Source organism: Ischnura elegans, chromosome 12 (genome assembly GCF_921293095.1).
Source record: "Ischnura elegans chromosome 12, ioIscEleg1.1, whole genome shotgun sequence".
In the NCBI taxonomy this organism is placed as follows: domain Eukaryota; kingdom Metazoa; phylum Arthropoda; class Insecta; order Odonata; family Coenagrionidae; genus Ischnura; species Ischnura elegans.
Window position 1 is genome coordinate 24,816,193 of NC_060257.1, and position 72,089 is coordinate 24,888,281.

General features: G+C 38.6%; 1 protein-coding gene across 1 annotated transcript; it reads right to left on the reverse strand.

The window, feature by feature from the left end:
- Window positions 1–27,013: 27,013 nt before the first annotated feature.
- LOC124169574 (retinal homeobox protein Rx1-like) lies at window positions 27,014–50,218 on the reverse strand. Its single transcript, XM_046548215.1, has 4 exons — window positions 50,184–50,218; window positions 44,556–44,781; window positions 28,807–28,950; window positions 27,014–28,755 (listed from the first exon to the last, which is right to left on the reverse strand). Exons 1-4 carry the CDS (start codon window positions 50,216–50,218, stop codon window positions 28,303–28,305), a joined length of 858 nt encoding a protein of 285 aa, XP_046404171.1. The 3' UTR covers window positions 27,014–28,302.
- Between the last annotated feature and the right edge of the window lie 21,871 nt (window positions 50,219–72,089).

A 72,089-nucleotide genomic window follows, 5' to 3' on the forward strand; every position in this document is an offset into this window, starting at 1 on the left:
TTTTATTGCTTCTCTTCGCCTTTATAGGGAGAGTTAAGGGGTGGGTTGGACTGGGGGTCACAAAGGGGTGGGTGAAGGGAGGAGGGGGAAGGTCTTTCTCCATATTCAGCCTTCCACCCACTCCGCGCTTTAGACCTCTCAAACTCATTGCCTCCATCAATACTTCCTTATCCTCTTTCTACTCTTCGCCTTTTCGTGGATTCAATCGTTAAGTATTTACCTGACTTAACCTGACTTTCCACTATGGCTGCTTCCTCTATTTTTCCGGCTTATTTCTACTAACTGAACTGAACGCTTTAATTTACGAAAAAATTTACGATTTTTATCCCTGATTGTTGATTTTACCATAAGGCATCTTGGATTTCTCGATAAATCGAATTGGCAAAAGTTAAATTCACTCCAAAAAGAGCAATGGAGTGCTGGTCGTTGTGAACTCGATAATAATGCAGTTGAATACTGGTTGAGGACAGTCCGGCTACCAAGCAACGTGGATGCCCATGTATTTTAAATGAAAAAAACTCAAAATTTGAAAGTAAAAATATTAACTTTTGAGATGTAAAAACTGCTTAGGATTATGACAGACATAAAGTTACCATTTCCCCGTACTCAATGGGACTAATGCAGTTTTAAAAACACGATTTTCAGTAACAAAAATCATTCAACGTCCTTAATCCTAAGAGTGCTCGCGACCTCAGAGAAAATTTAATTGCTAGCTATCAAGTCCGTCCCCTTAGCGTGAAAACGGTTAAAAATCAAATTTCTTATAAAATTCATGAATTCAAGTATTTTAACTTCCAAATCGTAATCCCGTGCAAATTATATTAGCTGAGAAAAAAAATGCAAAGCTACGTTATTACCCATGCATGTAAATGGAGTAAAAATCAAGAGGCAAGACTTGGTATGGCCATATGCTCCATATTAAAGGCTCAAATTGGGGAGGCGAGTATTGACTGAAAGTTCAGTTGGTAAATTTCATTGTTAATGTTAGGAGTGGAAAGTTTTTTAAGATGCTCGTTTCGTTTCGTAATGGCTGGTCTTCACCACGCTGTTAATTTTTACCTTTGAATATTTAATTGACTTTCCACAGTGGCAGTTCCTCCAATTTTTTCCCTTTTTTTAGCATTCCAATTGCATCACTTCACGAAAAGAGAAAACTTTGGAATCCTCCAATTGTTCCATAAGTTTAACCGTAATATGGGTAACATATTTTTCTGGCGTAATCGGGCAAGTTGAGTCCAACGGATGCTTTTAAATTTTGCTTTTAATCTAAACTATTAAACAGTGAAAAATATCACTTTTCACATCAATTTGTGCATATTGTGCACCTTAGAATCATTAAACATAAAATTGATTATTATTTGTTTAACAAAAGTTTTACATTACTTATTAATTTCATACATAGTGAAACAACGAGTACAGTGGACTATTTTGACTAATTGTCTCTGCTTTCACTGCATAAAACACCAAATATTTATCGTTACATGTACATAGTGATAATTTTACATTATTTTGACAATTCAAACCAAATATTTGTAAAATGCACATTACTTTTTACATTTCGTGCAAACAGACTCACCTCGCCCGAATTTGTGGAAATTCAGGGAAAAAAAATTATTTCTAAGTTACTTTGTTATAAGTTACTTTGTTAAAAAAGTTACTTTGATTCCGAAAGAAGTTTGAATTACTCTAATTTATAGGAAATATACCATTAGAAGAAGTAAAAAAATTACAACATGCTGACATTTAAATAACATAGTAAAATTCTCAAAAATCTGATGCGATAAGTCCAAGAGACTCACCTTGCCCGTATTAGGGTTAATGGAATCCGTGAAATGTGCATTTTAGAAACCAATCCGGAAAAATTATCCGGTATTCGTAAATAAAATTGAAAATTCTTTGTGAGGTATTTGACAAGTCTGAAGTCACGAGTGTTAAGCATAAAAAAGAAAGGATAAATAATGCTTAACGAATGAGATATCAAAAATATTTTATTTTCTTTTTTCTTCATATCTTACATGATTCGCAAGGTGAAAGTTGATACATAAGTGCATATTACCCATCATTATGATTCATGTTGAATAAAAACTTTTGGGTTATGTCACCGCGTCAATTTTTGGGTGGCTCTAACGTTTCCCGATCGATGCTGGTCGCTTTTCCCAGGGAATTTGGGAATTTGGTGAAGTAGGAATTTTCATTCATATCTATACATGGGCATCCGTGTCATGGGTTGGGGGAGGGAAGCGGGTGGTTGGAGGAGTGAGTTGTTGAGGGTTTTTTTCAGATTACTGGTCGCCAAGTACGACTTATTTTAAGGCTGATGTCCCTGTTAAAATTGTTCTTCTTCTCTTTTTTTTAATGGCTTTCCTGGCGAGTCTCTGTTTGAAAGATTTCACTTTGGCAACAATATTTGCTTCCTTAACGTCTATTTTGTGGCCCATCGTTGCGTATTCGGCTACCGCGGACTTTGTTGACTGCCCCAGTCGAATTGCTCCCTCGTGCTCCAATAGGAATGTTTTGACCGATCTGCCTGTTTAATAATTCCTACTTCATCATATTCCCTAGAGAAAGCGACCAGCATCAGTCAGCAAACGTTGGGGGCACCCAATAATTAACGCGGCGATATAGCCCAAAAGTATTTAATTAACATGACGAGTACATGCAAATTTTTAACGAAGCATCGTGATTCACTCTATAACATTCTAAATTCTTTTGTACATTTAGGTAGATCAACTCAATTCCACGTATATTCTTGAGTGCAGGTCAAAGTAAATAAAAAATAGTTAACTGGTTCGATTCCAGGTCAGGGAAACAATTTCTCATAAGTATAACACATTCTATATCATTATAAATGCATTCAATTATTTTGGTAGACGCAATAATTTGTATATTAATGAAAATAGGTCCCTATAAATTTTATAAAATAGTTTGCTGGCGCTATGCTAGCTCAAACCGAACATGATTTTTCTTCAAGTTTAAACCATATTCATATTAATTCTTGCGGTTTTAGCCCCGAATATTCGTGCATTAACTTTGAAAACGTATTAGAATTACAAAGAGGTATGAAGGGCGATGGGATATCGAGGAAAATGAAGGATACGATGTTGGCAATTTCACTTTGGGACATTTTTTTACGCTTTTATTTTGGTTGATCAATCAAATTATTCGCATATTCTTGAGTAAAAAAAACGTCTAGATAAATTAAAAGAAAAATAGTTAGCTGGCGTGAATTCAGCTCATGCCAAACACGATTTTTGACCAAGTTTAAACCGTATTCATATGAATTATTGCAAAAATATTCCGGAAAATTTGGGCTTTAAATCTGAAAACGTTACAGGCGTACAAAGAGGTATAGTAATCGGTGGAATATTGAGGAAAAGGAAGGATACGATAATAAAAAAAGAAGGAACTTTGCCCGGGAGTATGCTGGGGAGATGTTGGAAATGAGTTGAGGTGAGTGATGGACAGATAGTCAGTCGGACAAAGGACTTAATTTCTGTTGAAACAGGCCATCGAGTCCCTTAAATGGAGACGGGGTGAGGTGGAGGGGTCGAGTGGGGTCTAGGGGGGAGAGTTATAAGGGAGTTGAACTGGAAAAAGGGCGGGGGTGGAAGGTTCTTCATGGTTGGTGGCCACGGTGGCTGGGGAAAGTCTTTTTAGGGGGTTGAGTGGGGAAATGGAAGCAGGGCTGCCAACCACTCGAAATGTCCGGGAAAAACACAGGAATTAGTTCAAGTCACTGGGAAATTTCTATTATTATACAATTTAACGAATAACTTTGTTGCTCGCTGCAAACTTTTGTTACACGCCATGCATTACTCCAGTATGCGGTATTATTTGTGTCCTATCTGTAATTCTAGTAATATGAATGGGCCTTAAAATTTATTTAAACTGCATTTACTAGCAAAGTCTGTTTTCTATCTTTTTTTCTCTAGTTGTTTTGCCACCAAAATCTCGAATATCTCAAAAATTTCAATATGGCCTCATAAATGGATCCATGCTAAAATTGTGAAGATGCTGGAAAAATAAAAGTTTATTGAAAATTACAGATTCCATTTATGCATTAATATTCATCTTCTTACAAAAAACAGCAAAGTGACACCGAAGTCCTTGGTAATAGAATAGGATAGCCGTGTTATTAAAAATGAAGTTAAGACGATTTTTAGGAAATTTTATGATTATTAATTAACTACATAATCTTCTATGGGCATTACCAAGCATTCTGAAAATACAAAATGTTCTTTACATGAAAGAGAGCAGTTGGAACATAGAAAGAAAACGTTACAGTTTATTCCAAGAATAAAGCGGAAAAACTACGGACCACAGAATATGCCATTTTTACGGTGCGAATCTTCCTAGTACAAATATTTGCGTGTTTATCGTAATTATTAAAGATTAAAAAAATATTTATTACCCAATCAGCATTAAAAAAAAGCACAATTTGCATGTTGTATAAAAAAAGAGCATTGTCTACACTGAATACATTTGTGTACGCTTAAAGTTTAATGTATATCTCTCCACGTTGAAATTGTATCACTGTTACATGAATTAATACAGCCATTAATTCTAATAACTTATATTGAGTGAGTTACAAATTATATCCGCGTGATATCTGCAAATATCATAGCTTAAAATTTTAGTTTGTATAGCATAGCATATTAGTTTAGTTTCCCGAACCTGCACAGAAAACCTAAAAATAACTCATTGAGGAATAACCTAGTTATTAATTTTAAAGTAGTTTACAAGTTACGGTAAGTTTAACTGGAGCATTTTACATATTACCCTGGCCTGTCTAGCCTCTGTACTTGGACTTCCCTATTCAATATACAATAAGATCTATTCCTTTTTATTCCATCGATAAATCCAATAGGGAGGTTTCCTATTTTTTATGGCATAAATCGAAAGATTATTACTCCTGGAGTACGCATTTCCCTAGTCCGAAAGTACCCTATAATCTTTCTCTCCTCACTCAATTGCCTCTTAGGCTCACTACGTCTTTCCTCCTCCTGCCGGTCAACTTTTCTCCTCAATTTTTCTCCACACCCACATAGCGAACGCCTCCATAAATTTCTCGCACTTCTACCTAAGTGCCCATATCTCCGAACAATCAACCGCTACACTTTAGATAATACTCTTGACAAGTCTTCACTTTTCCTAGTACTGTTATGCTTAAAATCACACCTTCATTTTTTCCATCACTCAAGACAACAAGGACAGCTCTAGCTGTCGCTCCAATGATGGCTCGAGGAATGTGAATCATATGCCTTTTTCCATAATTGGTCTCGTCTCTTTTTCCGTCCCTGAAACCATCGCAGGCACCGTCCTTTAGCCAATCAGAACGCACGGAAGCTATTGCAACAGCACGCTTAGTTTTCAATTTGAAAGGCAATTATAAATATTGTTTGTGACGGAATAGGCTATAGAGAATGGGACGATGGGAATATCGGCGTGATTCATGAAATGATGGATCGAACGATCGCTCTTCTGGTCCCTTAAAACCTTTCCCTTGAGATATCATTCTAAGGGACGGAAAAATCTTGTATGATGTGAGTGATGTGTATGGTACCCTCGCCCATCCTGGAACCTTTTTTTCCCACCCACCATGCTCCTCTTCCGAAACCCTAAAAAACGACCCTTTCTCCCACAACCTTCAATATCCCCACTTCTCGACACACAAACCCCACCCTCCACCCTCCCTTCAAGCACCAAGACGCATATAAGGAAGAACTTTTAAGACTTATGTTGCTCTTGATAATGTAGTTTATAACAACGAAACGAGTAATGTCAAAATAAATCTCACAATCTTGTCAGCGTAAATATTGCAATGTCCAATATTACTAACGAACGGAAAAACTGAGAGTAATTCAAACTTAACATCGTAAAAACCTCGCAATAATATATAACCGCAAATATTTTTTCTCTAGCACAGACGATTCATAAGTCCACGCGATGCGAGGTGGCACAGGGATTGGAACTGCCCTTCCTAACCTGAATTCGGAAATTCGCCTGCATTTATCTTAATCTGTGGTGAGCTCTTCCCTCTACTCTTCAAATCCGCCTCCGGATTGACAGAATAAGCGATTGAAAAAGGGACGAGGAGAATGACAGCGTGATTCCGAAAATAATAGCTCAAGCGATCACTATTTTAGTCCCTGAAATATTTTCGCTTGAGCTTTCCTTCGAGGGACAGAAAAAAATGATCAGATGATTCAGCGTGTACATAATGGAAAAAAAGACGGCTAGAATGACCGCATGATTCAGTTAAGCGATGGCTTAAGCGATCACTCTTTTCGTCCCTGAAAAATTATCCCTTGAGCTATCATTCCAAAGTGCGGAAAAAATTATCTCAAGATTCAGGCTTTACATAGCAATCGTCTTATCAGATGTTCCCGACAAATTTACGAAAAAACCGAGTAAAACATGAAATTTTACGCGATAAAACCGGGAAACACTATGGGATTTTTTTCTCTGTAACCCGGTGGCCACCCTGTGGAAGGATAAAAAAAATTAGGGGGTGAGAGTAACTGCCTTAGTCTCCCCGTGGGGTGCCAGGGAGGCAGTAGCGAGTTCAGAGAGAGAGAGGGTGGGGATGGGGGAGGAGAAGGGATGGTCCATAGGAAGTAAATTAAAACGGGGCACTTTCCTTTGATGCCGGGATATTGGAAGCCCACTGGGTGGCGGCGGTTACGGAGTTGGCGTATGGGAGGGTTGTTGGGGGGGGGGAGTAAAGAGGAAAGGGTGGTGGCCGTAAGAGAGATCCGGGGGTCCAATGGACGGATGAGAGTGTGCAATGGAGTTAGATGTGGATGGAGGTATGCAAGGGCGTACCCAAGAACGAAACTGTATTGAGGCAAGCCGTGGTGATTCAAGTTGTAACGCAGAAAAGGTTATGAAACCAAAATGTCAAGAGAATTGTAGCAGCCCTTTAATAGTTTCTCAATTATTTGCTCGAAAAATATTTTTATTTTATAATTAATAGTAGCGGGCATAACTTGGTGGAAATCCATAATCGCAGGAATGGAATGATCAACAACTTTGCTATTTCCACATGGTTATTTATTGAGACCGACCATGGTTTCGTTACAAAGTAACATCACCACCTTGATAATGTTACTCTGTAACGAAAACATTGTCGGTCTCAGTAAATTACTATGTGGAAAGAGCAAAGTTGTTGATCCTTCTATTCTTGCTATTTTTATTTTTATTCCATGCCTTATACGCATATCTCTTTCTCGTATTTAAAGAAAATTTGTCCAAAAATTTCGTTTTGAACTAAATTTACTTCTTCGTTTTGGGAGGGAGGTTCCCCCCTTCCCCCCCCTGGGTACTCCCACGGAGGTATGGCATAGACTGTGACTGTGCAAACCATTGCAATCAGAAATCTCAGTGCAACAGAAATGAAAGTCTCTATGGTGAAGGATAATTTAAAATAACAAAACATTGTCAAATAGCTCTTTAATAAACAAAAAACATACTGCCCACTAAAAATAAATTGCGAGCATGTATAATTTATTACGTTACATGCTGTATCATTTACAGAGAACACAGTACAACAGAAAAGTACGTCACTATGGTGAAAAATGATGTAAAAAATAACAAAAACATTGTAAAAAGCTATTAAATAGACAATAATAATACGGCCCACTGAATAATACATCACAAAAATGCTTAACATGGTTAAAAAAAGGCTATTAATGCGGCTAGTCCGATAATCTCTCTCCATTCAGCCGACGTTTCTGAACCTAAGTCGCGTTCGATCATCAGGAGTGATTGACCTCAGCCCTGATGACGGAACGCGACTGGGTTTCCGAAACGTTAGCCGAACGGAAAGAGATTGCCCGGTCAGAAGCCTGATTAGCCTTCCTTGACTATATTTGCCGGGAACGCATTCGACCTTATATGATACAAAACATGTTTAGCATATTATAGCTTCATAGGCAAATTGCCTACTCGCAAAATGCCCGTTTTACGTGGAGCATTTGAGAATAATTCTGGCCGTCTAATCACCCATCTTGGTCGTTCTTCTTCAAATCACAATACGACCTACTCCCTTCCATTCTGTTTATACGATACGTTTTCTGGCAAACCTTTTCCCTTTCGCCCCTTTTTACGCACTTTTACCGAGCATTCTTCTCTTCAGTATGGTTTTTAACATCCCCTCCCCACTCAGTACTCACAAAATCCATACCTTATATGGTATGGGTGGAGACATTGTATGAGTAGCATTTATTATTATTAAGGTATTCTACCGAATAAGGCAGGTTTATATCGATGGCTAAGTTCTAAATACACGTATCCCAAAAAAGCACATTTTCAGAAGAGCAGAAAAACGATTATTTTTGTTTACTTGTACCCTGAAAATAACCCTTTCCAACCCAGAGCTGACTATGGGAGAAATCAAATTTGAAGATTTTTCATTTTGAAAACTCGAAAATTTAACACTCAATTATAAGAATCGTGGCAGCTAAATATTTCGTCATTAAAATTTCCTCTACAAAATAATGGGTAGTTTAGATACTTCCTAAATAGACCTGAAAGTTTAAACATTTTTATAACCAAATGTTGCTCAGAAGCAACATTTGGTTATACAGGGCTAAAAACCAAAAGATCATAAAACTGAAAAAGAAGCATTCATTTGCAAACAAAGGGTTGTTTTGTGGCATGTATTTTATTAAAAAAAAATTATATCCCTTCGTTTAAGATATTTATCTCAAACCGCCGAATTTGAGATACGTGTTGTTAGAACTTAACCATCGATATGGAATACAGAAGAAATATTCTAGGAGCCTCCCTTTACTTCAAATGCTCTTTAATTCACTGTAAGGCTTACTCCCTTTCATTCTATCAAAAAATCCTATTCGCTACCTTCCCCTCAATTGTGTACCTAAAACTCTACCCACTAACACCGTTTTCAACATCCCCTCTCCGCTAATTACTCACTCCTTCTGTCTTTTCAGAATCTCGCTTAGAGGCTGCCTCTTCTCACCCACCATATCCAGAACTTCGTCGTTCCTTTTCCTCTCCGTCCATTTCACCCTCTCCATTCTTCTCCATACCCACATCTCGAATGCCTCCAATCTTCTCTCGTCCTCCTTCCTCAGTGTCCACGTTTCCGCACCGTAAAGAGCTACAATCCAGATCAAATTCTCCACTAACCTTCTCTTTAAACCCTTACATCAAGATCCTTTCAAATGCACCTTTCCGTCGTCCCTCTTCCTCCTTGACATACTAAAATTAATTCACATCCTAAAAATGTAACATAGCATTCCTTTTTGAGCAATTTCCCACAGATGAAAAAATAAATTGGATACCTACCTTAAAGAGAAGTTTCCTCATTTGGCTTGATATTGATTTAAGGATGAGAAAATTGATTCCGGTCAGTCATTGAAAAAGTGCGTTAAGTTTATCGTCTAGTTTTCCCTCGGTTTCTTTTCCATTTGAGTTCTATTACTTCCACTTCCTCGTTTACCTAAGATTCTGCCATGTAACACCATTTTCAACATTCCCTCCTCGCTAAGTACTTGCTCGATCCATACCTACCTTCTCTCTCCTCCGTTAAAAGCTGCCTCTCCCCACCCACCATGTCCAGAACTTTGTCGTTCCTCCTCCTCTCCGTCTACTTCACCCTTTCCATTTCTCTCAACACATCTCGAATGCCTCCAGTCTTATCTCGTCCTCCTCCCTAAGTGTCCACGTTTCCGCACCGCACCATTTAAGATCATAAAAATGAAAGGGCGAACCCGTGATTCTAACCATTAAGTGGTTTGAAAATTAATAGAATTTAAAAGTGATTATTTTGACCCCTTCTTCGGTTCGAGTGTTGAATAATTCATGTTTACAAGAAATTAAGGTAACTCGGAATATTATGATCCATAAAGTTAAGTTTATCATTCCACCAATCAAGGCTCATACTACACAGCTACAAAACGAATAATCATTCGAAGGGGCCAATCAGCTTAATAATCATCATTATCATACATTATCATACATTTTAAAAATCAACATAAAGAAGCTACGTGGTTTGCTCAGAGCTACGCTCCGAGAATTTAAGTGCATATGAAGAAAACGCTGGCACATACTTCAAACTAGAACTATATATCTGTTGTTTTAATGCATCTGCAGACACTATATAAGTAATATGAAAGTAAAACAAAACACCTGAAGGTCTAACCGGTGAATGCCACTAAAATTAAGAGAAATGCAAGTAATAATTTTTACCTGTGCCGCGATTCTTGTGTTAAATGCAGTTATGCTCACAAAAACGAAATTTCTGAGCAATTTCTCATGAAATGAAGGATAATTTACCACTGATGAAGGCTCACATTACGCAGCTACAAAACGGATGATCATCCGGAATCAGTTTAACAATAATCACTATTTTGAAAAGTGTAAAAATCAACGTAAATGGAAGGACTCGGTTTTCTCGGTACTGCACTTCAAGAATTTTATGCCATTACGGGAAGTGTGAGGAGTGGATGAAGATAAAGCTAACACCGATTTCAAACTATATAATAATAAAACAACAAAATATATGTCTGTCATTTTGAATTCTTATTTATACTTAATCTAATAAATTGAGTAGGTAATAGATACGATAAAACTACAAAAAATATTGGTATATTTGCCTTTAAGAATGGCGTTATCAGTTAAAAAAAACACAGATATTTGAATATATCAGAAAATATATCTGATAACTTCAGGCTTTACTTTGTGAAACCTCTCCATATTGGAAATAAAGAAATAAAACTTCACTAGTAAGGTTCAACTAGTAAGGTTCACTATTATTTTAATATGGGCAAGACCCGGATTTCTTTTCTAACCTGAAGATGTAACCACGTTACGAAACCAGGGTCGTGCCCATATTAAAACAATAGTATACCTCACAAAGTTTTATTTCTTTATTTCCAGCATCAGAAGAAACACAGAAAATCAATGAAAATTTGCAAATTCCACCGAATGAATTAATACTATATTTGAGTCTACGTCTTAGATAATTCAGCAGTGCAGCAAAGCATGTTGGATGGAATAAAGTAATAATATATTAAGTATAATTAGAAAATTTAAATTTTTTATTTATCTACTTATTGTAAGTGTTCTACCGTTTTGCATGGAGCGTTTGAGGATAGTTGTGGCCGTCTCCACTCCAATAATGGACTTCTCTCCTCTAATCAGAATACGACCTACTCCCTTTTACTCTGTTTATAAACCCTATAATCTTTCTCCCCCGCCTACCAAGCCTTCTTCTGTATCCACAAGCACGGTTTTTAACATCCCTTCCTCGCTTAGTACTCGCTCAATCCAAATCCTCTAGCTTCTTCGTCTCTCATTAAAAATCTTTCGCACACTCGCCCAATATGTTCTAGCACTCCTAGTCTTGTTTCAGAGATTTTTCATGGCTATCCTCTTTGATTATTAGCTAAAGTTTGCAGTGTAAATTTGCTTAAGTGTCAGGTAAGCTTGTTGAGATCATTCTAATCACCAAATGCAAAGCGATTTGTAACCAATGGATAGAGTGGGTAAATGGTTATCATATACTGAGGCTAATAGAGCCGAAGGGAAAAAAATAGTTAACCACAAATAAATTAGTGTTTAAAAATATATTTAAAGCAGTTCCTCTCAATATAATAGCATTATAAATATATTATCTACACATTTTATTTCATTTAAATTATGTGAGTTATTTCAGAAAATATTTTTGTGCGCACTGATAACGTAGAAAGAGTTAAAATTGATAAATATTTTTCCCATTTATTTTTCTATACCAGATCTATCATTCAATACAGATGTCGCGGTAGGCAGGAAAACCCCATACATAGTACATGCCATATGAATTTTTTTCGACATTCCTTCGTGATTCAAATGGTCGAAAAAACTTTTTCCTGACAAAACGCTCTCCTTTCTCTTGAATTTATTTGTTAGGAAATTATCCACTAATGATATTTTTACCGAATCCAAATTTATGTTTACCGTAAATTTTTCCCCGAGGGCAGAAAATATTCATTACTATCCATCCACACAGCCACAGTTCCGCGAAGAAAACTTTGATAACTATGTACATACGTGTACAAAGCAAAAATGATGTAGCGCTCTTTTGAAACTAAATATAAAACTTGCCAGAATAAATTTGAGCCATGAAAATCATTGAAAATAGTGTCAACAAGTTTTTATTTACGCGGTGAATGTATTCCTTGTTGGGCAATTCCGCAATAAGTTTGAGTCTTCTCCGAGTCCCCGGGGCGAAGAAAAAGGCAGAGAAGCCATTTCCTGATTTCGTCACATTGTGTCCCAAAAGTCCCTAGTCGCTTGCCTTCAACCAATGGACGTTATTTGCTCTCCCTACGGCGACGTTCCAAGGGAATACAGCCGAAAGGAAGAAAAGAAAGCAATCTGGATAAACCAATGCGGAGACCATTGGCTACTTTACTTTTTTGCTTCCCTTTCCCGTTTCTTTTAAAATTAGCTTCTATTCCTGGGGGGCAGCAAAGTCTCATGGGCATCTTTCAAGCGTAAAACGAAACACTTGCTACACTGTTACAGCGTCAAAAAAGAGACGATTGGGGAAGTTCCCTGCCATAAGTTTATCAGGAATATAAAATGATACTAGAAGAAGCGAGAAAAATGTGAAAAACGAATAGGGAAGACAAAATACTGTATTGTATGTGTACAGCGCGATTCAAGAATGATTTTTCCTTGCTTGGAGGTGGTTAGGGTTGTTATTTTTTGTACCTTTATTTGCCCTCTACGAATTTGGTCGGAACTTATTTGTTTCCATGATACACCTGCAATGTATATGTTTTCGATGTAAAGGAAGTCAGGGATTTTCGATGATAAAAATACAAACTGATACTTTACAGGAAATTGACCGACTTTCTGACTTCGTCTTACTTCGGATTTTTGATAAAATTTATGGGGAAAAACCACGCAAACAGTTAATAAGAACAATAAGAAAAGGTTTTTTAGTAGTTGGTTAGCACAAATAATAATCTGTCTTCCTACGGGGATATTCCGAAAGAACAATACCATAAACAGCCACCTGGGTTTGGTGAATTGCTGGCTACTTGAGTCTTTTGCTACAATTTTCCTGATTTTTTTTCTCCTATATACCTCTTTTCCTCGGACACAACTTCCTCATGGTATTCTATTTCGAACACAAACCGGAGTGGCGTGAATAAGGAGGCGATTTTCAGACTTCACATCCTAAACGGACTAATGGTGATGGTAGGGAGAACCAAGAAAAACGGAAAGAAAGCACGGTTTAGCCAATATACATATTACTTACAAGCCGTTGAAAACTTTACTCTCATGCCAGCATGAACTTTTGGCAACCCAAATATCACATCACTTGACCTATCGTAGTGTGACAGTGCCGCAAACGTGAAGAATTTTCAGAACACACTTTAAAAAAGCTATACATCAATATTATAAACGTTACCCTCCGCTGCACAGCATTCGTTGTAGTGTATTGCAAAATAAGATTGTTTTCGAAGGGGCGCTATGCATTTAAATAAATTTTTCATTCCCTTTAAAAATTACGAAGTTGAGAATTAACTTCATAAGAAAAAAACCGTTTAATTAGGAAAAGGAAAACACCATGGTTTTCCTTCGTAAGGATATTTGTTTACATGCTTCATGTCTTTAACACTATTACTGCCACCGGGCCGATATATCGGCCCTCGCTGGTTGAGCGAAAACTGCCAGGGTCGATTTATCGGCCCGAATTATTTCACTTTTTTTCGTGAATGTGGCCTTTTCAACGCCTGTAACTCATGTAAAATCCTATAATCTATCTATGGTTATAAGATATAAATATTTCATAAGAATTGGGAACAAATCTAGACGTATTAAATAAAATTAAGTAGCTGAAAAAATTTTAAAGTTGGCAGCCTTCGCACATCCCACCTGAAATGGGCTGGCTGTAAAATGTTTAAAATTATTCCCTACTATATCTAGGATATGATAGGGATATTTAGGAGATTTCTAGAGGTAAAGGTCATATCTATCCTTCTTTTAAATATAAAATAATTTAAGACTGATTAAAAGATCAAATCATCTAGCTCAAGCTTCAATAATAAAAATTAGATATTCCAGAAATTATAAGTACGAGCAAGTGATAAACTGATTATATGCGCTTGAAATGTTAATGGAATCAATTTTCTGCAGAATCAGATGAAAAGATGCCAATTTCGCTCAACGAGCTTGGTCGTACGAACTGTGCACCCGCCAGTTTACTATTGGATTTGTGAGGAAAAAATATGAAATAGAATATAAAAAAAGTCCCCCGCAAAGATGTTATAATGCGCTTATTTGCGAGGGGTCCCTTTTCTCAGCCAAATGCGAAATATCAAGCGACAGAAATTGACATTCGAATCTAACGTCCTTTTAGCCAAGGGAGTGTGTGATAAATTCACTCCGTTAAAGGCCTCAGGAACCGGATGAAAGGGCGAAGCTTGATTTTCTCATTCATGTTCCACCTCCAGCAGGAAATAAGGAAAAAAAAATATATAGAAGTGACAAGGTTCCGAATCAGAACGTTACCTCTTCGAGTGGTTTGCCGGGGAAACTGTAGGGGCAGCAGAGAGAGACACTTTTATGCCTGATTCCCTTGTATCTTTCTTCCGCCTTCTGAATCAACCTCAAGAAAGTCCACCACGTCATTCGTGAATCGCAATTTATTAAGAGGAAACAAATTATTATCCATTGCCTCGCGGAACGGTGTTTATTTGCTGTTTTTGGTAAAAAATTAGCCAATCAGAAAAAATCTTGTGGTTTCCGGCGATAATTTGAGGAGTTTGCCGAACATTTTGAATGAATACTTTAAAAGTTGTTTTTACATAGAATTTTTTAAATAAAAATGCAACCATGGTTTTTACGGATTTTTACCAGAATAGGACGTTAACTTTCGAAAGCATTGTCGTGTTTCCATGCAAGGGCGCACAAGGAATTTAGGATGGGGGCATTTCAGGCGCAACTAATTCCTGGGGGCCTGGGGGTATGGCATACCCGCTCAGGTGGGAGCGGGAGGTGCGGGGGCCCTCCGCCAGAAAATATTTCAGATAAATGGTTTAAAATGGTGAGTTTTACGGCCGTTTGAGGGATATTTTATTAATCCGTACACTATTCTGTAAGTAATATTAACCCAATTATGTAAAATAGATTAAACTTAAAAATTTCTCGGAGCTTTGTGGGGGGGTTGTACCCCCTAAAACCCCTCCCTCGCTTTGCCACTGTTTCCATGATAAATTCCAAGGAAAAATAAATTTCAAGGTATTCATCCAAAATGCCAAGCAGAAAATTTGTGTAAATTGCTCCCACTTGGGAGTATGTTGTGACTGATGTTCAAGTTAGAAACCACAATTTAGGTTTTGATAATGGCACTGCGTGGCAAAAAAATAGCCACTCAAATAAAAGTATGTGGATTTCTACAATCGTTTTTATTTACTTAATTTGTATGCCAAGAAGTTGAAAAAAGTTAGGTATGATATGATCAAATAGGTCCTGCATTTGAATGTTTAAGGTGATGTGATTTTTCTTCGTTATTCTTGTGTCTCATAACGTATTTAATGCTAAAAATAATATTTCACGTGACAATACATAGTTTCGTAGACTTATTTTGATCTCGCTTTAACTAAGAATTAACCTCTCTTTTTTCAGGTACTTAAGTTTGTGTAAAATTATGCAAATAATAAAGATTCAAATTAAGGCAATTGAATTTTACAGAATTTCTAGTCCAGATCGTCTAGGTAAAATTTCCTCTGGATATTTATAATGGAGGTTGCCGACGATAGAAGAGAGTGTAGACTGATTTTTGACGAGGCCAAAATCCATTTCGAATGGTGATACTTCATAGGATGATGTGATCCACTTTTTTTTCAACATTTTTGTAGTATAATGTGTGTAATTGCGATGAATAGCCTGGAAACGTTATAAAATTTGTTATGCTATATCATCACATAAAACTATATAAATTTGGTAAACACCACTCATTATACCTTATTTCCAAGTGAAACTCGCACTTTTGTCATTCGCGGGCACGACTATAAATTAATAAAAGAAACAGTTAAAATAAACTATAAATTAAATTTCATTATGATTAGGTTTAGTTCCAGCCATCTTAATTGCAACTCCAACAATAAACTTTTAGTTAGATAAACTTGAATCTTTGCCAATTTTGCATTTCATCCTGGCTTGACCCCCTCAGTTACTTTGATTAGATTTACTTGTAACCCAATTGCAGCTCTTACAATAAACTTATAGGTAGATAAACTTGAATCACTGCCAATTTTGCATCTTTTCCTGGCTTGGGCTTCCGAAATAAAACAACTTAACGCGGTCTCCCGCCCACCCATCCAACTTCCAATCTCGGCCACCCCATGAGGCCAGCCAGAATTCGACCACCGGCCCCAATATCACTGCGCCACCGTCCACCCACAGACCAAACCCCAATAGACTTCTTCCGCAGGAGAACACCGTATTCGAAATGAACTTCACTCTGGATTGGCAGGGTGGAGGGGAGAGAGACACATACAACAGGTTACCCCTCGTACCCCCCCTGTGTTTGGGCCAACTACATTTCCAAATACGCCGGCCCTTGTCCTGATATATCCTCAGGGATACCACTCATTTTTTCATTCTTGGTAAGGTACGGGTAGATTCAAGTATACCGGGACTAGCCACGATGATAACTTGACGAAGTCACCTGCAATGCACGAATTGTTTCAATGCATAAATTGTTCAAATTCTTTCAATGCACTGAAAAATCATTGCCTTGACAACTTTCCGATAGGAAAGAAAAACGCCTCAGTAACCTAACTGGCTAAAGCACTATAGAGGAAATCGGGATACATGGGTTCGAATCCCGGACCAGGAGAATGATGTATTCTTTAAGATATTTTCGCACAAGCCTAAGATTGTTGACCAGTGATGTTTAAAAATGATCATCATAAAAATGTAGCCTTGTCTTGGGGATTGTTTTAACATGCTTTCAACATTGAGTGCGATAAAGTATTTGGGAACATTTCCAGCAACAATTATTATTATTATTAAAATTGTTACAAGTAGGCCATTGGCCTGGTGGTAACATGTACATCTGATGAAAGAAAACAATAGAAAACATAAAAAAAATATAGAAAACATTTGAAACAACAATAGAAAACAATATAAAAAACCCTTGGTCCCTACTTCTTCAACCGCTTCTTAAAACTGAGTAAATTTTTCTGGAAGGACTCAAATAGTTTTGCTGGTAGATCGTTCCAGTCCCTTATGGTCCTATTCAAGAAGGAGAACTGCTCAGGAGAACTGGGAGAATTGTGCCCATCTGAAGCATATTCGTATTTTTTTGAGTATAATTTTTTCTTATTCCTTATCTTTCTTGGTATTTACCATGAAATAAAACAAGAAAAACTTGGAGGAATGTGGTTTTTAGCGGTGTTTTGTATTAAATTTGAGAGAAAGACTATGAAAAAATGACTGAAATGCATAAATGCAATAAAAGTGGATGTCTGTTTGTCCGTCCGCTATGCTTTTCCATACGACTTCATGGATTACGACCATAGTTAGTACATAGTTGCATCTCATGCTACTAAATACCGTAGTGCTGCTGTAAGTTGCGTCCAACGCGTTTTTTTGCGTAGTTTTATCATTAGAGTTTGTTACGTCACAGCATACCGGTGTGCCGGCTGGACCTCCTGTCAGGTAGGCACATGACATGGCACTCTAAGAGAAAACATGAAGATCCTGCAATGTGACCATGAATTCTAAGTTTCCCACTTCTTTAGGTACTGTCCTTTCCGAGCAACGCCGGGTGGCCTGCTAGTATTGTATAAGATTGTGTGGCAGGGGTGGAGGGAGAGACATAAAACAGGGCACCCCTCTTACCCCCTGCGTTTGGGCCCACTCCATCTCTAAATATGCCGGCCCTTGTCCGGCTATATCCCCAGGGGCTGGTCACTGCGGTGTGAGCGTCGGAGGTCCCCTGGGGTAGGGTTTCATGGGGGGGTAGGGGGGTGTGGAGAGAACGTTGTAGGGTTCAAGCCAGGGGTCAGGGGCAGTATCTTGGTTGACTTGGTGTTTGCTTAGGTTGCTGAAGGGGAGAGGATTGCCTCTCGGGAGATGGCGAAGCAAAAGTCAAAATATTTATTTCTTCATCTGAATAAACTATTGTTTCCTTATTTCGAATCTGCTACGTTTGCTATGGCGGCATCGATATCGAATGAAAAAGGATAGGAGGGCAGAAATCTCGATTCTTTGGCTTCTTTTTATTATTGTAGTATTCTACCGATTACATCTACTTCTACAAGCTACCCTGCGATCTGCCTAAAAAGGTGTGTGGCAGGGGGTGGTAAGACACGAGCTGTCTACGTATAAAAATCAAATGCTCAAATAAGATTACGCTTAGCATTTATTTAAGTCCTTTATAGTTCGCGGGAGAAACGAATTCCCATATCTATCCGTTCGGCTATATATCTCTCTTAATTTATCGCTTCTGTCGGACCAGGAAATATAGAGTGGCTCTAATATTGTGTTCTCCGTGTCGCTCTTAAAGATATCTATTCTCTATGGTTCAAGCAATCTAAGCCTAACGTGCAGCCTCCGAGTCTCCAGCGGCTCCCAGCCTAATTCGCTTGACATCTGGGTGACGCAGTCTGTACGACCGTACCAGGTTTTGACGAATCGCACAGCTTTCCTTCATATTTTATTCAGCTCACGGATAAAGGCTAACACTCCCGTCATTTTCTGAACACACCTCGAATTTCCTATTGCTATTTCATTTCATGTTATTGACATTTACGATTCAAGGTGATGCAGCGTGAATGTAATATGTGACAAATGAATAAATCAATACTTCAAGATGCTCCCCGATGAGGTATTTAACATAAATATAACCCAAGTTGGGTACACACATTATAGAGTACAATGAAAGACTCAAAAGACTAACATTTCTAATGCGTGCAAATTCTCTGACGAAAAGTTATTTCTCGACCAGATTTGATCGAATAATCCCTAAAGGTCAATTAAAAGATTAGGATCACTAAGTTAATTTTCTGTTTTACAAATAATAACATTAAACTGAGACCACCTTAATAGGGTGGTTTCCTATCATTTTTTATTGCCTCAATCGAAATATTATTACTCCTGAAGTACGCGTTAAACGCTTTTAGATATTTAAATGACGATATCCATTTTTTCGCGATTAAATGAGCAGGGAAAATTTTCAAGTGCGCGAAAACGCGACGGCTAAGTGTGAATGCTGTGAAAAGCCCGCGTGACGTAATTCTGATTCCCGCTGCTGCCGTGTGAGATGACCTTGGGGCGAGGCTTTGAGCGCCGCTACGATGCAGGCTGCAGCAGGTAGCGCTTGGCTTAAATAAAGATTATTAAAGCCCAATCTAACGAAGAAAACTTTCCAACGATTGGCAATTTAAAGAGGTGATTTTTAAGAAAATGTTTCCCTGAGCTATGTGCCTCATGCATGCATTGGTAATCCCAGACGATGTAAAACTCCGGACTACTCGTATAGCATATGGGTAGCTGTGACGTCGGAGTGGCATCGCATGGGCACCAATCTGGCCTTTTTCAAATGAGATTAAAATTGGCCGCTAACAGTCACCTATACTGTGACTTCTAAACCAAATAATTTGTATACTAAGAATACACTTATGGTGGGTAACGAATCGCAATCAATTCCTTTCGTTTCCTTTAATGAAGGAAACTATCCTATTGATAAAATCCATGAAATTCATGTAAAGATACTCCTTGGCACCGTGGGTAGAGCCGAAGGTGCGGTACGGCACCGGCTGTAGATGGTGGTCCAGCCAGGCTGAAATAAATGGTTTCGACGGGATAGAAAAACACGGGAGGAGGGTGAAAGAGAGGGTGTAACTATTTGGAGCGAGGTGGGTTATATTGGGGCAAACGGGGGAGGTTCAACCGGGTGGTTGGCGGTGGAGATCAGATCGACATGTTTGCATCAGGTGCCGGGATATACTTAAAACTTAAGCCACCATCCAGCTCCTATCCTTGGCTATATTTGTGCTTAATAAATAAATTTACGTATACGCATAAAAATATATTCCTTTCAAAATACAAACTTTTGTTATTTTTTTAATAAAAATGTATGTGTGATGTCGGTTCTATAATGTATGGTTAGCCTATATCGGAATATGGTACAGCCAAAACCTTAGCTGGAGAATTTTAGTTAGTTACAGTAAGTAAAAGTAGTTCAAAATAACTCATGTTCAATAGTTTAGTATTACTCATGATCTCCATAGCATGAGTGAGTTAACTCCAATTTTCATGCTCCGCTAAGTTTTAACCAGACATTATAAACCGGCCTTGACCCATTATAACCCAGTGTTGCTTTTAAGCAACATCAATAATGTATGGATTTTTCAGCTCTATTCAAGAAAGATATAAATTACGTATTCTTTTGTGCAATAAAGTAAAATGGCCACATATGTAGCTGCCACAATGATTATGATTGAGTACAAAATTTTCACATTTTTAGAAGAGAAGTCTTGAAATTTAATTTCTCTCAGAAGCAAACCTGGGTGAGAAAGGGTTCACTCTCCCGCTAGTTTTTCAACATCGTATTCGGTTACATTATTTTTTCATTTGATGTCATTAACATTCGCAATCCCAGGTTACACGATGTGAACGTCTGAGTGGGGATGTAAAATTAGTATGCAGAAGGAAACTAAAACTCTAAACTGTAGTTCTCTGAGCACCGTATTACCATTACTTTTACATTTGACGTCATTGGCATTCACGATGCTAGGTAATACGCCGTGAACGTCTGAGCCGGGTAGGGAAATTTGTATACAGCCCTTGGGTATGGGGTGGAATGCCATGAGAGTACCAGGTTCCAAAGAGGGGAGAGGTGCTTCACTTGGGCGGGTGCAGTATCCGAAGCATCGGTCAGCTCCTGACCACTCGTATTATTGCGTCCCTCGAGGCGATTGGTGGGATTGGAGCCAATGTATTGGGTGATGTCTGCGGTGGGGAGACTGAGGGTGGGGGTTATCGGGGGTGAATGTTTTGGTGGAGCATCGGACGGGCTGCATGGACCAAGTTGTTGCGATGCCGATGAAGGTTGGAAAGAAACTTAAATACGGAACTCGTATGCAGTATCAGGTGTAGATTTTTTCACTTCTTTTTCCATATTTATTTTGAAATATAAATGCCGCAAGCATGTCATGTTTTTTGTCTTATTTATCGACCTAATAAATTCTTTTGATTTGTATTAATATTTTTTCATGATTTTTTAAAATCTATAGATTACCGTTTTAGTGATTATTTTCTCATTTTTTTACCTGCAGATTTTTTGTTTCCCAATTCAAAGTAATAAAAAGGAAAACTAAAATGCAAAAAAGTGATGAAAGAATCACTGAATTCGCAAGAATTTTGCATATGTGCAAAACTAATATGTTTTAAAAATCTACGAAAACTATGTAAGAAAAGCAAACGAAATTATTTGGTAAAAAGAAAAACAATTTATAAAATCTGAAAACCAAAAAATTATTATAATTGCATTTTCCATTTCTTCTTGACTTGCCAAAAAAATGGGGTTGTCGAGAGTGAATGTTTTTGGCGAAGCAGCAGACAGTCAGCAGGATCCAAATTGTTGCTTTGATGCCGATGAAGCATACAAAGAAACTCAAATCGGAAAATCATATGCAAACCAAATTCAGCTTTTTTCAAACTTCCTTTTCCATATTTATAGAACATATATTCCGCGAGGATTTTATATGTATTGTTTTTAATCAGCCTAAAAATTTTGCTTTATTTTTATATTTTTAAATGACTTTTATATGGTGGAAAGAACTTCTAGGAATTAAAATCATTATCGTTGTTTCATTTTTTCATATGTAAAAGTGTTGGTTCTTATTTTAAAATAATAAAAACGAAAAATTAAATACATAAAAAATGAGGAATCGCAAAAACCTTTAGAGAGTGAATCTCATAATCATTGTCATCATTTATCAACAATTCTAGGATTAGTTTGACGCAGCTCTCCATTTCTCTCCCCTTTCTGCTAACCTTTTCATAGCTACATATTTCTTCTCTTTTACATCCTTTATAACCTGCCCTATGTAGCTCATTCGGGGCCGTTCCTTGCCCTTTTTCCCTTCCACTTGTCCTTCAACGATTGTCTTCATTAGGGCACCGTGCCTCAAGATATGGCCAACTATGTTGTCCCGTCTTCTGCTTAAGGTTTTTAGGAGGCTTCTCTTTTCTACCACTCTTCTTAGCACTTCCTCAATACTTACAAGGTCAATCCATTTTATTATTTCAAAAATCATGAGGAGTATGTTAATAAAACCTAACAAAATTATTAGTTTCATTATATAAAAATATCTTAAAATCACAAAAATAGCCATCAGTACGGTTTTCGGTGAAGTAGCACATGCAGGGTGAAGGGACCAAGTTGTTGCTGCTATGCCGGTGACGATTGGAAAGAAACTTAAATTCGAAACCCATATGCAATACCGAAGAAAGAATTTTAAACTCTTCTTCCCTTGTTAAAAAGAACATATATATTGCGAGGATTTCATTCATAAATGTTTTTATTTTAATTTGAAAATGGAAAAAAATGGAAAAATAAAATGCGAAGACAATGAGGAAATTAATCACTGAATTCGCAAGGGAGAAGCTATTGCAAAAAAAATTAAAAGAACAAAAATAAAACCAAATTATTAGTTTTATTTTTCAAAATAATTTTTTAATAAAATCTAAAAATTAGAAAATTAATTATCATGGCATTTTCTCACGGTTTTTCTTGGGTATCTAGGCTTTTCGACTCTATAATTGACACTGGATTTTAAAGGACAATAAAATATTAAGGTTGGACGAAAATGTTAATTCTGTAAATGTTTTTTTTCCTCATTTTAAATGAGTATGAAGGGAAAAAAAACTCCAAAAAATTACTCGAATTTGTTTGAGACAACAATTTATCTTTTAGATTAATCAAACAAGAGTGAGTATCAACAAACGCAATCTCACCCATTTCAGATGAATTGTTTCAAAAAATTATAAACGCCAATCTCAAGTCCAGCCTTAATTACTTAATTTTACTATTCTAAACTGCATAGTTAATAAAAAAAGTTTTCGTTCCTATATCTCAGCAGCTGTTTTATGTTACCGCATGTTTATTAGACCAAAAATGCACACAATGGTCTCCCTATAACCTTCTGGAGTATTAAAGAAGTATACCTCCAGAAACATCCGAATGCACGAAAAGTGATGCAGGGGTATAATGAAGTGTTGTACTTAATTTTTTTCTGTACATTGTAATGTTTGGGCTCTTAATCATCTATATGTATTTGATGTGTCTGTTTTATTTATATGTTTTGCACTCAAAAACTACAGTTAAAAAAAAGGAAGCACAGAAAAATTCAAAATTTGCATGTGAATGAGTGAGTTGGCGACCTCAAAGCGAAGCGAAAGTCTCTGATGGTGTCGAATTACAAATTTTTGTTAATGCATAATTTGTTCATTTGTATTCTGAGGAATGAAATTATTCTTACTTAATCCTTCTAATCCCAGATTATATCCCCCTATTTAGTATAGAAAAAGTATTATGTAACGGAAAAAATAATAATGCGTAATATTCCTTCACATGCGTAAGTTAGAGGCAATCTTAGTTAAGTCATTTTAGTTTGAATAGATTGGTTTTTCCTCATTATTTTTTTTTTTAGTCTTTGCTATCAAAAGCTAGCCCAAAGTCCAACATAAGACAATTTTGTATGGGAACATATTAATAAATTATTGAATTTGCTTCTATGAATTTGAATTAAAAATTGCAATGAAAGAATTATATGCACGCTTCAATATTTTACAAAACTATGGAGGTCAGGAAAACCATATCATTTATGACGGTTAGCCAGCATCATAAAAACCACAAATAGCATCTGAAATGATATTGTTGTTTTCAACTACAAGTAAACCAAATAAGTTCAGCAGACACAATAAAAAACATGCTGACGCATAATAAAAAACTCTCAGTGCAGAACTATTATTTTTTCTAATATTTCTCGAGACCTCACCTTTAGCTATTATCTGGTTATTGCATTGTCTTCTATTCAGGATTTGAGTATTATACCTCTTGTAAAAATTAAGATAAAAATAATACATAGTAGATTAAATGCAATCAATTTTAATGTACATATTTTTCTACAAAACCGGTCCCTTACTCGGTCATAGCCATGATTCATTTGGCAGAGGCTTGAAATCACATTTGTATACAAACTTAAGTGAAAAACAATAGGTACATGCATGAAAATCTCGAATTAGGTTGACAATAACACTTACATATACTTCGCAGGAGACTCAAACACACTCATTGACCACGCGATTATTCGCGCTGGAAACTTATTTAACTTCATCCTCATAGAATCTAATAGTTCAGCCAAGACTGGGATATGTTTTAATTCCATTGAATTCTATTACACCTTTGTTATGACTATTTCACTATTCAAACAGTTCACATTCGAAAATTTTCACCAGTCCATGTTTCTATCTTCAAGACATTTATCCCAAGAAAATTTTTACATATGTACAGCTTGCAAGACACTTGCTAGTTAACTTATTAATAAAAGTTTCAAATACAAATTTCACCTTGTTTTCCATGAGGTAAATGTATTTTAACCTCCTGACTTTAACAGATTTATGAACAACTAAGACTCATGTCCATACTTGCAGGAAAAATAAATATGCACCATCAGAAAATTGTTTTTTTTTCAAGTAAGTTCACATAAAAACCAACGTTACGAAATTGAATATTCTTACCAGATTTCACAAAAGCCCTTCTAAAAAATTATGGGGTACGATGTATTAACATATGTTTGGATTGAAAACCTTTCTTTATGAGTAAAATTAACATAAATTGGAAGTTTAGCCAAAAAAGGGTAAAAATGTTCACGTTCATCGATACCACGAACTCATTTTAATTTTATTCCCAGTAACAATTATTACAGTATTTCCAGGGATGAGATTTTAAATTTCTATCATTTATCGAATGTTAAAAATTACTGTACCGATTTATATGTTTCTGTTGAAATTCAGAAGTTTTGAAAATTATAAAATTGACAATTACTTTGAAAACATAAAATGACAAATGGCAACTGCTGACTTTATAGTATGAAGTAGAGGAAGAAACGGGAGAGCCACAATTATGAACTTAGGAGTAAGTTATGGAAATAATACCTTTCAATAGTGAGAATATGAGTTTGGAAACAAATGATCGAAAGATAAGATAGATTGAGCGACCCTTAAATAAATAAACGTAATGAACAACTTAAAAATATTAAAAAGTCTAAAGATATCCTTTCCATTCATGTTGTTCAAATGTAACCAAATTTCAAGTACACCACCCGCATATGTACTTTGTAATAGTTTTTGACTAGCTAACTTGCACTTTTCAAACACCTCACCATAGTTCACATCTAAGTTCTTCACATTCGTACTTATTTCTTCTGTGCTTCATCTACTAAGGGGTCACTGAGTCTTCCGTAGAGATCAAGATCCACTACAGATTTTCCTAATTTATTACACTTCCTTTGTCCGTAAAATAATGCATCAATAATGCAGCAAGTGAGGCACACCTGGCGTCCATAAAAAAGGTCTTCATCATGATATAGAAGACCGTAAACCAGTCCACCTTTATAGTCCAACTCTAGCACTGGACAGGAGCCAGATTTGCTATTCAGGCTATCTGAACTACTTTTTTAATTTGTTTGACTTGGCCTTAGGCCTGGCAAGTAATTTTTTTGGTACGTATATGGTACGTTTACCTTCAAACCAAATCAAGTATTCATTGGCCATATCACATAAGTTATTCCATGAAGAGAATATCATTGAATATCATGGACCAACTGTGAAACTTTCGACACACTTATACCCTATGGTCAAATTAAAATGATTAAATTGGCCGATAATTCACTCCTTAAAAAAGATGAACCTTCTTATCCGAAGATTTGAGTACAGATGACACTAAGTTCGTTCCTGGTGGGACTCATCAACCATCATCGTCGACTACAAGGCTGAGTCTACTCCAAAATTTTTTGTGCCATTTACAAGAACTTGGGAATAAATGTAAGCCGAAAAAAGGTTTCGGAAGTCGTAATTGGCTGCTATATACTAGCGAATAAGTCATAATTTTTGCTATGAAAAAGTGGCTTGTACAAAAAATTGTCATTGCAAATCCAGTTTAAGGCTATCTTGCTTATAGACCCAACTTACCAGTCCTTCTATTCGAGCCGATATTGTTAGCACTTAAATCCACAAAGCACGTGCACCTTTTGGCACAAGTTTTAAGTAAATATATCTCTGATATCAACCAATATGGGTTTCATAGGATAGATAACTTTCAGGATATCAGAACTTTCAGCAGACTAATGTATTTATTTAGCGTCGCAGTACGGTTTTGTGTCTTGAATACAGAGGTGAAACTTTTTGAGTGGCTTAATTAACTCCAGTTACTTCTCATCAAATTAAATGGCCGTAACTCCGATTAGCATCGCTTAGGTTGAGAGAAGCTCGAACTCCTCATAAAGGTGACCTTAAAGCGGAAAATATTAATGTTATGATGGCATTCATAATAGCAAATAAAGTCTTCTAAGTTTATTAGGCATTTTTGTGCGAGCTGAACATTGACTGAAGGACTGTTTTCCTTTTCGTTCTGAGCTGTATCAAATAAAGTTGTTGTGAATGGACACTGAATATAGATACAAGCCATGCCGCCATAGTTCTGAGCTCCTGGTGTGAACATTGGCGAGTCCAAGGCAACCCAGCACAGTGCCTTAAGGATGTAGCCAAACCATTCCCGAAAGTCTGGATAATTAGAAAGCGATTTATGACCCTTTGCAAAACTTAGGTCATACATTTGATGGAATTTTTGGATTGAAAACGAACTAAGTGGCAACTCGTCCCCTGCAGAACGCGAAAATTTCTGTACTAAATTCATAAGCAATAACAGAAACTCCTTGGTGGAAACAAATCATTTTGAATTTGATAAAATTTTGTATGTACCATAGGTTTTTATTCTACACCGATCACAGTTCCAACAACTGAGCGTCATAGTGATAGTTCACGTTACGGACATAGATATGGTTCACGAACATGTGGATATAATGACAACTATGACTACGACATACAGTCATTGATACAACAGTCGGCATTGAATAAATATCTACGGAATATACAAAGTATTGTCGAATTCAATATAAACATTGCGAGTGCATTTCTCAGGTCATCTTACTCCAATTCAACCGTTCTCATCCCTTGATCCCCGCTGCTAGCACTTCAACCTACTTGGCCCTGGGGATGTCAAAATATTTAATAAATATCCCTTGCATCCTGACTCACAAGCGTATCTCTCTCGTCACGGCCATAGATGAAATACCAAGAAGGCTATATGCTCAATCCATGACTCAGTTCATTTAAATCACCTTAATTATAGACTTAAAGTAATATTCGTACTTAAAATTTGCTTTACATGGCCATTAGTCCAAACACTACGTTCGTGATCCGAGCAACAGTTTTACACAACAAAGGTGCCATTTTGGTACTATTTAACCGCATTTTGAGTCCATATGGTACCTGTACCCTCTTCCTAATCGACATCATATAATACCTAAATAAGTGCCTATTTTGTCACCATTTCCTTCCCAAAAAGACGCGCTCCGTCTGTCAAAATGAAAACCGTCCTGAGATCCGAGGATTTCTAAGCTCCATGCTAAAGAACTTGATTTAATCCTCGGACTGTATGAAATTTAGCTGTCTGTTCAACTCAGACATTACTTTCTCGGGCATTTATTTTAATGAACGGATGCTAGGACCGCGCCTTGAGGTACTCGTACGTGGATCTGCTACCGCATGCTATAGACTCGACGATATCTGCGGTCTCCATGAAACATTGCTATATGTCAGTCCATGCATCTTTTGCTGGGCCATGACTAAAAAAAAATAAATAGGTCTTAAGATCGTGCCTTGAGGTACTTCTACGTAAACCTTTCAGACCATTAGCTACCCCATGCTATGGACTCGATGATATCCGAGGTCTCCATGAAACGTTCCTATTATACCAGTCCATACATCATTTTCACGGCCATGATTTTCCAATAAACAGCTCCAAGCATAGCGCCTTGACGTACTCATCCGTGGAACACTCACACCATCTTCTACGGCATACCGTGGAGTCGACTATAACCGTGGTATCCATTAAACCTTAATTTAATGTCAGTCCATTTATATTTTTTTTAAATAAATAGGTCCTAGGATCGTGCCTTGAGGTACTCATCAATGCACCTTTCAGACCATCTGCAACCCTTTGCTTATCGACTCGACGTGCTCCTTGGCTTTGAGCCTGAGCGTCGCTATGCTCGAGCTCCTCGCATCACCAACAGCACCACCCTGCGGAGATGCCGGGCTGGCTTGCAGGGAGGGCGAGGAGGAGACCGCAGCCGGCGAAGGAGAATGTTGACCGGGACGCGGAGAGGACGCGGCCGCGGCGGCTGCAGCGGCCGCCGCCACCGCATCCACCATCGGAGGCGGCGGTGGAGGCGGCTTGTCCGGGGGCATCGGTGGCGGAGCGACCAGGTACGAGGGGTACCCAGCCGGGGGGTGGGCCAAGAAGCCGGGCAAGGCGTGGGATAGGGCTGCCGAAGATGCGGCCGCCGCGGCGAGAAGGGAGTGGTGGTGATGGTGCGCGGCGTGGTGGTGCGCGGCTGCGTGGTGCGCGGCAGCGTGGTGGTGGTGATGGTGCTGGAGGGAGGGTGGGGGCGGCGGGGGCGGGGGGCTGAGCCAGGGGTCCACCGGGAGTGCGAGGCCGCCTCCGGGGCCCCCGGCTGAAGGCCTTCCGAGGGCTGCTACGGCTGATGAGTACTCGTTCAATCCGAGGCGCGCTGCTTCCATCTTCTCTTGGCGACGCCATTTGGCCCGACGATTCTGGAACCAGACCTGCCAGAAGAGGAATAGAAGTAGTTAATAATTAGACAAAGTCTAGGAACAAATTCTATATGCATCCAGCTAAGCCAAAAATATCCCTCTTCCAAAAGGTGTTTCTTATTCATGGGACGTAAGGTATATAACTCGATACCAGAGGATATGAAAGCAATAAATAATATGAAAAATTATTCCTTCAAATGAAGCGGAATGGCTACGAATTAGAGTCGGTTAACCCAGTCTGAGCCTTGGGAGAAGATTGCTTGGTGGTGTAACTATTTGTATAATAGACCGGCGATTTGCTTAAGGTCTAAAACAACAAATTATATGCAGCTTTTAAACACCAAAAAAATAAACAATGCTAATAATTTCCTTCCATTAAAATTCATTCGTGGAATAGGTTTTTTTCCTTGCCTATATTGTGTTCAGGTTATGACGAACGTCCAGTCACAAGTTAAAACCAGGTTTACTCAACTAATGTTGTAGTGGTGGAATTTAATATTTCCCCCATATTGGTGAAGTATCGCAAAAATATCAAGTGATTTATCGTTTAGGTACGATAAAATTACTATAAATTTTCAACCATAGCAGATCTGTGAAAACATAACTTGTTTCATGGATTGATAAAGGGATTGTGGGATTTAGCCTCCCAGGGCACCCATACCTAAATTGTGCCAACCACCGATAATTGATCACCAACAGAGGCTTTGTCTAACGGCCAAAATGTCTACAATGGGGAGTTCTTTTGAGCTCTATAAAATGTGAGTCCAAATATGCATATCGAGCCCTAATGATTGCAGAGTACTCGCATATTACAAGGATGGTCGTTTACTCTCTCAACTTTCCCGAGTCTTAACTTAGTCTTATTATAGAAAATAAAGCTATAAAATTTGAATAGTGAATTATTCTGTCTTTTATGAATCGCTCACTGCATTCCTAATATTGCCACTGTTTTCCAGTGGTCCAGAAGTAGTCCACTCTCTACTCAGTTATTTACAACTTGAACATGAAATATAGTGCGACGAATTCGAGGCTCTTCTATGCAATAAATCATAAAGTTTTGTTGCACCATATTTTTTTCTCTTCCACCACGCAGGATAAAAAAAAATGAAAGCAACAAAGCGATGTTGAGATATTTTGTCTCTGCTACAGCCAAAATGCGTTACCTCATCCATTCAATTTGGTTACTCGAGGAAAGGAGGTTTTTATTGGGAGGACGAACGACGCAAAATCATTTCATCGCACCGGGTTTTCCGGCAATTTTTCCAAAACTGGGGAATGTACAACAATCACAATTTCAGCCCTCCACTGTATGCATAAAAAATACGTAAAAGAAAAAAAAGGAATGCCTAACACCCCTATATACCTCCGACGTTTTCTTTTTCTTTACCCCTCTAATGCATTCAGTTTCCTTACTCCTCGGCACTCTGAAAAATTTTAAGAGAAAAAAATAATGTTGACAACGTTATCCCTCCTTCCAAAAACCCCTCCCTCCCCTTCCATACAAAGTGTACCAACCCTGCAATATAAGTTTACCACCCCATTTTACAACCCCATCTCCATACGCCGAACCGTAAATTGTCCCTCCATTGAGTTTGGGAAACAGGGAAGGCGAAAAATGAAGGGAATCATTTTTAATATCCATTGTCACAGGCGTCGTAAATCTATTTTTAACATCTCCCAACACCCTTTTCCCCCATTCATCGTTCTTTCGTCATCTATCTATGTCCTTGCACCATATTTTTACCTTTTGAGTCAATGTAGGTAATAGATATAAATAGATACGAAATAATTAAGCAAAGATGAAGGGCAATGAATGAATGAATAACTAGGTAACTACATTTTACAGATTTATTGCACTATTGTATTTATTTTATGCGCTTAAATGCGTTTAGGGAATTATGTTCTTTTCTCAGGCCATCATCAGGTCAATTTGTGTACAAATGCAAGCAATTCTGTGGCGAAGTTTGCCACCATATTCAAGGCAAATAACGACATTATTTAAGCAGAACTTAAGGTTCACAAAATGTCTTTAAAATGACTGTCATACTTAAAATTCAATCTTGCTTTCTAGTATTTATTTGCGTAAACATAGGTGGATATGAGGTTTTGATAAACTAATTTGTGACTTATAGGACAATTAATCTTTTTTAACTACTCGGCTAATTATATTAACAGGGTATAAACTCGGAATTTGTGACACAAATCGCTTACAAAAACTATATTATATTTTGTAATATATCTAGACCAAAATGTTTTAAGATAATTTGCGCCTAATATGGTCCATCACGGCGATTATTAAATTTTACGGCGATTAATTATAACAGAAATCACTTCGACAAATCCTCTGCTTATTTATTTTATTATTTAACCAGAACCTGCGGTTTAAAAAATGTCGTTCGAGTTGCTATAAGTATAAAAGAAATAAATTGGCATTCTTGCTATCTAGTATTTATTTGCGTTCATATACCTTGCGGAATTTTGGAATTTTTAGCTCAAAAAATGTCTACAAAAATATTGTTAAAGTTTATAAATATTTAGGCCGAAAGTTTTTACGATTATTTACCCCTCATATGAACCATCAATTTAAGCAATATATCGCATAATAATTAATCGTCTTACTATAGACACCGTTAATGTACTCATCAAGTCTACATAAATACTGTTTATGTCTATATATTAATTTTTAAGGTAAACTTTCATTAATCAGAAGCTGGATCAAAAGCAGTAGGGTGTACAATAGTACGAGTACTTATAGCTGTTGAAAATGCTCAAAACGATTTTTATAAAAAAAAGCAAATGACTGGTGACGTCTTATTTAATGCTGCCTCAGCGCGCAGCGCATATATAATTCACTATTTTACAAAACTATTAATACTTTTTTGACCTCTTAATACGGCATTTTACTTCGGTTCTGGACCAAATGACCAACGGCGTACACTCCTAAAACCTCCGTCTCCGCACTCAATACGACCGGCCGTGCGCCTCCAAAGTAAATCTTCGCCCAATCTTCTGCTCCCTTTATCCTATTTCTTTGCCCAATTTTCTTCCCTTCATCTCTAAGGACGCTTTCACCTTGGACAAACTATACTCACTCAGCATCCTCTTCCCCCCCAACCCACTCACCGAGAGTCTTCTCTTGACGTTTTTTCAATCGTCCCCTCCGTAAAAAAAAAGATCCATCATCCCCTCTGGACCATCCCGCCCAGCCTCTTTATCTCATCATCCCCCCTCCTTACCAAACCACCCCTTCTCCCTGGACCGCCCCACCCCCATTACCGCTATCTTTCTCCACCAATCCCGAACGAGGGTGTGCTCCCTCCCGCTACGCCTTAGATCCCCCGCTTAAGTGTCCTACAGTCTCCTTCCACATGACCTTACAGCTTCCAAGCAAGGAAGGGTCCTATTACGAGCCTCTCTACATCTTCTCCAAAATGTCTCCCAGAATCCTTATTCAACAAGCAGTGCGTAGTACATTATTTGTACTAATATTGTGAAATTACGTTTATTTACGCTTCATTTGATCCGTCATGGCGATCATCATTAATTTTCAACTTATATGACAATCACTACTCTCTATCATTTAACCAGACCAATAATTATTTTAATTGGGCATAAATTCGGCATTTGTGACTCAAAAAACGCTTAGATAAATCTTGTAAACATTTTTGAAAATCTAGACCAAACGTTTTTACAACTGTTTTGCGCCTAATATGGTCCATCATGGCTATCATTAAATTTACAGCTTTTTCTCTTCTCCGTGGACCGCCCCACCCCCATTATCGATATCTTTCTCCACCAATCCCGGAGAGGCTGTGCAGTCCCTCCTTCAGTGTCTTAGATCCTCCCCTTAAGTATACTTTAATCTACTTCCACATGATTTTATCGCTCCCAAGCAAAGGAGGGTCCTAAACCGAACCTCTCTTCTCCAAAATTTCTTCCAGAATCCTTATCAATAAGCAGTATGTTGAAAATATTAATGCCGACACTGAAATTACACGTACTCGATTAACCCTTTCTAACCCAAGAGCTGTTTCTGGGAGAAATCGAATTTCACGATTTTTCATTTTGAAAATTTGAAAGTTTTACAATTAATGATTATTACACTGAAAGCTAAATATTTCGTCATTAAAATTTACACTAAAAGATAATATCTAGTTTAGATATCTCCTAAATAGAGCTGAAAGTTTAAACATTTTCGATGTTGCTTAGAAGCAACATTGGGTTATAAAGAGTTAAGCGTACAAATGTAGTTAATATTACGATTATTTACGCCTCATTTGATCCATCACGAGTTGTTAAGCATTTTGCACCTCATTGGCTTAGTTAAAGACAAGATCTACCCGCACTAATCCGTGCCACCGTTGGAGTTAATAGCCAAATGAGTGAGTGAGTCTCTTTTCTCCAAAATGTTTTCTACAATACTTATTCAACAAGCATCATGCAGAGCATACAACTGCGACGCTGAAATTACACGTACTTGATTAAGATAACTAATATAGTTAGTTTACGATTATTTATACCCCACATGATCCATCATGTCTTGGTAAAAATTTACAACACCTTAGCTTAGTTAAAGGCGAGATCTACCCACACCGATCCGTGTCAACCTTGGAGTCAATCGCTAACAAATTGTTAAGTTAATTTTATGGTTTCCTATTTCTACCAGGGCCAACATATTTTAAGGGAAAATATATTGTTGCCTTTTCAAATTTTTAGCCGATATTTTTAATAATTGTTTCTGAGATCACCTTACACACGTTTAAATGAATACGGATACGTTACCCTAAATTTAAACGAAATTCTCATACCATAGGGCTAGTCAAAATCAAGATCTACCCACACCGATCCGTGCCAATCTAAGTGAAGTGTTAATAGCTAAGTGAAGGAGTGATAAAAATATTCAAATTTAATACTGTCGAACGCAGCGCCTTGTTCAAAGTGAAAAATGAGGCTGTGATTAATTTTTTTATTCCTGTTTGACACATGATTTTTAATATTCCCATTTATGTCATCACGGCGATTATTAAATTACACAGAAAATTCTAACAAAAGAAATCACTAGCCGTTTCTAGCCGTTTAGAATATGATTCACTACGGTTTTAATTTAAAAAACGACCACTAGCCTCCCATTAATGCCGGATATCCTAAATTGGATATTCTTTACCTATATCCTGCATCCTCACATGGGTACAGAATGTATCGAGAATTAGTTAAATATCGATATCGGATATCCTGTTTCCTCAAAGACGTACTCAATGCATCGTGAGTAAGTAAAATGTCGGTATCGAATAGCATCGGATATCCTGTATCGCATAGTTTGTATCCTATACCCTGTATCCTTACATGCGCACAGAATGTATCGGGAGTTAGTAAAATATCGGTATTGATTAGCAACGGATATACTGTACATATCCTAAATTCCGCATCCTGGCATGCCTACAGAACGTATCGGGAGTACGTAAAAATCAGCATCGACTAGAATCGGATATACTGTATCCTATATTCTGTATCCTCACACATGAACAGAAGTCATCGTAAGTAAAATATCGGTATCGATTCGTATCGGATATTCTATATTCTAATGCCTCGTTCAGATAACGATTGTCCTTACGATAGTTGGCTGAACTAGCCGTGTGAATGTATGTCCTGACAATAGTTCACGTAGTTCTGAACGTTGCCACTTTACGATGGTTAGGCGCTGGGAGACCGGAAACGGAAGCGACAAAAGAAAGACGAAAAGTTCATGAAGCTCCCTTCGCTCTATTTTTTTCATGGATTTGTCCAAGCAAGGAGGATTATGGGCGAAAGGAAATTATTCGTTAAATACACGTTGAACACAGTAATATCTTGACCCCGCATACCTCAACAGCTTTGCTAACCATCAATTTCTCGTTCAATTTAGATGTCAGCACTAGAACAATTGCTGGAACAATCATAATCTGAACGTAGCACTACAGAATACATCGTAAGTAAAATATCGGTATCGATTAGTATCGTATATTCTGTGTACTAAATCCTGTATACTCACATGCGTACAGAATGTATCCGGAGTAAGTAAAGTATCGGTGTCGATTAGTATCGAATATCCTGTATCGGAAATTCTGTATCCAATATCCTCACATACATAAAGGATATATCGGCACATCCTCTTCCCTCTCCATTCCTGCCTCCCTCCCTTTCCTGCCCCCTTCCACCGCACGTACCCACTCCACAGTTTCCCCCACCCCCAACCAAACTTCCCCCTCCAGACCCCTCCCCCCCACTCCGTTAGGAGCAGCCAAGGCTTTTCCGAAAGTTTTTATTAGATTTTCCCAATTTGAGACAGCTTCGGCAAGCCATTACCCTTCGCGAAAAGAATTGCGCTAAATTGTCAATTAATGTATCAGTTCAAAACCAATTTGGCCGTAACTGGCGAGTTTTTGAGGAACTCTTGCTGCGGGGTAAGGGAGGGAGGAAGGATTTTTTGAGGGGTAAAGAAAGTTAAGGCTGTTGGGGTGAGGGTAAATGTAAGGGTCCCTGGGTACGAAAGAAGGAAAGGGCCAAGAGGGTGAGCTCCGAAAAGACGGATAAAAAAATTGACGATCTTGACGTCCCACAAAAATGCCCCTTTCTCAATTACATCACATCTTTACTTATTGCATTTAACGTTCATCCGACATATAAATTACATTTTGGCCGAAAAATGTCGGTGAGAACAAAAAATTTATTAAATCAAGAATAATTCATAAATTAAAGAATCTATGGACATAGTTTTTAGATTACTTTTTAGTTAAATATAATCCAACAAATAAAATATTTTTATATGTAACCCTCGAGCGGGCCAATAAAAGCATTCTAAAATCTATGAAGAATAGATTTTAAAATACTTTTTTGTAAAATATCATCCACCATATAAATTATTTTTATATTCAACCCTCGAGCGGGCTGGATGGCGTATAAAGTACGCCAATCTTTGAAAACCAAGGATTTCAACTTTGCAAATACATTCTGGAATGGCCTCGTGCAATCTTAAAATGTACTTTGATGGTCCATAGTATGTGAGATATGAGAAAATAATTTTCCATATGGAAATGTGATTAATTAAAGAGAGCACGAACAATTTTTCGGGTGTATGATTAATGAATACTCTACTATCGTTATAATTAACTTAATGTGTAAAATTTGAAGCCGATCTGACAATAGAGATAAGTACCAAGAATATTTAATTTTTATAAGCCTAAAAGTAAATACGTGACGGAGATATGAATCGATTCTTATTATCTTCATTAAATTTTACGATTTGTTGGATTTTGTATTCCCATTCAAAGTTTGAAAACTCAAATCCCTTAACTATCTTCGATCTTGTGACCTCCTTCCCCTCATAGAACCCCTCTTGGCACAGGAATGAAGCGTCTCTTAATTGGAACACTTGAGTCTGATTGAATGAAGAGATACCCTCGAGAGAGAACTGTGTTAATTAAGTGACCGAAGCGCCATCGAAAAAAACATAAAAGATGGAGGAACTCTTTCAATCACTATGGTCACTTTACATCTGGACTCATGCGTGCTATTTAGAGGTGATTCGAAATTTTAAATATAATTTTTCAACATACAAATGCGCATACTAGAACAAAGGTTTCTGCGGCCCTGCAATTTGATCCCTGCATTTTCTATGGTTTTGTTCCGCGTCACTTGGCTTGTGGCGAGCAGTTCCTCTGGTTATCCTGTAGTTGAAAAAAATCTCAATACGCTCCAACCAAGGACGTTCTGAAAAATACTTAAAAACTTTTAACTTTTTATAAAACTTTTTGTAAATAGTTCCTTGAATGTTTGTGGAAGGTATAAGTTATATTTTATGCATGGAACATTTCGTATCGTCTCACGGAGACGGAAGCCGAAATTTAAGTACTCTTTGAGATTGCTCCAATAGCGAATATATCATTCATCTCATCAAATAATTTCAACTTCAACGTGATTCCTAGTTTTCCAAAAGCACTTGTCAACATTGATTGCGATGGTAAACAGACTCCAAATAATATCAAACATTCTCTAAATTAATTAAAAACTCTGCGAAAAGACTGCGTAGCCAGTGTGACCCACCAAGCAGAAATTAGAGATTAAATTTTTGAGCAGTGAACGTTGCTTAATGTGCGGCGAGTTTATAAAGCAAACACTTGAAAATCTCCCGGAAAGGACGATTCAACACAGCACTGGATTTAACGGGATGGGACATCAGTTTTGGTTTTATCTCACAAGATCATTGCTCGCATGCAAAAAATAAATAATTTATAGTTAAACTCGTTTACAACGAATTTCACTGGAAAATCGTTGTGATTTCTTATAACTGGGATATCGTTATGTCCATCATAAAGGATTTTTCCCTATGCATCACACTATTGCCGGCTTAAATTCCATACGTCGTTTTTATTTAAGCAACAGATCGATAAAAATTAACCACCGTCCCAACCTTTCAATCAAACGGCTGCAAAGGGAAGGATTTTAAGTTCAACAATGGAACCATGAGCCCGGTCAAAATAGGCAACGACCCTTGCATAAATTTCTAACAAGCTCTCTAAGGCTTACTATTTCTCTCTAAGATTTGAAATTTCTGAGAAATACCCATTCGAATGTAAGCTGAAGCTGTCCAGTAATATTCAGAGAGGGCAACAATATAGTCATGCATATTACGAAGAATACAGCTCCAGCTAACTTTCGATTAGCTATTATGATTAAAAACTTTTGGGCTAAGTCGCCGCGTCAATGCTTTGGGTGGCCTCAACGTTTCCCGACCGATGCAGGTCGTTTTTTCAAGGGATTATAGAGAGATGGGAATTTAAGATCTTTTATATAGGTGTCTGTGTCAGGAGGTGGAGGGATGGGAGCCGGAGGTTGGGGAGTGGGTTGCTGCTTGTTTCTTCTTATTACGGGTTGCCAAGTACGGCTATATTTTAATGCCGGTGTCTCTGTTGAAATTATTCTTATCTTCTTTGGATATTTCAATGGCTTCTCTGACGAGTCTCTGTTTAAAACCTTTAACTTTGGCGAGGATTTTGACTTCCTTGAGGTCGATGATGTGGCCAAGCGCTGCGTGTTCGGCTACCGCGGACTTTGTTGGTTGCTCCAGTCGAATCGCTCTCTCGTGCTCTTCTAGGCGTGTTTTGACCGACCTGCCTGTTTCGCCGATGTAGTTCTTCCCGCAGATCTGGCAAGGAATTTGGTAAACCCCTTCCACTTGGAGTGGAGTTCTATCCTTGACAGTGTTTAGGAGATGTTTTATCTGTATGTGAGGCGAGAAGATTGTCCTTATTTGGAATTTTCGAAGGATATTTCCTATTACGTCCGTCGTCCCCTTAATGTATGGCAGGAAGGCTTTCTTCTGGTCGCTGAGGTCGTTTATGGATGGGTTCGCGGCTTCTGCGGCGTTGTTTTTCATTTCGTTCTTTTTGATGACTTTATTAAAAGTACGAGAGATAACTCTGTTGTCGAATCCATTTCCCCGTAGAATGGCCTCTAGCTTTCGTCTCTCTTCGGCAAAGTTTTCCTGGTCGCTTATTGTGTAGGAGCGGTGAATCAAGTTGTTTATCACTCCATTTATTTGGGCTGGGTGATGATGAGATAGAGCATGCAGGTACAGATTTGTTGATGTTGGTTTTCGATACACTGTACGCCCTAATGTTCCATCCGTTTTCTTTTCCACGAGCACGTCCAAGAATGGAAGTTTTCCGTCTTCCTCCACCTCCATTGTAAACTTAATGTTGAACGGGATTAACAACAAAGTTGCGAAGTTGATGGGATTGGTTGATAGGCCATCGCGATCATCCAATATCGCAACGCAAAGGGGAATGGTCTGCCAAGAAGCCAAAATCTATTGAGAATCTTGAACGTGCGTAAAAATCATGCATCGCGAAAAAATCATACATTTCACCCCTGCCACGTTAATGGTACTAAAATTAAAATTTATTTATAGATCTGTAGAACGATTCCCAGTCATAAGGATTTTTTTATTTGGTCTTTGATGTAAGTTTACCAGTATAAACAGGGTGCAGAAATATGGCAAAGAACAATTTTCTATCCATAACTCCTTCTATGTGTGTAATTACTGATTTAGTACAGCCATCCCTATTACTATGTTGTGTAAACCAAAAAAAAGGGGGTAATAAATCAGGCCACTAGAGTCCGCGAATTGAGGAAGCTTATGACAGCGGACGTGGCCGAAGAGAGACTGAAGAGGACATGGAGTAGATGATGAAGGAATAACAGGAAGAGAACATTTCTCGACATTCTGGTGGACTTGTTCGTTTAAAACCTCACCCATCGTCTCTCCACGACAGTTATTTTTTATTTATTTTAAGAGCAGGTGATTAAAGCGACTCTCGACTTCCGGAAGATTGCTTTGGAAGCGGACGAGGTGAAGCGACAGGGAAAAGATCGTGGGATGCGGAGAAAATGAGAACTAAAAATAAATTAGAAATAAAAAAGTAAAATGTGGCGTAAAAATCGGTAAAAAAAGAAGAATGTGGCGCGAACATTTCAAAGGGAGACCCCACTGTTACTCATCTAATCCATGCAAAGAAAATTCAACCCTTTACCGATCCGACTTCCCCATTCCCGAATTTTTCCTCCCAGAGTTCTAACCCTGGAGTATCACAAGGTGGCATGAAAATAGTTTTCTTTGAAAGTAACTGTGGGTGAATTTTTACGTTAAAATTCTATTTGTAAACGTACCATACAAAACATTCGTTTGATAGCAAAATATATGAGCCTCCCGGTAGAGTTTGAAAATTTTAGCCGTAAGTGCATTAACGCAATTTTCTCACAATGCAGGGTCTAAACTGATATTTTTCGGATTTCTACAACATCAGCAAAAATCAATTTTTTCTTGTCTTGAATTAAAATGGAGAAAAACGATTTATAGCAACTTTTACCTCACCTAAAACACATTATTATAGTTTAAGTATACCGAGATCAGCCACTGTGATAAAATAACTTTTATGAGGGATAACTTTACGGAGACACCCGCAATGCACAAATTGTGCGAAACATCCAAAGAGAAAAAAATCGTTCGCCTCAACAGAGATTCGAACCCGGATCCACCGATTTCTGGTCGAGTGATTTAGCTAGTTAAGTCCATACCACCTTGTCACGTATAATCCATAAATTTCCACAGGGATTAATGACGCCTGGAAAGCTTAACTGGCTAAAGAAGTCGGCAAATTGATGTATCCGGTTTCGTATCTCGGCCAAGGCAACTGATTTTTTTCTCTGTGGGTTTTTCGAACAATATTATAGAATATCGAAGTTAAGAAAAATATCGAAGGACTAACGATGAGCCTTAAATGCAGAGCATGGTCTTTTTCGTCAATATATAGCAAGTAATATCTTCATAGTAGAGATTCAAATAATTGAAATTCCCTTTAAGGCAATTTAATTTGACTAATTTTCGTGCATCATAACATGTTTAACCTCCAGATTGACCTCACTTTTATCGTGAGACCTCATATCAGGATGAAAAGGCTATGATGATACCCACAAGTTAATTCTGATTGCCGAAAAATACTGAACCGAAATCGATTTAGAAGGAGAAAATTGTTTTATGAATTGCAAATAATAAAAATAATTTGAGAGCCATTCTGACCGTACCCTTTTTCCTCACGACCTGTGTAACCGAAGAAAGTAAGATAATTTAAAATGAAAACTTCCGAAAAAATGACTGTAATGAAAAATTCTGACAGAGTATCAACAATTATTTCATACTCTGTGTTATGGAATGAATTCGTATGTTGAACACACTCATATGCATTTTTAATTTTACTAAACTAGTTTTGTTGTTACGATGACATTAAAAAGTTTATCTAATTGAACACCCACCGATAGGTCATAGGATTGGCCTAGCATAGCTCTTCACTCAATTCTACGAATCTATTCATTACGCCCTATCAGGGATAAAATAATGTATTTGAGGAATAAAAGCATCAAGCAAATAATTGAAATTTTGGGAGAAAAATTTGGAGCATATCATATCAAAAAAACTTCACCGTTATTAGAACAAAAAATATTAGAATAATTGCAAAGCATTGATGCTTAATACCCACAACACACCGTCAATCCCAAACTGGCTAATATTCATGCAGTTATCATTATCATGTATTATAATCAAGTACTTAAAACGTTTTAACATGGGCGTACCCAGCGAGGGGCAGGGGCAGAAATAGTCTTTAAGCGCAATCAGGACTGAATTGAAACAAACAAATTTTCTTTAAACCCACGAAAAAATGATATGTATTAGTATAAGATATGTAACTAAAATAAAATTATTTTTTCAAGGAAATAATCTCATAAACTAATAAATCGCTGTTATAATTTTCTTCAAATGTTGGTATCATTCACCTTTTCCACGCTAAAATGTCACAACTTGGCTTGCCCCCCCCCCCCCCTTGACCATGGCTTGACTCCCATAGTTATGATCCTGGATACGCCCTTGCCTTTTTAGGATAATAAAATACGAAAGTAAATGTTTTAAAATATATGGAAAAGTTTGAGTTGTCATACCTCAAAAATGTCCCACAAAAGAACCAGATGCAAGAATTTCTGAAAGATAGTAAGGTATCGATGTTTGGAAACCAGTCGACGCGTCAAGAATCGTTTCACCCTCGCCAACCCTCCTTCGCAGCTCAGTCCCTGTACCCTCTTGATTCCCCCTCTGTCTATTTTCCTCGCCCCCTCCCTTGTAACCTCCCTTTAACCCTCCGGCAGCTCTTTTATAAATGGAAACTCGTTTCATATGAGGATTGACGAAAATGTTATAACGTCTCGAGAGCGCAATTCTTTCCGAAATGAATTTACCTACGCTCACTTTTTTTTCGGGGCATCCTCCCCTCATCTACAACGCACCCCAATGCGCCCCTACCGGAGCGGGACATAACTAAACTCCCTCACCCTTAAGTCTCCCTTCCGTAGCCAACCCCCTCCTCTCTCTCCCTACCACCCCCACTCCACCTTCCCCTCCGGCCCTTCAATTTACGATGTGACCCCATCCCACCAGCGTGTTGTCCATTTTTTTTACGGCCCACCCCATCCTGCTTCACCACGCCAGTCGTAATTCGTCGCGCAGTTCGTCCAACGTGGAGCAGCCATCCAGTGCGCCCTTCGCCATATTACTCTTCCTCCGACATCTTCCCTCCCTTCGGTTCCGAATCATCTCCCTCTAACTCCTCCCTCGCTCGCTCTGCCATTTTGCTTTGCTACCGTGTTGTCATCATCCTACAGTTAATTGATGCGTAGTTTTCCGCGGCGTTGTCTAGATGATGTCTCCATGTTCCTGGGTTTCACCGCGTGGATTTTCTTTGTGACGACAGTTTCGCCGGTATTCCAACCGGCGTCTTCAGGTCGAAACTGTCGTCACAAAGAAAATCCACGCGGTGAAACCCAGGAACATGGAGACATCATCCTACAGTTAGTTATAGCGCTTCTTCATTTTTTCAATTAAAATTTTCGTGGATTCGGAAAAGGAATTATGGTATTCGTGGCGTAACGTGTATGAACCTTACTATCACATTAGAAAAATGAAGGAAATATATTTAAAAGTGAGATCGCAGAAATTCGAATTTACAAAAATCAAGGAGTAATTCAGGCCTTTTTACACGGGGCATGTAATTGCGCAGGTTATCACAGAAAACATTTTGAAAATTGCAAGAATGCGAGCTCGGAAAGCGAGATCAGGGTCCATCTTGTCATCTCACACCCATGCATTCTCGTATGCCTTCTAGAAATTTACTGCTTAACACGGCGCAATTTTGATACGTCAGATTACGCAATGCCGTGCCTCGTGTAAAACGGCCTTAAGACAATCATGTCATTGGGGTAAATTTTGATTGAAAATTTTCGGATTTAATGAGGATTAAGAACAATGAGCATTCACCGTTTTCTTCGTCAAATATACTCTATTCCATTTATTTTTAATGACATTCAAATACTTTATTTTTATCAGTTTGATAATGTAAAATATAATTTTTCGCAATACCCCATTCAATTACATCAATTAAAAATCCACTGTCGATCAAACTCATACATTTTGAATGAGCGCAATTTTTTTAAAACGCTGTCATTTAAATCTCTGCTTCTCTTCCTTTTTGCAAACTTTGGGTATTGGAATATTACCGCAGAATACACCTCAGGATTTAACAAAAATGGATTTTAAAAATAAGGTCAAAGGGAGATATTAAGATTACTAATGACCGTTCTAGCCCTCATTTAGTGGGAGAGGCAACTTGCTGTATACTCTTGGTACAATGATGTATATTGATGACATTATTTTCGTAAGCCTAATGAACTTAGAAGATATTTATGCCAAAATCATTAACTTTGAACTAAAGCATAAAGCGAGCATTTTTTTAGCTTAAATTGAGGCTATAAATAACAGTTTGCCTCTTACATGAACTCCGTATTGGCCTTCCCTACTCCCTATTGCTTGCTAGATGGTCCTGGTAATGAACGTGTTATTATTAATAAAAAAAAACTCTTTCGACAATGACGCATGCCCGTTAAATTATTATACATGAGATAAATCTTTAGATAAAATCAGAGAGGATGCAAATGCTATAATCATAAACATCTTGCGATAGTACAAAGAAAAACGCCAACATTTTTTTATCTCTTCATACGATTGAAAAGTGGTGAAAAATCCTCAAGATGGCTCAGGGAAGAGAACTGGCCACTCTGCCCTAAATTAGGAAATTAGTCCGTCAATGGATTAATCTGGGGTGAGCTTCACCCTTGCCTATTCAAATTCACCTCAATTTTGAATCCATACAGTTTATATTACCATAGGATGCTCCTCTAGGAAGCATTTGCCATCCTTACGTGAATACGGTCTTCGCGTATTATATTGCACTCCTACGTTTGTCGCTATTAGCGCGAGGATCGGTAGGTGTCAATGCATTTGGCTTTGAGTACCCTTCGAAAAGGAAATCAAGTATATGTGTATCTTAAAAAATGGGTCTTGTTGCAACAGGGTAGTGAAATAATTCAAAGGGAGCTTCGTGTGAAAAAAATGGGAAAACATCAAATATCGCATGGACTCAAAACATTTTCTCGCACGGAAATAAAATTTTCAGTAAAAATTGTGAAACTAATTCTTAACAATAAGACTTCCGTAAATGAATAATACTTAAAGTAAATTACGCAAAAGACAAGACTTGATAATAGAACCTTGGCATGGAAATCTAGCACCGTAAAAACTGGACCACAGTATCACAAGCATTGTTCTGAAGGGATTACATTTCACTTGAAAATGTTTGAATACATTAAATGTTCAGACTATTGGTTTGATGAGTTTAAATTGGCCTATTTTAAACTGAGCTTAATATTACGTAATTAAGCTTAGTTGAATATAAATTGAGCTCTATAATTAGCAATAAATAATTACATTCGTCGCGTAGCGTATCTCTTGTAGGTTAATAAGTATATTTAAATGAATCCTAGCGACTGGAGCGCCAATTTTTACGGCGATGAACGGGAATCAATGGAATCGCAGGAGTGGAGAATCTTGTATACAATATTTATGATTCAATCACTCCGTCCCTGTGCGAAATCTGCATGAAAGCTATGCTCTGCCGATATGAATCCCGGAAATAATATACCACAGCGCCGACCGTTAAGGCGGCAGGTGAAGACGAACAGAGGGGACGACGGGAAAATGGAGGTGGGGGAGGCGGGAGATTTTTGGCGGGCGAGGAGACAAAAGACGAGCGTCGCCCGTTGTTTCGCCTTTGTTTTGGCTCCGGCGGGATGTTGAGCGACGGCGGTGGTGCGCCCTGGTGTGGGTAAGTGGGAGGTAATTGAGCGGGACTAAACGGGTGGGGTAAACTAGGGGGAGAGGGAGAGAGTGAAATTAGCCCTAAGGGGCCTTTTTAAGGAGCATCATCGCTGGCGGTGTATGGGAAGGGTGACGAGCACCTAACTGGGGAGATATAAGGTGCGATAAGACCTGGAAATCGAGATGCACGATCGTTTTCAATAACATTTAGACACCCACGATTCCCACTTTACTGATGGAGCTGGGTTGGTGCAAACTTGGAACTTTATAACATGAAGCAACATGAATCTTTTGCCTTCACGGCACTAAGTTGCGATGCGGCCTGGAAATGGAGATGTACTATCGTTATCGTTTTCAATAGTATGCAGACATCCACGAGTCCCACTTAGCTGATGGGGCCCGGTCGGTGAAAACTTGAAGGTTGGCAATGCAATACTTAAAGGAAGCAACCTGCATTCTTTGCCTTCACGGCACCAAGAGCCGACGAGGACGGACGCAAACGCGAATGAACAACCGGAGCCGAAGTCAAAAGCCGTAGTGGAATCAGGATTAGCGGAAGGAATGCACCGAAGAAACTCAGGTTGGGTGCACGCGTTAGGCCGCCGCGCCGGAGTGTTTTTTTAGGGCCTAAGTGGCGAGGTATTTCCTCTCTTTAGATTAATGTTTGGACTCACCGATTATGTATCCCTAATACGTGGCTCCATAGCCGAGTAGGTCTATTCTATGCGCGGTTATTACGGTGAATTTCTGGGAAGGTTCGATTCCAAGGTAATCATGCCCTTTTCATTTTTCAAGAGTGGCAATCTTGACATCAACATATTCTATGCAGGTTACTGAAAAAATCTGATTCTGAATTTTTGAAAAGGCTAAATTTATTGTAAAGCAACTGTAAATACGCAAATACTTACAATTATAATATAGATGCAACATTGTAATAACTTTATGGGTCTAGTCACGTTAAAACTTGCGTGCATTTCTCTCAGCCAATTGAAATAATTTTACCCGTTCACAAATTATCCTCTAAACAAATGATCAATTTACTGTTAGTAGCACTTCAAATGATACTTCTTTGAAACGTCTTTGAAACAAATTATTATCTAGCAGTCTATTAAATATAATTTCCATACATATGTGGCCGAAATTGAAGGAAATATTTGCAAATCGTACACTATCCAGGAAATCAGGAGCTATTTTGATTAAACAGTCCAAACAAGGAAAATTAACCTATATTACTCCATGTACCACAGAAGGGAAAATAGCGATGAATATAATTTATCCAGTTCCCTATTCCACAGTTACTCGCAACAAAAAAGTTGATGATTAAACAATCAAATATTTGTGTAAATGAAAGGAGAGCCACGCATAGTGGGGATTATCAAGAGTTTAGAGCAGAAAATAATGTCGGTTGTAATACAGACTCGAATCCACGGTGGAAATTCATCGTAAAGCGTTGGAGCATTAAACATCAGTAATATGTCAGCAACAGTGGTGCCAACTCCATGGGGCCTGAGGGGGCCCGAGCCCCCCAAAAATTCGTTACAGATGTAAGGAAAAAATGTGTCAGGCTTGTCGATCTTCCCCGTAGTGTCCAGATATCGAGATTTTAGTGATCAGCGTTCTAATGTTGATGATATGACTCTTCTAAAATGCTTGAAAACCTTAACATTCACTACCTATAAAATTTACCGGGCAAGGTCCCCGGTTTGGGCCCCCCCAATATTTTTTGTAAGTCGGCGCCCCTGGTCAGGAAGAAAAGCAGATGTAGCTTCACAGGGTAGGGGACAATTTGAAAACTGAGGACCCCACAATGAAATGGGAAGCTGACTAGAAATTATAATATCTTCAGAGGATATTTTATCAAACGATCGGTAAGTAAATAAAGAGTACAAAATTAAAGCACAATATTCACTCATTGAGAACCGATTTATTTAGTTCTAAAATTGATGATATGAGTAAAGAAATTATTTCAAATTACTGAAATTTTCTCCAAAGGTTTGTTGCGAACCTCTGATGCTGACTATTTAAAAATATCGAAGCATTATAATATCTATTCGTTGCGTGGGCGGAATTGAATCGCTAAGGCAACTAGAATGGGTCTTGGAAGACGAACACATTTACCAGAAACTCTAATCACTTGTTTTACAACTTAATACCACAGAGAAGATGACAGCAACAGAGAAATGAAAGGAGGCTACATCTGAAATATGGTTACACAGAAGAAAGGTGAAAATTAAATGGCTTAATTGAGTGAGCAAAGAGGATTTCCTAAGATCAATAGGTAAAACAAGAAACCTTATGAAAACATTTATAACGATATAAAATAATCATATCGACCAAAGTTTTTGGTATGATGGCTAAATGAGGACGATAATCGATGCACAAAAAGAAGGCAGAAGCATAAAAAAGACCTCAAATAACATATATGGAAGTTTGTGCTCGATAAGAAAGAAAAATACAAAGAGAATAAAGATAAGGAAAGAAAGATACGAAAGAGTGAAAAGATTACCTTAGTATAGAAGTGAAGAACTGCATCAAATCAATTTCAAAATCACTAAACCGTAAAAATAATCTCAGAGTAAAAGTTTAAAGAAATATTTCACAGAGGTACAAATGTACCAAGTACTTCACATTTTCATACATTTTTAGAGTCACGCAATCACGGTGTAACTTCCTTAACTTGAGAACCTCTGCGAAATGAAACTTCTCAATGTGAGGTCGACGGCGGCCAATCAGAAACGACCCTACCCACAGCCAAAAGATATACATAACAGCAGGCAAATCTTGACCCAGCGCTCAACAAACACCCTGAGGAAGATGCCAGATTTAGAAAACGTCTGTTTTCATAGAATAACTAATGGTGTGGGCTCCACACTTACCATAGTAGCGTCAACAATAGTATCAAGGTTTTGAGATTACCATGGTACACATAACATTGCCAAAATCGCGATCAGTAAAAAAGGTATCAATGGGGAAAGGATTAAGTTAATTTTCATATCTCATTTATTGGTTTTATAAAGTAAATCCACAAACGAAAAAAATAAGGACTAAATCGCTACCGATATTAATATTCAGGGAGTTTTCCACATTCGAAAGAATGATTGAACACCAACAGATTTGAGATTTGATGCAATACTCCCCACGTGCGACCAAGTTGGCTTGCTCAACGTCCACCCGCCGACAAAAAAAACCATCACCCTCATTGTCTCGAATTTCCGCAGACGACATCCACGCGCGGCCTTTCTGCGGTCGGTCCGTTTGAAAGCGGCGGCGACGACGGCGGGGACAGCCGACAAACAATGAGGGGTAACCCCCGGTTTTGTTTTATCCTTTATATTTCTTCCCATTTGATGCCTCCTACCCTTTTATCTCATTATTAGGTACCTAATCGGGGCCGCAAGAGGAAGAGACAATTAGCCAAGGAGAATAGGATGGACGGGAGTGTTTTCAGGGGATAAATAGCCAGTGCTTTGTCAAGAACTGAGGCGGATGACTGGCTTGAAAGGCCAGCGTCACCTTTTTTGTTTTGGCGGAAGTGGATGGGGTGAGGGAGAAAGAGATCAGAGGGAGAGGTAGATAGAGCATATTGGGATTGATGTCGGAATGAATAGCTAAATATTAATTAAGGATAAGGAATGTTTATTACACATTAAAAAATACAATAACGTAGCAGGGATTGGATATTGAATGAATTAATTTGATTCAAGGCATGGAATTAGATTTTCCCACAAAAGTTCTGTGTTAAGTACTAAATATTTGGCTTTAAAAATGTCATAAGAGCTACGAGCATTTGTATCCCCAGTCTTCGCAAAAAATTGTCTACCAAATACTGGCTCATTCCGGCATCATCAAAGACTTTCAACAACAAATCGCCTTTACGTTAACCGGGATTGCATACCACTATAAAGAATATGGTTTTGAAAGGGCTTTTAAAAAATCAGAGCAATGCTTTTAAAACCCTGAGAATTTGTCGTGACTCAAAGTTGTTCCCTGTGGAGTATGAAAAACAGCAATTTCACTTATTTACATGTGCTTAAATTATTTTTAATTCTTTCTCTATAAATGTTTGAGGGAATTATTTATACTATGTATAGTATAAAAATAGTATGGTACAATAAATAATTCCCTCAAACACATAAACAATGAAGGCATATACAGTGATAAATGTACTGGCTATTTGAATCACAGACCCCTGAGACCTTTACGCATAAATAAATTTAAGTCATTCCAATATATAGCTTTAGGGCTAATAGATATCCGAATTATATTGATGACAAATCTGTTTTTTCACTTCTCGGCATGAAAAATGATCTCCTTCTCCGGTCAGTAGCCGTGATATCTGCCTTTATTCTTTTTCCCTGTCCCCTCTGAATGGCGGGAAGGCTCTCAAGTTTGAGTGGGAAACAAGAGTCGAAGCGTGCGGGCGATAAAGCGTTTGCAGTCCTTCAAAAGACTTCGAGGGCTATTCGCAGCACGTGCCATGGATTTACTTGACCTGACGCAACGGTCGTCCATAAGGGATATCAACAAATTCAACTCCCTGCAGTGGTACACTGCATTATACCGTGCGAATAAAATCGGGAGATATCGGTGTTGAAAAGGAAAAAATATCTAGATGTAGAGCTCAACGCTCGAAACGTAATGGCAGCAAATCTTAATCTCTGTCAAATAGCATAAAAAGTACTGCGTTTTGAAAATTAGCATGCAGCTTACTTTGCACGGAAATATGCTTTGAATTCTTTTCTACTTATACCACGAAAAAGTTAGTTAAGAAACTGGAAGCATTCTTTCGTATGCATAATAATGCGTGGTATGGTATGGTTTTTGGAGCAGGCAACCGACAGCTTAGGCCATTGACGCCGTGAGGGAATGGTAGGTAAGGAAGGGTGGAGGAAACCCGGCGTCAGCATTAAGCAATCTACAACGGAAGTGTTCGCGATATATTATTTTACTAAGCCCAAGTTATATGGCTAACCAATCCGTTCCATTTATGCCCAAGGAAAGCAGTAGTTTGTCTTTTACTTTTCCCTGTACCAGTAAGAAATTATTTTCTTTCTGATAAAAACAGAGGTTTGTGACAATGACAGATAAGTGAGGGTTTTTGAGAGGTAAGTTTATAAGTTTTTCATGGAGTATTTACGAAGTACTCTGGCAAGCTGCTTCCCTTTATGTAACTTTCTGTTCAATTCACAACAAGACCTGCTCCTTTTTATTCTGCCTGAAAAACCCTATTAAATAGGGTGTCGGTATTTGACGGCAGAGACCAGGGTTCAATACTGGGGACTTCCTATACTCGCGAACAAATATTCTTGAGCTTCGAGGTAGTGCGGGGAGAGGGAATAATACGTGTAATTCACCCAAAAGTAAACCTTTTATGAACGTATGAGCTCTAACCTACCCTATCTTAACAAACCAACGGGTTAAATCACTGAATGAAGGAGTCAGATATACACACCTGGGGATAACATCTACGTGCAGCGTAGGACTCATGTTCCCGGGGTGGTCTACATAAATCTAAACAGTTATCTCTTATCATCAGTTTTCATTCTGCAAGGGGCAGGAGATAACACGAAAATAGCTATGAAAGAGCTTGGATACACAATAGATTCCTCTTAATACCTCTCAAACGAGTTGCAAACCCGCATATCTTTCGGCATAATATGTAGCGAAACACTACAAGGGATGAAAATGATACGATTCAATCCAGGACATGTGACAATGGCTTTGAGATAGTGCGATAAGATCGGGATGAAAAAGCGGGGGGGGGGGATATGGTAGGACGGTTACGGTGGGTTGAATAGGAACCGGCCAAACAAATATTTAGTGAGAGATCAACCAGCCATGATAGGTTCTCCGTGACGTCCCACTTAGTCCGTGCACTTCGCTATCCTATTATCCACTTCCAACCCCTCAACATGTTTCCCTTTTTATAAGCTCACAATGGCTCTCTCGTCCTCTTGTCAAGGGGGCACTACCTACGCGGAGAGCTTAACGCTCGAAAAAAAAATTATCAGTGCTCTATATGATGTATTTACGTGTACTCTCTTGGGTAAGAGTCATTCTAGGCCAATAATCGGCACTCATAGTATAGCCCTGGCTATTAATTTATCGTCCCAATTAATGAATTTTAGGTAAACTGAAAAACCGGTTGGAGAAATGTCTTTTTTACCAGCTTCAATTTTTAATACTTTTCCATTAGACAACAAAGTTGCCTCGGAGGAAAGGTGTATGCGCTCCTGGAAGGAGTAATTCTTAATTACTTCGGGTAGGGCCACCAATGCCAGATAGATAGGGGACAGACGAAAAGTAAACCACATGTTGGTGTCACAAAAAAAACTATTGGAATTAAAATGGGAAAACTGGAGCAGGGAGGGGATGTTGTAAACAGTGATAGATGGTAGAATGTTGGGAGGACAAATACAGGGAGAGGAAGGAAGAGAATAGGATATTTCTGGTACAATGAAAGGGAGTAGGTATTACTGTGAATTGAACAGGAAATCACATAACGGGAGATCAGCCTGCCCGAATACTTCGTAAATACTCCAAGCAAACCTATAAACCTCTCTCTTGTCTGTCATTGTCCCAAACCTCTGTCTTTATCAATAAGAAAACATTTCTTACTGGTAAATGGATAAGCCAAAACCATCAACTGCTTTCGTTGGGCATAATTTGAACGGATTGGTTAACTATATAACTTAGACTCAATAAAATTACACCGCGAACACTTCCGTTGCAGATTGCGACCAACCTTAGTTGCCATACTCTTCTTTAAAAAGGCTCTGAGCTGAAGATGAGTCAAGATTGACGTGGGAATTCCTCTAATGCGTGGGAGTTTTGTGGAGAGCATAACAAAAGGGATTAGTTTAGCCGGGGGTCATGTAATTGGGGTAGAAAGGGAAGAGAGAGAGAGCAATGTTATGGGAGGAACGATTCTGGGTCGGCGAAAGAAGAAAAGGCTTCCTGTCGGCTCTGATCACAGGGTACTGCCCTTACCAATCTGGCCATGTTTTTGCATCTCAGCTCCAAAGCGTTAGTCGCTTAAAATCAGTGTTTAAGAACCTTAGTTTCAATTTTGGGGGAGTTATTGCGGGTTCTGAACCGAGTATGCGGAATGAGGGCAACCGACGCTTTGACGCCTAACTTTGGTTTCCTCCTCAGGGCATAGAAACACTACTGTGGCGTCTAGTGAAGTGTTGGGGTTAATTGCCTTAATTTTAGTTCAGGCCATTCCTGATTGCCTTATTTCAATTTTCTTTTTTCAAATAATTTCCAGAGGAAAGGCTTCCAAGCAATGCCAACGATTTTGGCAAAATGCTTGCTGTCGGCTGTGATCACTGGGTGCTGGCCTTTCGAATCTGACCATACTTCTCATCTAAAAAAAATACGTTAGTTGTGTGAAATTTTGTAGCCAAGCGTTTTTAGATACTTATATCCTTTCTCAGATATTCCCAGTATCCACGTCCTCAGCTAAGTATTTTAGCCAAATGTTTTCGTTTGTTCTAGCCAAATGTTTTAGTGTTCACCTACCATCTTTTCTCCCATCCGGCTATTTCTTTTAATAAATTGCAATATAGAGTCTAATTTAATGACCCCATTTAAGTTCGTTACTATGGGAACTGCAAATCTTATTTATAGATCTTTATAGATTGGCGAAATTTTACTTTTCTGGATTAGCTGCAGCGCTGTCCCTGTAGGGGGATAGTATGGGTGGAGAAGCTTTTGGGGGGTTGGAGGCAGAAGAAAAGGTTTCCTGTCGGCTCCGATACGCGCTCGTCTCAATGAAAACCGGTGTTACCTCGCCCTGGGCAATTTCCGATCTCCTCCCATTTCTACCCCGGTCTCTTTTCATGCCCCGAACACAGACAGCCGCTGCCGCCAAATCAACCCCTTTCGTACCGCGGCCGTTTACTCCGACCACCCCGGCAAGCAACAATGGATCAGGCGGTCCCCACGGGCCTCGATTCCAACCCCAGCAAAACTTGCCTCAAATCCGATATCCATTAGCCCCATACATCCACCATGAAACGGGGAGCTACCCCCTGTTCTGAGTCTAGTGCACCAATATGGGATACATATTTATTTGATGAGTACTTTATGACAATGAGCTTACGCTGATGGAAACAATATAATTTGCTGTTTCAGGCGTGACTTCTTGGAATCGACTTGACATAATTAAATGTAAAAACTTTGTAATAATCAGATGATGGCGTACCGCATCGAAACTTTGGGCGTATAGCATTAAATTTATGTGGAATTATAAAGTTTTTTCCATTTCATTGCGTCAAAAAATTAACTTCTAGGCTCCTGGCTGATTAAGACTCATAAAAATAACTAAAATATATTTTCTAACGTAGCAATAATCGTCAAATCAATTTTAAACGATTTTAGGCATTTGGTATTGCTCTGAAATGGAATATATACCTACCATGCACATGATTATATTCAAGATGCATTAGATATTTTACCGACTGATTATTATTCGATGTTTATTTACACAGTTTAAAGTTATTGTTAAACAGAAGATGCTATACTACATTTCCCATCCCCCGCACAATTCTCCTCGAATCCGATATCCATTAGCCTCATACATCCATCGAGAAACGGAGAGCTATTCCCTGTGCTAAGACGGCTAAGACTAGTGCATCAATAAGGGATACATGTTTATTTGCTAATTGTAAGTCAGTTTTACTATTGAGCTTAAGCTGATAGAAAAGATAAAGTCCCGTACGCAATAACTTCGTGGCTCTTGACTGGTGACGACAAAAAAATAACTTATATTTTTTCTATTGCGTCAATAATCTCGAAATCGGTTGTAGAGGAGTTTAGGTTGTTTATATAAATCTCAATTTCTACAACTAGCTTCCATTGAAATTAATTATTTCAATATTTCAACTTTCCGTTTGCCTACTGCGATATCTCGAGATAATTATTTTTCAACTGAGCAGTAGATAAATACCTCTAGATTGAATGTTGGATATTTGGATTCAGTGTAAACATATGCTCGGAGGAAAATATGAGATCCTTTAGCTGCATGAATGTTAACTCCATGAATTCACATGCAATCCGAAATATGACATCATTAAGCTATTTATGTCACACTAAATCTTCTCAATTCTTATAAATTACCGTGAACGAGGAACGATAAAAAAAGATTTGTTCGCGGAATATTATGGTAAAAAATCTTTCCCAGAAGTAGATTCCAAGAAATTTATTTTTATTATAAAAAGTACTAATCACTTCTCTCAGACGAAAAGATTTTGCCTGTTAAAATCAAAAATTACTTGTTTAAAACTAACGCTACTCTCTTAAAATATTCATAGAATGCACAGTAAAAATTATTCGACGTTTAATTTCATTTCAAGTGTATACAATGCTTACTTCTGAAAAAATACTACGGTACTTTTATACTTTTAAATGACAGATACAGATATTTTTTTATAATTTAAGCTGTACAGGATCTGCGTAACCTATCCTACAAATTTGAAAACGAAATCGTGTTTTTCAACTTAGCAAAATAAAAGAACGGACGACGCAGAGTTATCCATCCTTTAAATCACAGTATTGCAATTCAGGAAATAATAAACTGAAAGGTCCCTTGTGAAGTAGGACTGATAGCTGAAATCAATCGAGTACGGCCAGATTTGTGATGAGCTGTTACGACAAAAAGTGCAGCGTTTCCAGTATGTTACGCCAGTTAGGATGGAAATCCTAGGAACAGGAGCGTGGATCGAAGTATAGGCTTAATTTACTCATTAAATTCGGAGAAAATATTTTCGCAGACGACGTTAATTTTCCCAATAGATATCATATTTTCAACCAAGCAGTAAATAAATACATCTAGATTGAATGCTGGATATTTGGATTCATTGTAAATTTAGTTGAATGTTTCCCTTAGTTGAATATCTCCCTAGTTTACCGTCGTACTAAGGTAGACGTGATAATGAGAAGAAAATAAAATAGGTAGATTGCAAAACAGAGAGATTTAAAATATCATTCTTCCCTCGTACTATTAAGGAGAGGTAATATTTCTATGACCGTGCGGTGTGCATGAGGCGGTCCTCTTGCATGCTGCGTGTTGGTGATTGGTCATCCCTTGCCAAACGCCCTAGAGGTGGCTCGCAGGGTATTATGTAGACGTAGATGAAAGGTCCAACACGCACACTCACTTGAATGTAAAAAATCTAATACTATATAAATAATTAAAAATGGGCAGAGGAGAAAATATTTTCTCCAATATCAGTACGGGTTATTTTCAGCTAATCCTACCCAGTCCCACATCCTGAGCTTTTTGCGTCAAACGCCAGGCTCCCAAATCGAACAAGGGACCACGAGGGCCTCAAAAAGGCCTCTCACGCCCCTGAAACCCTCGAGTCCATTAGTCCACTTATCCTTTTCTGCCCTCGACTTCCACACAACTCGTCAAATGTTAACCGTTCGTAAAAACGACACCCTGGGATACTTGGCATCGCAGTTGGGAAGGGGGGTAAGGCACCCCATATCTTTACTCCTTATCAACGACGCTTATTTCGATCTCAACAGCCCAACCCATCCGATGCATCGACTAAAAGCTCTTTTCTTCAACTACCTTTCACTCTATGCCAGCCCACTTTCCCTCTCCAAATGCATCCTTAACCTAAATGGGTCGCATATGTGTAACTCATATTTTTTTTTACTATCACACAGTCACATTCACTTTCCGTTTGCCCACTGCGAAATCTTCCCATGATCCTTTGTGGATGAGCATGTCATTACAACCAGGTAGCATTCGCCAACACGCCTTGAAGGAGTTCTTTTATTAACCAGTCTGGCAAGCATCCATTCCCCTTACCACCTAATTTAGTAGACCTTTCCACATTCTTTTGGTGATTTTTTAAGGCTTATTAGTCTTTTCAACTGCACTTCGCCGTTACTTGGTTATAGCGATACAGCGGAGAGCTATTTAAATATATTTTTTTTCAATAAAAGCATTTCCAATTTCGAAAAACGTCATCTCATTCCAAAGCCAGAGGATACCTCCAATGGGCAACAATTATTGTGTGTATAGCAAAAAATATTGCGCAATATGTAAGTTCTTTCGAGGTACACGGAATTGTGCTTATTTATGAGTGGCAGACGTAACCACTCTAGCATTGGCGGGTAATATCAATTCACCAGCTTACAAGCATGACTTTAAGAGTATGATGATTAACATTCACTGAAATACAGCATAAAAAATAAAATTACGTTCAATAATATCGACCTCATACCTTTACAACAAATTACCAACTTATTACGTGTTCATGTCGGTATACTATGATAACAGTGTTTAGAAAGATCTGAGGTTTTCCCGGCGTATGCTGTTGTTGAAGTTTATTCGGGATTGCCACCGGATAAGGTTCTCCATCTCTGCCTAGAGATGGAGAACCTTATCCGGTGGCAATCCCGAAAAAACTTCAACAACAGTGTTTACGTCCCACGTACTGTATGACAAATCAAAGTCATTCACTGTATCCAACTGGTAATCTTTAGCAATGTGCGTACCGATGATAATTTATAAATACATTCTACTATGGTAATATGATTGTATCCTTTTTTGCATGACTCATAGGACATATTCAAAGAAATACTTTAAAAAATATACATTTAGTTTTATCAATACATAATGAGTTAAAAAATACTATAGTCTTGCATAAGAAAGTAGGCGGACGGTGTAACTAGTATTAGGGCACTATCAAAGTACTTGAGTTCGAAAAATGCTTATATTTGCTTATCAGAATGTTAGAATGTCAAAAATAGCCAAAAATGTGCTTACTTAATGCTCAACTGGTGACGACAAAACGCTTCCAAAATCTAAATTCTTTCGGCGTGTTGCAAGCATACAATCCAGATATGCATCGCTGTTAATGGTCAAGCAATAAGCAGCGAGATTGTGCAAACAATATTCCTATAGCTCGGTTGAAAGTTCCCTCTTTACCTACACCAACATTTCGTTTAGCTTACGCTTGGACTGACCCGCCCTAGGAATCTACCCTCTAGGTCCTTCAGCAGAGGTGTATGGTGAAAGAAAATTCTCATTTAAAAAAACTAATGGATTTCCTCTCATCGCACAATAGACTTTGGCCATACAAAGGCCTGGCCCTAGATATCCATTCAAGTTCTCTGGAGCAGCCATACAGGATGTAAGACCACGTCAAGTAGGTCATTTAAACCTATTAGTTACCACCCTACTGACGAACTGAGAGCTCATGCAGCGCTGACAGCGCTTTTCAATTCTTACTGTAGAATATAAGAAATGTAAGCCATTACACTACAAAAATAGCAGTGTTTTCCATCGTAAAAATGGTCGGTACTAAGACCATTATAAAATAATGTTTCTTAGATACATGGATTTTTATGAGTATGATCTTTCATTTCATGGATTCTTACATGAGAAATTGAAAAGTTCTTGAAAATATAGCTTCTAGTGTTTAGCTGCCATTCTCAGAGCGCAAATAAACCGCACTTTTTTACGCATTAAGCAGGAATATAATCTTTAATGAAAGGATGACTTTTATGATGCTTTGGAAACGCAGAAATGAATTTATTTAATGACCAGTTTATTTTAATACAACTGATAAAGTAGTACCGCAAGTAAAGATATGACAATTCAAAATTGGGTATCTTACTTTATAAAAAGACAGCTGGGTGCTGTGCAAAATCACCTGAGTTCCTCATGGGCATCGTTTTTTATATGAATTCAAAGAAAGTAGAAGAGTTAAATCGGCTAAAATATCATTTAGTTCCATTTCTTTACTGAGACCGTTATTGAACCTAATTTTTAACTCCATCTGGGATAATGCTACGGAAGTCATTTTGTTTTAGTTTACTGATTTGAGCCGAGTGCTAACGGAGGGGTTATTGCTAAGGAGAATACAGAAACCAAATGAAAGAGCAGATACTTTACACTACTGACTCAGACCTCCAGCAGCATCAAGAAGGCTATAAATCTACCAAAAGTAGGGTAACTGCCGTTATAAATATGTAACGCATGACCCAAGGAAAATGTAATCGTTGCCATAGCTTCTCAAGTTAATTGGAAGGGAAAATCAAATCCAGTGGTACAGAAATAAACTACTTTTCTGAGCTAAAACCCACTGATATGTGTTACGACATGAGTCGCCGGCCGAACAATTTGAAATGTTTGATTATATAAATCGAAAGATGTTACGCTCGATTTGGCTGTAATATAAGGACCGAATTTGTTTTACCGCGAAGGTAGTTTGAATAAAAAATGACTTATGGCATTCAGATTATTTTATTTTATTTTTTTATTCAAATACCAATGAACACAGGTCATATCAGCCTTAATATCGCGGTTTAAAAATAAACGTGTAAATGAATTTTCTTTACTATCCAGTTTATTTCGTTACAACCGAATGAGTAGTTCCAAGAACACTTCATACTCGTACTAAGCTGCCTTACCTTTACAATTAACACGAGCACGAGCAAGCATGCACTACATAGGAGAAACCTACTCGAAAAGGGGCTCGAACCCGCGACCATTAGTTTAGCAGGCGAGGACTTTTCCCCGCCGACACCGAGGCAGGCAATGGCTATTAGATTACCAGAAGCCTTCAGCTTCACCACTGCATGTGATCTGAAGTATCAGATTCCTTTGAGAAAGCGACCAGCATCGTCCGGGAAACGTTGGGGCCACCCAAAAATTGACGTGGTGACATAGCCCGAAAGTTTTTATTTAACATGACAAGCACCCGAGAAAGTTCTAACGAAGTATCATAAAACGTACGATTTCAGTATTTAGTTCAGCTCTTGATACTGGTTTTAAACGTATTTCGATCTTTGGACGCTCTTCAGCTCTTGACAACTCAGACAGCTTTTGATGTTGGTGAGAAAACCTTGAAAGCGGTTGAGCAAATTAAAAAGTGCGGAAAATTACTTCACCTGTTTTGCATTATTGAAATCGATGAATTTCCACCAGGATGGCATTAAAAACTATACGAAAGTCAACATCAGTAAAATTTCAATAGTTTCGTTCACTATAGAAAAGAAACGAAATGGATTTAAACCCGGGGAGCTAAACCCAGGGTTAAAACGAAATTGGACTCCAAACTACCACGGGCCGAGACTAAACTAAAACTCTGGGACGAAACGAAACGTAGGTAATGTTTCGCACAAGAAGGACCACGTGCTTCACCTTCAAACCTCTGAGTTTTGCCCCACACACCGAGAAAGACGCTGGTTGAATGAAGCACAGGTCCCGCTTACCGCCATTAGATGCATGGGGAATTCATATTTTTACCACGAACAGGAGAACGGTGAACACAAACTGGCCATTCGATTTTTAAGCTCAATGTTTTAACCTCTCTACACGTATGTCAAACGTAATGGGTCGAAACTATTCCCTCTAATCCCCCTCCACTCAACTTTTGGGGTCGAAACTTAACTCTGAGCTGCAGAGTTTCGATTAATTTAGTTACGTTCCCGGGAGTAAAGTTTCGTCCGGGTTGAAACTAAACTCCTTGGTGACTTTAATTTCGTGCGGGAAGGAAACTAAACCTAGCCTCGTGTTTTCGTTTCGTTTCACTTGCCATCCCTGATTATTATACGCTTCTATGGGCGCAGAAATGCGCTATTCGATTTCTAAACTCGATATTTTAATCTCTCCGTACGTATGTCAAACTTAATGGGTCGCAGCTATTCCTTTTTATCCCCCTCGCTCATCTTCTGGGATCGAAACTTTACTATGAACAGCGGAGCTTCGATTAATTTAGTTTCGTTCCCGGGAATGAAGTTTCGTCCCGGGTCAAAACTAAAGTCCTTGGAGATTTTCATTTCGTGTGGAATCGAAACTAAACCTAGCCTCGTTTTTTCGTTTCCCTCCGGGTCGAAAGGAAACATTTTCGTTTCTTTTCACACGCCATCTCTGATTTCCACAAAGTGAACTCGTCGACGATAAATCCGAAGCATCTACTTCGTTGGAAGTCGTGTGATTTCGGCAGCCAAGGAGAATCAAGGGAACGATCCGACGGGCACATACTCTGTGCCACTCACTCAGGTTCTCCCCTCCCCTCCAAGTACCCCCGCTCCCTCTCCTGCCCCCTCCCTTTTAGCGGACTAATCCCGCTCTTGACGTGTGCCGGAGTGACAGCATGCCATTTACTCAGCGAGGGGTCTCTTCCAGCCTCCTTTCAACCCCCTCATGGCCCAAGTAGAAGTGTATTGTGCAGATACAAACATCTGAGATTACGCCCACTCGCGCACAATGGAATATGTGTGTATACATACATACATATTTTTCATATGCATGCATGGTGGGGTTTTGGGTGTCGCCTTTCCAGCACAGTGAGAGCAAGCATCTCTGGGATCTTTTAATAATTAAGAATGTACGACGAAACCAGAACTTTCAGGACAGCAGCGCCCTTCGTGCGCGTTTTTTTATATTATATTCGCGTCCGCGTGTAGCTGAAAGGGAAGAGCGCATAACTGTGTGAATGGGGATGGGATCTCGAGGGAGCAGAAATGAAATGTGATCGAACGTTAACCGGCTCAGGTTTTTGCTCTCGTCGCCATCCGTTGGTTTCGCCATTGTGCTCCATTAACTCAGCATCGTGTTCCATTATCCAAACACGTCTCGCTCAGGCCCGTGAAGGGAACCGCATGAATGGGAGGAGGAAATCCGAGGGTGAAATTAGGCTCGTTATGTCAATACCAGGGCGGCTGATTGTAAGGAGATGGATTTCAATAGGTGCCTATTCGCAAGGAGAAAAAAATGTTGATCTAATGAGCACATTTTGATCGTAAAGCTTCAGATAGCACACCGAAATATCTTTCAGATTATCTCAATGACTATCTCAAACATATAGAATGATATAAATCGTTAGTGTATTAAAAACTGGTAAGATTAAATTGATCCACAAGCGTTTCACGTAACTTTGAAATTTCAATGCAAAACATCACGTTTAACATTTTTAAATTTGGACAAAATACTGCGGTAGCACCAATGGCATTGATTGGGAGTAGTCAGTTATGCAATGCATTTACATAATATAGTGAAAATATGACCTTTTTTCTCTTTCCCAGCTTCGTGTTCCTTCGCGCACGACGTGGCTTATTTTATTGTTTCATCCTCCGTCTTTCTGTCTTTAAAAGTTCTTTTCTATTCTGACACAGGCTCACGATAGCCAAGCATTGATGAATATCGCTATTAATGGCACGTGTTATATATCATAATTGATCATGTGCCCTCGTTAAACATATTCTTGCTTTTTTTCCAAGTAAATTAATTTCTCACGCCAGTGTATCCCCTAGATATGAAATCCTATTAGCCATAATCTTATAAGAAAAATACATATATTCCCAGGAGTTGCCGCTTTTCAATCAGAACGCCTAAAGAATAATGATAAACTTATTTTGATGCATGCAACTCGATAGCATCGTGGGAAAGTGTTCTCGAAATTCAAAGAGAAATTAGCAAGTCAGCGCAACATTCAGGAGGATTGTACGGATCGTCTTTTTTGTTACTCTAACAATAAATCTCACCTTTGGCGAAGGGAGAGGAAAAATTGGTAGGTAGCGTCGCATAGTTACATAGGTAACTCTTTCCTTCATTAGCCATCTGAGTTTCTTCTCGAAATTAATATAACCGATCATAACCACTTGCATGTGGAAAAAAACATCGCGTCCTGCAAAGGATTGAAAGCATTGTAGCAAAACATCATTGCGGCCATCAGGCGGATAGCATCAGGCGACTTCTTCAGCATCTTATTGAACATAATCAATTTAGAACTTGCATACACTGGTCACGATGGTCAAACATTGATGTATACCCTTATCAACGGCCCGTGTTTGAGATAAAAATTGATCATATGCCCTCACTACACGTGACCCTTGCATGTTTTCCAAATATATTAATTTCTCACGCAAGAGTAATCTCCGAATATGAAAATCTATTAGCAATAACCTGACAAGAAAAAACACGTGTTTGAGTTCAGAATTGGCTATATGCCCTCGCTTGCTTGTTTCCCAAGGATATTAATTTCTCTCCTTGGATATGAAAATTTATTAGCCATCACAAGTTAGGAAAAATAAACATCTACCTAGTAGTAGCCACTTTTTCCCGTACATCTACGGCATGATGACCAACCTATTGCTACATGCAACCCGATCGTATCGTGGGAAAGTATCTCGACATTCACAGAAATTAGCTAGTCAGCGTCAACCGGGAGGATTATACGAATCGTTTCTCAGCTACTCTAACAATAAACCTCACCTGCAGCAAAGAGGGAAAACAAATTGGTAGTGAAGTCGCATGGTTTTCTCTTACCTTCATTATCCAACTGAGATCTCGAAAAGAATAACAACGTTCTGCAAAGTATTGCAGCAGAACATTATTGTGCCCATCAGGCGGATGTTATATTGACTTCTTCAGCATCTGATTGAACATAATCAATTTGGAACTTGGATACACTGGATCATGATGGCCAAATATTGATGTATATCGCTATTGACGGCACGTGTTTTGATTATAAGCCTTCACTTGCTTGTTTCCCAAGTATATTAATTTCTCGCGCATGGGTAATCCTTTGATTTGAAAATGTATTACCCATAACAAGATAGGAAAAATAAACATCTACCCAGTAGTAGCCGTTTTTAATCCGTACGCCTACGGCATAATGACCAACTTATTGCTACATGCAACCCGATCGTATCGTGGGAAAGTATTCTCGACATTCACAGAAAGTAGCAAGTCAGCGTCAGCCGGGAGGATTATACGAATCGTTTCTTAGTTACTCTAACAGTAAACCTCGCCTGCAGCGAAAGGGAGAGGACAAATTGGTAGGTAACGTCACTTGGTTTCCCCTTTCCTTCATTAGTTTCACTCCCCCGAAGAGTTTATCGTCCCCCCTAAGGGATAGTTCTTGCGGGTTCTATTGTGCACGATGCTGTATACAAACGTAAGCCAGGCGTCTGGACGAATTCGCGCATGTATCTTTTAGTTATACCGTCGACTCAGGCCTTACGTCGAACGCGTGTCTGGCGGTAGAGGGGGAGAGAAGGCTTTATCCACCGAGAAAAACCCCCAGAGGCAAAACCAAGCGGAATCAAAAGGCGCGAATAGACTCATCTCTAGGGAGCATACCCCGACGGAGAGAGAGAAAAAAAATACCCTTCCCCTCATATATTCGACCAGGGTGGGGTGAAGCTGGGGTTTGGAAGGTTTTTTTCCGGTCCAGGATTGTCCTAACCAAGGCAGACAAACCCTTAGGGCGTGATGGAGTTCATCGCCGTCAGGCTGGCTGTATACGTCGGCGTCATGGCGGCGACAGAGAGAGGGAGAGGGGGTTGGGCATTCGATGGTCAAATAGCCCCGTCACGTGACCGCCGACGCGCGCATTCAATTGTCAGGGTGCGAGCGGGGAGATTAAATGGTGCCCCGTGCCGCGGCGGCGCCCGGGGCGAAATAGGGGCAATTTCGTTGAGTGGGCGGGCACGTGTTTGGCGTGGCGGCGGGATCCAAAATTAGAAGAGTGTGTGGACCGGGTCTCTAAAGCCAGCGTTTCCACCACGGTCTCCCTACGCTGATTAGCACTGACGCGGGTTACATTTCGCACTGGCAGACCACGCTGACCGCAGATAGAATGGGCCCGCTCAAAATTTTCGGTATCACTTTGAAGCCCTTTTTTTAATACGGAACTGTATATGTAACCAAAATTATTTAGTATCCAACGAAAAATTAAATAAACTATTTATTTGGGTGCGATAAAAAATTGGTACTTAATAACTTTTGATAATATTGAAACGTTATTGTAAAGGGTATGTACATGCATTGTATAAATAAGGCGAATTTTTCATTTGCGTTGATCATTCTACATTATTACTCGTTTCACAGTCACTACAGTTTTCATCTGTCACTAGTAGTCACTTGATGGTATGCCTAAGCCCTCATATATAACCAATTCCTCGTTGAATGAATGATTTATGTAGCTGCCGATCGAACTGTTTATTGCTTCGTGTTTTTTCACATTTAATTCTCATGTATCGTTGCGTGTAGGAGCCTTTGGTATTTTCATGTGCGGGTAGTGAGGAACTCAGTTTTTTAATATTTTGTAAAATCCAGAATTAAATAGAAATAAGTACTTTAGGGGCTGCTAAGTGGCAGCACCTTCCATACAAGAAGACCGCTTAGCTTAAGAAAGTCAAAAGAAAGGAGCCCGAGGAAAATGCAGGGAATATTTTTACTCGGAATCAAATACAACTGCCCGAGCTATACTCGGGCTCCGATCTCTGACAGGAAATATACATGTCGTGATGTAATTGGCTTGAGCTTCAAATTGTTAGCGTAAAATTCGGCAGATAAAAAAGTAACATAGACGTATGTAACCGGGGTATTCCAGCTGCATTCGTCTGTTGCGAGTGACGACAGCTTCGAAAGCCATCCTGCCTAGTAGTTTAGCTGACTAACTTATGCATTCCTTAATGCATGTTTCTGAATTTTTCTAGTATTTCAAACAACATTTTTGCATGTTCTTGCTTCATAGGCAGATTGCTTCCAAGGGCAGTTGGCAATTTTTTGCCTTTGCATCGATGTGGAAGCATAATTTGTAAGTATGCGTAACAATTTTATGAGCGTGTGGTGTGGATGTGGGACTTCTCTTGGATGCTGGTTGAATGATCACCCCCTGCCAAACACCCTAGCGTTGTTTCGCACAGTGGTATAGCCACGAGGGAGATATTCCGGGTTACTATCCCCCCTGAGCCTTTGTTACTTTGTTTTGTATATAATAAATACTTTACATTTATAACTACTCTTACAAAATTACTGTTTTTAGTCCTAAAAATCACGTTTTCAGCATCAAAAAGCCCCTTTGCTCTGGGGTGCTTTCCGTACCCCCGGAAGGGCCCCGGTAAACCCCCCATTTAAAAATCCTGGATTCAGAAGGTCTCTATATTGTAATTATAGACGTAAGCGTTAACGAGACCTCACGAAAGCGCCCTATGGGTGATATCCAAGGAAATTTATATTTCCTTGCCGAATCTGTTCGAAAGTAAAAGCACGCGAAACAGCGTTGGTGAGACTCGGAAGGAAATGACGCTCGAAAAAGATGAAGATCGTTATGCGTCGCCGTGGCAGGGGCGGGCGAGAAGAGCTCGAGGCACAGGGGAGGACAGACAGGGGCCCCTCAGGGGTGGCGCACGCGCAAGACCGCGACTCACTGCTGGGCACGCGTCGAACGAAAGGAGAGGCGAATGGAACACGGTGCCGGGGGGGTCCAGGCAGCGGAGAATGGAGGGGTCCCCCTTTTGTGTCTTTTCCCAGCATCCCCGTGGATACGCATCGTATCCACCACCACCGTGCCTTCCGCGGGATGGCCGCATCAAGGGAAAAGGGGCGTTTATTAAGTCCTTTCCATTATTTTCGTTCTCTTCACTCGGAAAGTTTGCGCGCGTGTCTCGCGGATTGCATGGACACCAAGAGGATCAAATAATACAGTCTCTATGTGAACGTAACTGCTAAGAATATGAGGCGTGAGTGTTCGATGACAGAACAGTCAGTAACAAACAATTTATCCAATTACACAGACGCGTAAAAAGGGCTATTAAGGTTGCAATGCCTAGCTCAAATATCCGAACTCTTTCCGAGCTATCCGTACTATCCTGTCGCCGGAGTCCACGTCGCGTCACGGCACTGACGACGAAAGTGCAGAAAATAAGGCAGTGAATTTCGCCGACCATCATCGCTAATACCACGTTATATACTCGATCATAATTTATGTTTGCAAAAAAAAAGATTCCTGAAACTCAGTTAATAATCACAAGTCACCCATTATCGGCAGTAACTTCGAAGCCTCTATAAATAAGTCCGATAAACCGTGTTAGTCCGTCGAGTACGGAAATCCCCGTGGCCTGCAGCAAGCTCCGAACTGTGGCGCACGTTCGAAAAATCGATCTTAATTTCGACGTCGCAGGTGGTTACAATTCTCCTTTTGGTGTCATACTCTATAGGTTGTTTTGTGTATGTGGTGAAAATATCTCGTGGTAAGTCGGTGATGCTTTTTTTTATAATCGTACACGAACAAAATATTTCGGCGAAAAACAGGGTCCGCCATTTTGTATCGTATCGGCCACAAATAATATAACTGAGTCATAAAAGTTGCCAAGAATTAACAATAACAAACCGCATAATAATTTGTAAATTTTTGTTTCTATTGTATTACTACAGAAGGTGTGGCATTAGTTTTAATATGCTGAATTTAGAAAAAATTCAATGAAGGCTTTTTTGCGAAATTTGTTCAACTTTTAGGCTAAGTAATTTGTTAAAAAAATTTACCTATGAAAAACGGTTATCGTCAAAAAACGCACTAATATATTGACAACAACTGTGCAAAGTTTCAATTTCCGCACTCAAAAAAATCGATTTTGGGGTTTTGTCCAGCTATTTCGATTTCAGCCCACTGTGCGCCGTCCTATTCCGCCGTAATCCATGCTGCACTGTGGTCCGGATGCGGAGAAAGGCGGAGATAAATAATTTTATCGCCTTGCTTGAAATTAGCTTTGACTAAGTAAATTATGTAGCAATATATAAGGGGCATCACATTTCTAGCGTAATTTAATAATTAAAAAAAAATATTAGCTTAAATATGCTGCATCGATGTAATTCTGTAATAGAAACATGCATTTTCCGTTTTTTTTTTTTTTCGAAAATTACGTTTTTTTTTCTTTACGTCACTAACTTTACCAGTAAACATCTAAGTACAATAATATAGACAGGTTACTGTTATATAATCCAGATATCAACCTTTTGTGATGTTGATGCTTGCTGTAGGATTTTGTGATAAGGAATGATTTTTTTCTAAAAAGTTCGCATAAACGCTGAGTTATAAAAATGTTGAATATGCATTTTTATTTTATTTTCATTATGTTCTTATTTAATTCCACTCTGATATTTTTCTCTGAACCTGCAGCAATGACGCCGAGGCAGCAGAAAATAAGATCGTGAATTTCATAGACTACCCTCACTACTAGGATGTTATATGTCCTGTAATTAGTTTTAGCTTGAACCAAAATATTCTTTAAACACAATCAACCACCAAAATAAATAAATTAAGCCGTAGGTAACTTCGGCGTCAAGTCCGATGCCGCAATAAATACACCCGGACACCGCCATCATCGAGTTTTTACTGCCGGCGTGCTAAAACAACTATATTTGGTACAATTGCCGACCCAATAGCATGGATCCATGAAAACCATGATCACCAAACGGCACACAAAAATCTTCCATCAGAAGGGAATACGAAAATACCATCATAATTTCAATTTAATTCTCGGCCATATTCAGGCTGTAAAACCATAAACTCTCTGTGGTTTCTGTATTACGTGGAAAAAAAATAACATGCAGATCCGTGTATCATAAAAAATACAAGAAACCAAACCGTATGATAAGTACGCAATAAGTATAAGAAAAGTCCAGAGATTTATGGACCAGAAGTTACGTTGAATGGTACAGATATTTCCTTTAAGTTTACATCACTTAATTACAGAAAAACATAATTTTAACTATTTTTTAAAACATGAAGTTGAGATATCGAATTTGACTAGTTTTTGATTTTATACTTATTGGTAGATGCTATAAATATGCAGAATATCGAATAAAGGACTCAAGCGGTGGTTGTATAAAGGGCACTTCAAACCCACAAAAGATTGTCCTTTCAAGTTTCGAGTACATTCACCTCGAACCAAGGACTCCGATACCATTTTCAAAAAAATGCGAGCGATTTCGGCACATTTTGCAGCATTGATTAAATATGAACATTTGCTGAAGAAAATCTTCACCTCACAAAATATGTGATTATATTTGCAAGCTGCTCTTTCATAATTAATTCTATGAAATCTGCAGTTTTAAGAGACTAGCGGAGACTAAGATAGAGGTTGTTCTACCCTAATTGACTATTTTTATACCACAACTCATCCTGAGATGTCTCCAGTTTTGATAAAAATTTCTGAATGCACGTAAAATCGCCCGAAACTTGCCTGATCTGCAATTACACAATCTGAATTTTGTGTAGCGGTGTTTTGCAAACAGTATAAAAATATTTTAACTCGCAAAAATTTCCAATCAAAATCATTTCGACATTCATTTCAATCGCATCCATAATAAAATTAAGTCCTTAAGCTAATAAACAATTCCCGCGTGTGTCGCCAAATAAGATAATCTTCGGCAGACGTTTCAATGGAACTCTTTCGTTTTCCTCAGAGAAAAATTATCTTACTCGGCTAGAATCCCGAGAATAATTAATTCATATAATTCTTCGAGAAAAAATAAAATCTTGCAAGTTCTCAAGTGATCGAAAAATTTTAATGGTATTATTCAGAATTTTATTTCAAATTGAAATTTATTTATTTACTACGAGGGCAAGAAAGAAAATACAATTTAAAGAAAATAATAATAGGATGTCTCCGTGTTTCTGGGTTTCACCGCGTGGATTTTCTTTGTGACGACAGTTTCTCCGGTATTCCAACCGGCGTCTTCAGGTCGGTCCTGAAAAGGGCCGCTGAAGTGGAACATCGAAGAAAGAAGGAGTTAAACGAAGACGTTTTAACATCTAATCAAAACGCCAATGTGAAGGAGGATCAGACAGAAACAAAGGCACACGCAGTAATTCCGTTTGTATCTGACACCTCAGAGAAGATTGCTAGGATTCTACGACAGCACAACGTCGTAACAAGATTCACTTGTGCCACCAAGACTGGCGATGTGCTACCGGGTCCAAAAGACGTTTTTCCACACGACATTCAAGAAGGTGTCTATAAGGTGCCATGTTCATGCGGCAAAGACTACATAGGAGAGACGTGTAGATCAATGAAAGTGCGCATCCAGGAACACAGAAGAGCCACAAGAAATAAGCAATTTCAGCTCTCCGCCATTGCGGAGCATGCATGGAGCGAACCCGGACACCAGATACTGTTTGACGAAGCAACAGTTGTTGCAAAAGAAGATAGATATTATCCCAGGCTAATAAAGGAGGCTATCGAAATATTCAAGACACCGGAAAACATGAATAGAGAAGACGGCTACCCTCTCCACAGCTCGTGGAAGAGGGTCATACGAGAGAAAAGGAGGTGAACCAATCAGCATCCAGCATGAAAAATTGGCGCCAAAAATGAACAATATAAGTCACCAAAAATTGAATCCCGACATCGACCTGAAGACGCCGGTTGGAATACAATCCACGCGGTGAAACCCAGAAACATGGACACATCATCTAGACAACGCCGCGGAAAACTACGCATCAAAATAATAATACTTTGAAAGAAAATACAATATAAATGCACTTTACAGCCGGCTAAAAAAACGAACAAAGATATGACGGTTGCGAAATAAAATCCTCGCCTAACGTGATAAGTTTAAGACAGTAAGAAGAGATGGGCAAAATGGAGGAGGAAATAAAGGTAGCGCATTCACCAAGGAGGAAACGGAGGAAGATGACTAAAGAAATTAGTGGGGAAAGGAGACGGAAATAAAAAAATGACTGGCGAAAGAAACCGAGTTGGGATGAGAAATTTGAAAGAGAGTATATGGAAGAAGGTAGGGTAGCAGTCGAGACATTTTTGAACTGGGTTGTTGGGAAGAAGGCGAGGAGCTTAATTTGAAGAAGGGAAAGGCAGAAAGATGTGGAATGGGTATAACCTTGGAACTCGGGCCGTGGATTCTTAACGGGAAGAGGAAGCAGAGGGAGTCTCGTGGGGAGAGATTTTTTTTGGGAAATGGAAAAATTGGAAGGGTAAAAAAACGAGGGGTGGTTTCCGCAGGGTGGGATAAGAGTAGGGTGACGGGGTAGAAGGCATAGGGGGGTGGTAGGGGGCGGAGTTCCCCTTGGAAATGTGGAGGGTGGAGAAATGTATTCAACATTCCGGGTCGCTGAGGATTTGCGAGTGAAAAGGAAAAATAAGAAAATGCGTTATTCAAATTGAGCACAAGAATTTCCTCCACTTTGTGGAGATGGCTGCATTGTGTTCGCGGCAGTAGGGAAGAAGCATAGCAAGCAGGGATGGCAATTGGCAAACTAAACGAAAGTCTAAACCAGTAAAATTTCAATAGTTTTTCATTCGCGGGAGCGAAAAGGTGGAAAAGAAACGAAAAAGAATTAAACCCGGGAAGCTAAACTCAAGGTCGAAATGAAATCGTAGTCAAAACTACATCGGGCTGAAACTTAACTAAAACTCTGGGACGAAACGAGACACAGATTAGGTTTCGTACCGAAGGGATCTCATGCTTCACCTTCGAGCAGTTTAGTTTCGACCCACATACCGAGTACGAAGTTCGGTTGAAAGAAGTAAAGGTTCGGCCTACCGCCATTAGATGCATGGGGCACTCATATTTTTTCCACAAACAGGAGAACAATAAACGCAAACTCGCCATTTGATTTTTAAGTTTTCGCTTGCAATCCCTGCTTGAATGTTGTGTGGAGGACATTTCAAGCGTAACACTCCGTCCGTTGGATGAGAAGTTAAGCCACGTTCCCTTGGCGCCTTACCTTAAGAGCAGGCTAACGCTGACGCCGTTTTTCTCTTTAAACTTCCTTCCATACCCTTCCCTCATGGCGCAAATGACCTCAGCTGTCGGTCGCCTCCTCAAAATACCATACCGTCGTTCTACATTAGTTTGCATAATATTATATTTAATTTCTCAAGTGGGTTATTAAATCTTTTGATTAGTAATTAAATATTGGTGGAAAATTAATAAGTTTAAATTTAAAAAAATATAATTCAGTAATTTCAAACCTGCATTAAGCGTAGTGGACCATCATCAAGAGTATAACGATATTTCTACATACAGAAATTTTAAATTGAAACTTTTTTTTAAATTCATAAAAATCGCTTCCTTATACAAATCAAGTACTAAAGTGTTCCAAAAAAAGTTAAACGATCCAATGAAGAAATTTTTTTTCCTATTGAAATTTATTACTTTCTATTCTTTGCCCAAAGAAGTAAGATGGAACTTACCCAGTGCTAACTAAATGTTTTTATTTATACAAATATTTACTTACGCGGCTATGACGGAGGATAAGAATATATTTGGAGATGTTTTTTTACCTTTTGAAAATTATATAAATGCAGATGATTATAAAGGCTGGGAGGTATACGTCTTCAGTAGTAGCTGGAATATTTTTCTCTTTAGGGATCGGCGACTGATACCTGGAATGTCGTCAAAATCGCGGAATGAACGTTATCACCGTATTGAGATTCGAAAATGGAACGTAAATCAAGAAAAAGAAGTCAATAAGCATTTCAACGGAATGTTAACGAGTTCCGGAAACGAGTATTAATAAATTTGCATGGGGAGAATTCTCAATATCTCCGTCGGTGACGGCTGAGCTGATTGAATTAACCCAATGCGATCCAGGAGGGCGGGTTATTAAATGCTTCGATATTTCTTTGCAAAGAAGGAGCGTGCCAATATTATTCTCCTACTTCAATTCATGGCAACCGCGTACGAATGAAAAGGCTTGCTTTTGCAAATTCCGTTCCCTTTGAAGGAAGTGTAGAAGACATATTCCATTTTGGCTCTTCATACATCCCAATAATGCTTAGAAAGCGTTTCACCTTAACGCAACCAAAAAAGATGTAAGGAATTTTTTCTGGAAAAATGTTTTGTAAACGCTGGAATATGATCCATTATAATCAAGGACATATATTACAATTGACATGAAGGTACCATAACCATATCAATGTATTTTTACCACTTTTTACATATTTAAACCTAAAAGAATTGTGTCCATTTTGGCTAATTCATAAATTGTAAGCGTTAAAAAATAGAACATTTAGCAAAGGAATAGTATTTATTTTTTTGGATAGATAACGGTCTATTCCTAAATAAGAAGGAAATACTAATTCATGAGCTATTGGGAAAAAATGCATTATTATCAAGTGACTCAAATGTTGAATTAATTTTTTTGTATCTTTCACCTATTTAAATAAAACTCGTTCAAATTTGCATGAATTGATGCAAAAAACATTAGGAATGAACTACGCTCAATGTTGGCTACCAAAACCGCATGCAATCAATGCAACGATCGACAACAATCTTTAGGGCCTTCCTGATGTCCTTCATTCTTGAATAAAGTGTGCCATTTATTAGCCTACAATTCAATAGAAAAAGGATTTTCAAGAAAAATAACAAGGACGTCAATTGCGGCACTACTGCCTTTGTTGCGATGGCCATGTTGTCCAACTAGAAATTGTCTTGGTGATTACTCGAACCACTTCACTGATTATAAAGTTCAGATCGTGTACTGAATCCATCCGTTTCTATAGAAGTTAAAGCCCAATAATTATATTAACCATAAATTTCTCTCACGATAGCGGAATGTTTGCTAAGTCAGCC

Excerpts from the sequence above, each read along its gene's own strand:
- LOC124169574 (XM_046548215.1), bottom strand. The coding sequence starts at position 50,218 with ATGAGTCCTACGCTGCACGTAGATGTTATCCCCAG. Across the intron at positions 44,782-50,183 it reads CACGTAGATGTTATCCCCAG|TTTACCCCACCCGTTTAGTC; the intron begins GTGTGTATATCT and ends CTCTCCCCCTAG. Across the intron at positions 28,951-44,555 it reads CCTTAACGGTCGGCGCTGTG|GTCTGGTTCCAGAATCGTCG; the intron begins GTATATTATTTC and ends CTCTTCTGGCAG.